The sequence below is a fragment of the Colius striatus genome, chromosome W (genome assembly GCF_028858725.1).
Source record: "Colius striatus isolate bColStr4 chromosome W, bColStr4.1.hap1, whole genome shotgun sequence".
NCBI lineage: Eukaryota > Metazoa > Chordata > Aves > Coliiformes > Coliidae > Colius > Colius striatus.
In genome coordinates, this window is record NC_084789.1 from 35,382,536 (window position 1) to 35,454,624 (window position 72,089).

General features: G+C 46.4%; 1 pseudogene; it reads left to right on the forward strand.

Moving 5' to 3' along the window:
* The first annotated feature begins 27,430 nt into the window (after positions 1 to 27,430).
* On the forward strand, positions 27,431 to 38,965 carry LOC133628553 (tektin-3-like; annotated as a pseudogene).
* Positions 38,966 to 72,089: the final 33,124 nt, after the last annotated feature.

A 72,089-nucleotide genomic window follows, 5' to 3' on the forward strand; every position in this document is an offset into this window, starting at 1 on the left:
TTTCGCCAGTGGATTAATGACTCCATTTGACTGCCGGAAGCTAGCAGAAACTTTCCTGAAGCCCACTCAGGTATTACTATGGGAGTCTGAATGGGAAAAAAGAGTTGATGTGGCAGTAGTAGAAAATATGGACTTACAACAGGGAGATCCACGGCGAGTCGTCACAGCAGATATGATGTTGGGTAAAGGACCGTTTGCTGATCCTCAGGTACAAGCCCGACTGCATGAAGCTATTTTTCAGCAAACACAGACACTGACTCGTCAAGCATTTAAGATTGTTCCTGACATGGGGATGCCAGTTCCCTCATATACAACTATTATACAGAAACGTAATGAGCCTTTCATGACCTTTTTAGACCGTCTAAGAGCAGCTCTGGATCGTATACCAAACCTGTCAACTGAAGTAAAGGCAGAAATAGGGTTACACTTAGCAGTTGCTAACGTTAACCATGACTGCAAAAAGATCCTGCAGGCTCTCCCGCGGACAGCAGCTTTGGTCGACATGATAGAAGCCTGCTCTAGGGTAGGATCGTCAGCACATTTAGCTGAAGCTATGACAACAGCATTGAAACCTTTAGTTCAACCTCACAAAGGAAATCGGAGTCCAAAATGCTTTAACTGTGGAAAAATAGGACACGTGAAAAATCAATGTCGGTCCAGACCATTGGTATGGACAAACAGCTCCACCAGACCAGCTGGGTCCAACGGCAGATTTCATGGCAGTTGTTACAGATGTGGCAAGTTTGGCCATAGAGCCACTGAGTGCCGCTCTCGAGTGGCCAGACATACAATGTGTAAGGGAAATGAATTAACGAGCGCAAAAAAAGCGAGCGCGATGACACAAAAACGCCCTTCAGCACCAACAGCTGCCTAGATGGCCTCAGATCAGCCACTCCAGGAGGCGCAGGAGTGGATGTGGAAACAACAGTAGATGTAACCATCCACAACACGGAGGTAACAGTTATCTCATCTAACGCTAATGGACCCCTTGGCTATGGTTTAAGTGCTTTGCTTTTAGGACGGTCATCAGCCTCTCGACAGGGTATTTTTGTGCTCCCCGGTGTAATTGATGCGAATTATGAGGGAAATATTGGAATAATGGTTAAAGTTTGGCAGCCACCAGTTCATATACCTAAAGGAACTAAAATAGCTCAATTAGTTCCTTTCAGAGCTAAAGTTCCTTTTGCAGGAAGTCGTAAGCATGGAGACGGTGGTTTTGGATCCACTGGAGTACCTGAGGTAAGACTGGCAATGCCACTTTCACAGGGAAAGCCCACTCATATGGTTGTATTCCAACATCCAAATGGTGAACACATGGTTGGGTACAACACATTACTGGATATGGGAGCAGATGTTACTATTGTTCCATTATCCTATTGGCCAAAAAGCTGGCCTTTAGAGAATTTAGACACCCCTGTTGTTGGACTAGGAGGAATACAGATGACAAAAATTAGCACAGACCTGATTTCGGTATGCGTACAGGGTGAAGAGAATAGATGTGTGCAAATTAGACCCTATGTAATGAATACTTCAGTTTGGCTTTTAAGTAGAGATGCCTTGAGCCAAATGGGCTTTCGTTTGTCAAATGAAAATTTTTAATGGCAGCCATTGATGGGCGACCAGTCCTGAAGTTAACCTGGCTTACAGATAAACCAGTTTGGATTGATCAATGGCCGCTAAGCAAAGAAAAGCTCGCCCACATTCGTGAATTAGTAAATGAACAATTAGAGAAAGGTCATATTAAGCCATCCACCAGTCCATGGAATACACCAATTTTTACTATCCCTAAAAAAATCAGGGAAGTGGAGGCTGTTACATGATCTAAGAGCTGTTAATGCAGTGATGCAGGACATGGGTGCTTTACAGCCAGGATTACCCTCTCCTGCAATGCTTCCAAAAGAGTGGCCCCTGTTGGTGATTGACCTAAAGGACTGTTTTTTCACAATTCCCCTACATGAGGATGACAGTGAGAAGTTTGCTTTTATAGTACCATCGATTAACAAACAAGAGCCAGCAAAACGATATCAATAGACTGTTTTACCTCAGGGAATGAAGAACTCGCCAACTATTTGTCAAACTTACGTTGCCTGGGCGCTGGCACCTCTGCGCAAAAAATACCCTCGTGTCTTATTTTACCATTATATGGATGATATCTTGATTGCAGGAAAAGACCTGGACCAGCATCGCATTCTACAAGACGTGTACTGGCAGTTAAGTATCTCCGGGTTGGTAATCGCGCCTGAGAAGGTACAAATGCACGCCTCTTGGAAATATTTAGGTAATATTATCACTGATGCATGCATTTATCCTCAGAAGGTGGCAATTAAAACAGATTTTGCTAACTTAAAAGATGTTCAAAAGCTAATAGGTGATATCCAATGGGTACGAACCATATGTGGTATCACGAATGAGGATCTTGCGCCACTAATGCCTTTGTTTAATGGCTCAGTAGAGGCTGATAGTGCGTGAAAACTGTCTCAGCAGCAAATCCAAGCAATAGAAAAAATAGGAAACAAGATAGTCAATAACTACAGTCACCGATATGATCCTGACTTGTCAATTAACATTGCTGTGATAAGTCAAAACCAGCATGTAATGGCAGTCTTGATGCAATGGGATTCAGTAGCGAAAGACCCATTGAGGATCTTGGAGTGGATATTTTTGTCATATAATTTGCAAAAAACAATTACCACGAGGCTAGGGGCAATTGCGAAAATAATAGTTAAGGCCAGGAAACGTCTGCTGGAAATAGCAGGGATTGAGACAGACGTCATTTTCGTTCCTCTCACAGATGAGTTCTTGAACTGGGCACTGCAACAATCTGATGAATTACAGTGGGCCTTATTGTCATATCCAGGAGCTATAAATAATCATTATCCGGCCCATAAATTGTTTTCTGTTAAATTTCAAATGGAAGACCGGCCGTTGAGATCAGCAGTACCCGTTAAAGGCCTGACTTTTTACCGACGCAAGTAAGATCCAAGCCAAAGCAGGAGTGGTTTGGTGGGAGAATGGAAAATAGCAAAATCTAACTGTTCGCTCCCCAGGCAGTTCAGTTCAACTGCTGGAACTGATGGCTGTAGTTAAAACTTTCGAGAAATGGCCAGACGTCCCATTAAACATCATCTCTGATTCCCTCTATGTGGTCGATGCCGTCACTCAATTAGAGAGAGCGTTGTTGAAAGAAATCTCTAATCAGAATTTGTATAACTTATTCCTGCGGCTCTGGCATCAGATAAATGAACGTCAAACTGCTTATTATATTGGACATATTCGAAGCCATTCGAGTTTAAAAGATGGACTATCAGTTGGCAATGAAATTGTTGACAAGATAGTGGCAGCCCTTTTATTGATACGTACGGGGCCAATAATTGACAAATTTTCTCAAGCCCGAAGATCGCACGATTTTTTTCATCAAAGTGCGAAAATGCTGGCGAAGCAGTTTGACCTGACCATATCAGACGCTCAGGTTATTGTTTCCACGTGCCCTGCATGCCAGAATCAAATCGACCTAGGAGTAGGAGTCAATCCCAGGGATCTGGCACCATTAGGTATATGGCAATCAGATATCACTGTCTATGCTCCTTTTGGGCGATTTAAATGTATACATGTCACTATTGATACTTATTCAGCCATGATTTGGGCCACAGCCTTAATCAGTGACAGTTCTCGAGATGTCATAAGACATCGGAGGAGTTGCTTTGCAGTCCTTGGTTTTCCAAGAGAGATTAAAAACTGATAATGGCTCGGGATACATAGCCAGTAAAACACGTAAGTTTCTAAACTTATGGGGTGTTAAACATACTACTGGAATCCCAGGAAATTCTACCGTTCAAGCCATTATCGAACGTACACATCAAACCTTAAAAGGACTGCTAGAAAAACAACAAATGGGGGAAGAGGGGGTGAGCCCTCAAGATAGACTAATGAAAGCTCTTTATACAATGAATCATCTCAGAATTGTGGCAAACCGAAATGAACCACCGCCATTAACACACTTTGCCCAAATGAGTCGGGATTTGTATTTTACTGACAAACATAAAGTTTGGTATAAGAATCCCACTACTGGAGAGTGGCAAGGACCTGCAGATCTATTAACGTGGGGAAGAGGCTATGCTTGTGTCATTACAGATCAAGGTCCCCGATGGATTCCGGCAAAATGGATCAAGCCACATCAACAGAAAGGACTTAACTTTAAGACCAATGGAAAACACAATCTTGAGGAAAGAACCAAGTGATCCACCCTCAATCCATCACTCTATTAAAATGTAAACCCTCGCAACTGTGGCACCATGTACGCTGCTGTAAATTCCTCCGGCTATCTGTATTGCATTAAAAGAATTGAAGAGATACTTCCATCTTACAGATAATGCTCACAGATCAGCATGCTAAAGGATCTGAAGAAAAGTCCAGAACTACATCAGGAAAAAGAAATATGAGTGGAGCTACCAAGAACTCATCCCTTCCTGCCAGTGTGCGTCCCTACTAGCAACACATATCAGATGATGTTTATTTTGAGTTTATGGATTTCTGTATTGTGTTGTTCAGCGATGTAGCTGTTATTGACCTTTTGTTGTAAACTCATGGCCATGGGTAAAAATATTTGTTTTCTTCATGTACCTTTAATTTTGAAATGTGTTGCTAAAGGCTGGCTGGTTCACAAAAGAAAAAGGGAGGAATTGTAGGCACAGATGTAGCTTGGACCAGCCAGCTTGAATAAAGATGGTAGGGATAAGTTAATGCAGCTGGCAGGCCACGTCAGAAACAGGTGCTGCAAGTTAATCAATTGGGCCCTGTGTGATCTCATGGGCAGAAGCAGCATATAAGGAGGTAGTCAGCAATGGAGGGGTGACTTTGAGTCAACTCTGGTGGTTGTGCTACGTTGCTTATGTACGTCTCTACATGTGCATTACTTAGAATCTCTATGTCTTTGAGTGAATATTGCCTGCACTACTACAAGACTTGGGTAAGTTATACCACTGCATATGGGAGCTACAAGAAAGCAGGAAGGCAGACCGCACCTACAGTAGTAAGTAGGCCCCCATGTAGTCTATCAGCCAGCACTGTGTCACATTTGCAGCTGCTTTCCTGTGGGAGCTATCTTCAATCCCACTCATTTGGACTGCTCAGCTCCCATTGAAAAAATACATGCTGGCGGTATTAGTATGAGAGAAATACAGACTGTTGGTAGAAGTTATACCACTGCGTATGGGAGGTAAAAGAAAGAAGGAAGACAGACCTCACATACAGTAGTAAGTAGGTCGCCATGTAGTCTATCAGGCAGAACTGTGTCACATTTTCAACTGCTTTCCTGTGAGCGTTATCTCCAATCCCACTGACTTGGACTGCTCATCTCCCATTGAAAAAATAAATGCTGGCAGTAGAAGTTATACCACTGGTGATGGGAGCTACAAGAAAGCAGGAAGGGAGACCCCACCTACAGTAGTAAGTAGGACCCCATGTAGTCTATGAGCCAGCACTGTGCCACATTTTCAGCTGCTTTCCTGTGAGAACTATTGCCAATCCCATGCTGTTAGCCTCGTCAGCTTCCTTTAAAAATACATTCTGTCGGAGGAAGTTATACCCATGCGTATTGGATTTACAAGAAAGCAGGAAGGCAGACCCGAACTACACTGTTAAGTAGGTCCCCATGTAGTCTAACAACCAGCACTCTGTCACATTTTCAGCGGCTTTCCTGTGGGAGCTATCTCCAATCCCACTCACTTGGACTGCTCAACTCCCGTTGAAAAAATGCAGACTGTCTGTAGAAGTTATACCACTGTTTATGGGAGCTACAAGACAGAAGGAAGGCAGACCCCACCTAAAGTAGCAAGTACGTCCCCATGTAGTCTATCAGTCAGCACTGTGTCACCTTTGAAGCTGCTTTCCTTTCGGAGCTATCTCCAATCCCACTCACTGGGGCTACTTAACTCCCATTGCAAAAATACAGACTGTAGGTAGAAGTTATACCACTGCGTATGGGAGCTACAAGAAAGCAGGAACGCAGACCCCACCTAAAGTAGTAAGTAGGTGTCCATATAGTCTATCAGCCAGCACTGTATCACGTTTGCACCTGCTTTCCTGTGGGAGCTATCTCCAATCCCACTCACTTGGTCTGCTTTGATCACAGTGAAAAAATATATGCTGGAGGTAGAAGTTATACCACTGCGTATAAGAGCTACAAGAAAGCAGGAAGGCAGACCCGAACTACACTGTTAAGTAGGTCCCCATGTAGTCTATCAGCCAGCACTGTGTCACATTTGCACCTGCTTTCCTGTGGTAGCTATCGCCAATCCCACTCACTTGGACTGCTCTGCTCCCATTGAAAAAATATATGCCGGCGCTAGAATTTATACCACTGCATATGGGAGCGAGAAGAAAGCAGGAAGGGAGACCCCACCTACAGTAGTAAGTAGGTCCCCATGTAGTCTATCAGCCAGCACTGTGTCATACTTACTTTCCTGTTGGCGCTATCTCCAATCCCAGTCACTTGGACTGCTCAACACCCATTGAAAAAATATTTGCTGTCGGTTAAGTTATACCACTGCATATGGCAGCTACAAAAAAGCAGGAAGGTAAACCCCAGCTACAGTAGTAAGTAGGCCCCCATGTAGGCTATCAGCCAGCACTGTGTCACATTTACAGTTTCTTTCCTGTGGGAGCTATCTCCAATCCCACGCTCTTGACCTCGACAACTCTCTTGAAAAATACATTCTGTCGGTAGAAGTTATACCACTGCACATGGAAGCTACAAGAAAACATGAAGTCAGACCCCAACTACAGTGGTACGTAGTTCCCCGTGAAACCTATCAGCCAGCACTGTCCCACCTTTGCAGCTGCTTTCCTGTGGCACCTACCTCCAAACCCCGGGATCCTGGCTTTCTCAGCTCTCATTGAAAATACAGGTTCGTGTTTAAAGTTACACTTCTGCCTCTGGGACCTTTAATAAAAGAGGTACGCAGACCCCATCTACAGGGATACATAGATCCCCGTGTAGTCTATCAGCCAGCACAGTGTCATATTTGCAGCTACTTTTCTGTAGGAGCTATCTCCAATCCCAAGCACTTGGCATGCTCGACTCCCTTTAAAAAAAAGGAATACTTCTGTTAGAACTTACGCTACTGCATCTGGGCAGTACAAGAAAGCAGGTACGCAGACCTTACCTACAGTGGTACATAGGTCACGTTGGAGTCTATCAGCTTGCACTTTGTCACATTTGCAGCTGCTTTTCTGTGAGAGTTATCTCCAATCCCACGCACTTTGCCTGTTCATTTGCCTTTGAAAAAATACAGGCTGTCAGTAGAAGCTATACCACTGAGTATGTGTGGAGAGTTTTGTGGAGACTTGGCTAGAGGAAAGAGGACATGATAGAATACAGCTGGTTAGGCGGTAAGCATTAAGCGATAAGATATTGGACCCTTGCTCAAGGACGTGGTGTCCTTGAGCAAGCGAGTTGTATGATAACAGGATGAGAAAACAGGAACTTAGTTTGGGTTGAGCAGCCACAAGCATCCGAATTATGTTCAAACAGGGGCAGGATTGACATTTTACCGGGAACCAATGACGAACTTAGCTTTTGCAATATGTGTGAGCCTGATTATTGTATCTATAAAAGAGTTTTATCTTTGCAAATAAAGTTGAGACTTACTCAGCACTACAGGGTGTGACTGTCTCCCGTAGTCTTCGGGAAATGGTGACCCCGACGTATTAGCGGCTTGGCGCCACAGCAGAGCGACGAAGGGGTTCGGGTCCTACGCCACAGGGACGGCAATAAGCGTGAAAATTGGGAACATGCCGTGCCCTGGGTGACCGTATAGACGAGCCCGGCCGATATGTGCCGCCAGACCTTGAAGGGCTGCAACAGCGCGCTGACGATAATAGGTAAGGAAAGGCAAGCGGCATATGATTTCTTTACTGCATTCTTGCAGAAGCGGCAGTAAAGGTTGTAGATCTGCAAAAGGAACTACCAGGGTTGTTAGCTTACGGGTATGTGTAGTGGGTCTGGGATGGTAGCGATTTTCCACAGCAGCTCCTGCAGTGCTGTGCTTACTGTTGATATCAATATTATGACTACCGCTTGCACAGCATCAGGGCTGTCCCTCCAGCATTCCTTCCCCCACCTTCACCAATAGCTGTGGGTGAGCATGATCTTGGGAGGGACTATGGCCAGGACAGCTGACCCAGGCTGACCATGGAGATATTCCATACCATATGACGTCAGCTCAGTAATATAAACTGAGGGAGAGGAGCAGGAAGGGGAGGCGAGATTCATTTCTGGCCTTCCCAAAGCAACCGCTACGCGTACTGAAGCCCTGCTTCTCGGGAGGTGGCCGGACATCGCTGCAGATGGGAAGTAGAGAGTAACAGCTTATCTGCTTTTGCTTTGCTTCCCGCGCGCACGGCTTTGCTGGTTATTTATTAAACTGCTTTTATCTCAACCCACGAGACTCCCATCTTATTTTCTCCCCTTCCCTGGCTTGCTGAGGAGGTGGGGGATAAAGCGGTGTGGTGGGCACCTGGCATCCAGCCAGGCTCGAACTACCACAATTACTCTCTCCCGTGTTTTCTTTTTCTTCTCTCTCGTGCCCGATGGTGCCCAGTCTAACATGGGGTCGCGCTCCCCCATTCTCCTCTGATCATCCTGCGCTGCACCCCCGCCCGACTCCGCCCACTTGGCATTCTACTGCAAGTCGTCCCAGGGGTAACTCGGCGGGCTGGGCTCGAATGGGAAGCAGCTCTCCCGTGGGGGCTCTGCTCCGAAGCCCCTTCGCCTCTCTGACTTTGTAAAAACTCTTGTGTAGAGAAGAACTTTTTTCTTCACTCCACGTAACCACACCACCCCCCGTCTCCTCACCAGACTCCGTCTTCTAGCTCTCATTTCTGCCACTCCTCCACATAGATCGCTCATCTTCGGTGGCCAACGAGGCGGCTGACTTTTCCCCTTTGTCCCGCCTCCATTTCCGTCAGGCGCCAACTTTGGCGGAACGTGGGCTGGCTGATTTTTCTCTGTTCTCGGTATCATCCGCCTCAGCGCCGCTCCCGCCATACTCTCGGCGCCTCTCCCGGTGCTGCTCCCGGCACCTCTCCCGACGCCTCTCTCGTCACTACTGTTCGTGCCTCTCCCGACGCTTCTACACGCTGGCGGGGGGAGCATTACTTTTGAGACGGTAGGAGCCAGCGGGGTGGATTGGAACCAGTCACGCTCATCGTTTTTATTGTTATTCTGTGCTGCTGATGTGTGCTCAGCAGCCTTCTTTTCTGCCTAATGTTGCAGCAACTCATTGTGCACTATCCTCCAAAGCTTCCCTAACTTTTTAGCTATCTTATCATCCTCCAGGGTAGCCTCCCACAGCAAATCCACAAATTTACGCCATTCACTCAATTCATGCACTGTATGTGGATTCTGGAACACTCCCTTAGCATACCCATAAGCTAACAACCCTGGTAGGACTTTTTGCAGATCTATACCCTTTATCTGCCACTTCTGCAAGAATGCAGTAAATAAATTATATGCCGCTTGCCTTTCCATACCTATTTCCCAGCGTGCTGTTGCAACCCTTCAAGGTCCGGTGGCATGTATCAGCCGTGCTCGTCTATACGGTCACCCAGGGCACGGCGTGTTCCCAATTTTCACGCTTATTGCCGTCCTTGCTGCATAGGACCCGAACCTCTTCATCGCTCCGACGTGGCGCCCAGTTGGTATATCACATCCTTCGTGTATAGCATCGGGATCACAATTTCCTGAAGACGACAGGAGACAAGCCCACTCTGTAGTGCAAAAAGTCTCAACCTTATTTGCAAAGATACATCTCTTTTATAGATACAATAATCAGGCTCATACATGTTGCAAAAGCTAAGCTCATCATTGGTTCCCAGTTAGGTGCAAACCTCACCCTTGCTTCAAAATACTCCATATACTTGTGCCTGCTTAACCCAAACTAAGCTCCTGCTTTCTCATCCAGTTATCATACAACTCTCTTGCCCTCACGTCCTTGAACAAGAGTCCAATATCTTATCGCTTAATGCTTACTGCCTCTATTCTATCATGTCCTCATTCCTCTAGTCAAGTCTCCACAAAACTCCCCACATCGGTAGAAGTTATACCACTGCGTATGGGAGCTACAAGAAAGCAGGAAGGCAGACCCCACATACAGTAGTAAGTAGGTTCCCATGTAGTCTATCAGCCAGCACTGTGTCACATTTCCAGCTGCTTTCCTGTGAGAGTAATCTCCAATCCTACGCTCTCGGCCTCGTCAGCTCCCTTTAAAAATACATTCTGTCGATATAAGTTCTACCACTGCGTATGGGAGCTACAGGAAAGAAGATAGGCACACTGCACTTACAGTAGTAAGTAGGTCCCCATATAGTCTGTCAGTCAGCAGTGTCACATTTGTAGCTGCTTTCTTGTGGGAGCTATCTCCAATCCTACTCACTTGGACTGTCAACACCCTATTGAAAAAATATTTGCAGTCGGTTAAGTTATACCACTGCATATGGGAGTTACAAGAAAGCAAGAAGGCAGACCGCACCTACAGTGTTAAGTAGGTCCCCATGTAGTCTATCAGCCAGACTATTTCACATTTTCAGCTGCTTTCCTTTGGGAATTATCTCCAATAGCACTCTCTTGACCACATCAGCAGCCTTCAAAAATACAGGCTGGCAGTTATAGCACTGCGTATGGGAGATACAAGAAAGCAGGAAGGCAGACCTATCCTACACTAGTAAGTAGGTCCCACTGTAGTATATCAGACAGTACCGTGTCACATTTTCAGCTGCTTTCCTGTGGGAGCTATCTCTATTTGCACGCTCTTGGCCTCGTCAGCTCCCTTTGAAAATAAAGACTGTCGGTAGAAGTTGTACCACTGCGTATGGGAGCTACAAGAAAGCAGGAAGGCAGACCCCACCTACAGTAGAAAGTAGGTCCTCTGGAGTCTATCAGCCAGCACTGTTTCACATTTGCAGCTGCTTTCCTGTGGGAACTATCTCCAGTCCCATTCATCTGGACTGCTCAGCTCCAATTGAAAAAATACAGACTGTTGGAAGAAGTTAAACCACTGCGCATGAGAGCTACAAGAAAGCAGGAAGAGAGACCCCACCTAAAGTAGTAAGTACATCCCCATGTAGTCTATGAGCCAGCACTGTGTCACATTTGTAGCTGCTTTCCTGTGGGAGTTATCTCCAATCCTACGCTCTTGGCCTTGTCAGCTCCCTTTAAAAATACATTCTGTCGGTATAAGTTATACCACTGCATATGGGAGCTACAAGAAAGCAGGAACGCAGACCCCACCTGCAGTAGTCAGTTGGTCCCAATGTAGTCTATCAGCCAGAACTGTTTCAGATTTGCAGCAGCTTTCCTGTGGGAGCTATCTCCAATCCTACTCACTTGGACTGCTGTGATCACATTGAAAAAATACATGCTGCCGGTTAAGTTATACTACTGCGTATGGGAGGTATAAGAAAACAGGAACGCAGACCCAAACTACAGTGTTAAGTAGGTTTCCATGTAGTCTATTAACCAGCACTGTGTCAAATTTGCAGCTGTTTTCCTGTGGGCGCTATCTCCAATCCCAGTCACTTTGCTCAACGCCCACTGAAAAAATACGGACTGTCGGTAGAAGTTATACCACTGCGTATGGGAGCTACAAGTAAGCAGGAAGGCACACCCCATCTACAGTACTAAGTAGGTCCCCATGTAATCTATCAGCCAGCACTCTGTCACATTTGTAGATGCTTTCCTGGTGGAGCTATCTCCATTTTCACGCTCTTGGCCTCGTCAGCTGCCTTTAAAAATACATTCTGTCATTTATGTTATACCACTGCGTATATGAGCTATAAGAAAGAAGGAAGGAAGACCCCATCTGCAGTACTAAGTAGGTCCCCATGTAATCTGTCAGCCAGCACTGTGTCACATTTGCACCTTCTTTCTTGTGGGATCTGCAATCCCACTCACTTGAACTGCTTTGATCCAATTGGAAAAATACATGCTGGCAGTAGAATTTACACCACTGCTAATGTGAGTAACAAAAAAACTGGAAGGCAGACCCCAACTACAGTGTGCAGTAGGTCCCCATGTAGTTTATCAGCCAGCAGTGTGTCACATTTTCAGCTGCTTTCCTGTGGGAGCTATCTCCATTCCTACTCACTTGGACCGCTCAACTCCTTTTGAAAAAATATAGACTGTTGATAGAAGTTATACCACGGCGTATAGCAGCTACAATAAAGCAGGAAGGCAGACCCCATCTACAGTAGTAAGTAGGTCCCCATGTAGTCTATCAGCCAGCACTGTGTCACGTTTGCAGCTGCTTTCATGTGGGAGCTATCTCCAATGACAGTAAGGTGGAATGCTAAACGTCGTTTGAAAAAATACATATTTCCGTTACATTTTACCACTGGGTATGGGAGCTACAAGAAAGCAGGAAGGAAGACCCCATCTACAGCAGTAAGTAGGTCCCCGTTTAGTCTATCAGCCAGCACCGTGTCACATTTGCAACTGTTTTCCTGTGGGCGCTATCTCCAATAACAGTCACTTGTACTGCTCAACTCCCATTGAAAAAATATTTGCTGTCGGATAAGTTATACCACTGCGCATGGCAGCTACAAGAAAGCAGGAAGGCAGATCCCAAGTACAGTGTAAAATAGTTCGCCATGTAGTCTATCAGCCAGCACTGTGTCACATTTGCAGCTGCTTTACTGAGAGCGCTATCTCAAATCCCAGTCACTTGGAGTGCTCAGCTCCCAATGAAAAAATACATGTTTTCCGTTAAGTTATAGTACTGCGTGTGGGATCTAAAATAAAGTAGGAGGCAGACCCCACCTAAAGTAGTAAAGTAGGTCCCCATGTGGTCTATCAGCCAGCACTGTGTCACATTTGCAGCTGCTTACCTGTGACAACTATATCCAATCCAACTCTCTTGGCCTCGTCAGCTTCCTTTAAAAATAGAAACTGTCGGTAGAAGTTATACCACTGCGTATGGGAGAAACAAGAAAAAAGGATGGCAGACTTCAACTACAGGTTTAAGTGAGTCCCCATGTAGTCTATCAGCCAGCCCTGTGTCACATTTGCAGCTGCTTTCCTGTGATGGCTATCTCCAGTTGCAGTCACTTGGACTACTTTGATCCCATTGAAGAAATATATACTGTCGGTTAAGTTATACCACTGCGTATGGGAGCTAAAAGAAAGCAGGAAGGCAGACCCCAACTACAATGTTAAGGAGATCCCCACATAGTCTATCATGCGGCACTGTGTCACATTTGCACGTGCTTTCCTTTGGGAGTTATCTCCAATCTCACTCACTTGGACTGCACAGTTTCCATTCAAAAAATATATGCTGTAGGTAGAAGTTATACCACTGCATATAGGAGCTACAAGAAAGCAGGAAGGCAGACCCCACATACAGTAGTAAGTAGGTCCCCATGTAGTCTATCAGCCAGCACTGTATCACATTTTAACCTGCTTTCCCATGGGAGCTATGTCCAATCCCACTCACCTGGACTGCTCAACTCCCATTGAAAAAATACAGACTTTTGCAGAAGTTATACCACTGCATATGGGAACTACAAGAAAGCAGGAAGGCAGATCGCTCCTAAAGTAGTAAGTAGAACCCCATGTAATCTATCAGCCAGCACTGTGTGACATGTGCAGCTGCTTTCCTGTGAGAGCTATCTCCAATAACACTCACTTGTACTGCTCAGATCCCATTGAGAAAATATATGCTGTCGCTTAAGTTATACCACTGCGTATGGGAGCTAAAAAAAAGCAGGAAGGCAGACCCCACCGACAGTAGTAAGCAGGTCCCCATGTAGTCTATCAGCCAGCAATGTGTCACATTTGCAGCTCCTTTCCTGTGGGAGTGTGGTAGTTTGAGCCTGGTTTGATGCCAGGTACCCACCACACAGCTTTATCCCCCACCTCCTCAGCAAGCCAGGGAAGGGGAGGAAATAAGATGGGAGTCTCGTGGGTTGAAATAAAAGCAGTTTAATAAAGAAGGAGTAAAGCCGCGCACGCGGGAAGCAAAGCAAAAGCAGATAAAACTGTTACTCTCTACTTCCCATCAGCAGTGATGTCCGGCCACCTCCCGAGAAGCAGGGCTTCAGTACGCCTAGCGGTTGCTTTTGGAAGGCCAGAAATGAATATCGCCTCCCCTTCCTGCTCCTCTCCCCCAGTTTATATTACTGAGCTGACGTCATATGGTATGGAATATCTCCTTGGTCAGCTTGGGTCATCTGTCCTGGCCATAGTCCCTCCCAAGATCATGCCCATCCACAGCTATTGGTGAAGGTGGAGGAAGGAATGCTGGAGGGACAGCCCTGATGCTGTGCAAGCGGTAGTCATAATATTGATATCAACAGTAAGCACAGCACTGCAGGAGCTGCTGTGGAAAATCGTTACCATCGCAGACCTACTACAGTCTCCACCCCTTATTCCATACCATTTATGTCATGCTCAGACAAACCATCTTAACAACCCATATACATTCTTATATACTCTCATTAACCAGTACGCCCACTCTTCAACAGTCAAACATCATTCTTGTATTCCCTCTTGCATCTTGCATCAAACAAACAAACAACATTCTTATATCTTTCATTCTCTGTAGATGTTCACTGGAGCAGGCCATAACTTCTTTCTCATCCACCAAGATGGATATCCAGGCCAGGGGAAACAGTATGTTCAGTGTTGGGCACCAGCACCGGCTTGGTTTGTCAACTTGTCCGGTTTTTCTTGCAAAGTTCATCTACAACAGATAACTCACATAACAGGTTATTTTTCCCCCAAGGTTAAGTCTCCTTGAGGTACACATCGAGTTTCCCCATCCTTTCTCATCACCCACCAAGTACACCCAGGCCCTTGAGCAAAGACAATCCCACGAATGGGTTTGCCTTTTCCCATGGGAGGTGCAACCCATACTGCCTTCCCCAGCCATTTCCCTGGGTGCACTACGGGGACCTTATCTCTTCCCACAGTATGTAGTGGTTTTGTTTGGGCAGGACCAGGACGGTTAGTTGAACCTCTGCTGTTAACCAGCCAAGTGGCTTCTGCTAAATTTTTATCCCACTGCTTCCATGCCCCATTGCCCAGTGCTCTCAACATGGTCTTTAGCAATCCGTTATATCTCTCAATCTTTCCAGAGGCTTGTGGGTGATAGGGGATGTGGTATATCCACTCAATGCCATGTTTCTTTGCCCAGGAGTTTATGAGATTATTTCGAAAATGAGTTCCATTATCTGATTCAATTCTTTCTGGAGTGCCGTGTCGCCACAAAACTTGCCTTTCAAGACCCAAGACAGTATTTCGGGCAGTGGCATGGTTTATAGAGTATGTTTCCAACCAACCGGTAGTTGCTTCCACCATGATGAGTATAGAACGCTTGCCTTGATATGTTTGTGGTAGCGGTCCAACATAGTCAATTTGCCAGGCCTCACCATATTGAAAACCCAATCATCGGCCTCCGTTCCAGGGAGACTTGATTCGTGTGGCTCGCTTGATTGCGGCACACGTTTCACATTCGTGGGTGACCTGTGTAATGGCTTCCATGGTCAAGTCCACCCCTCGATCACGAGCCCATCTATATGTTGCATCTCTTCCCAGATGTCCTGATGTTTCATGGGCCCATCGAGCTATAAATAGCTCACCTTTACGCTCCCAGTCTAGGTCTACCTGAGTTACTTCAATTTTGGCAGCTTTATCTACCTGTTGGTTGTTCCACTGTTCTTCATTGGCACGGCTTTTTGGCACTTGAGCATCTACATGACGTACCTTCAGAGTCATATTTTCCACCCGAGCAGCAATGTCTTGCCATAATGCAGCAGCCCTGATGGGTTTACCCTTGCGCTGCCAGTTGGTCTTCTTCCATTGCTGTAGCCATCCCCATAGAGCATTAGCCACCATCTGGGAGTCAGTATAAAGACAGAGTACTGGCTACTTCTCTCATTCTGCAATCTTCAGAGCTAGTTGGATGGCTTTCACTTCAGCAAACTGACTCGACTCACCTTCTCCTTCAGTGGCCTCAACAACTTGTCGTGTGGGACTCCACAGAGCAGCTTTCCACTTACGATGATTTCCTACCACGTGGCAGGATCCATCAGTAAACAAAGCATAATGCCTCTCATCTTCTGATAGTTCATTATATGGTGGTGCCTCTTGGGCACGAGCTACTTCCTCAGGCAATGCTCCAAAATCTCTGCCTTCTGGCCATTCCATGATTTCTTCCAGGATTCCTGGATGATTAGATTTCCCTAGCCGAGATCGTTGTATAATCAACGCCATCCACTTACTCCATGTAGCGCTGGTTGCATGATGTATAGAAGGGGTTTTCCCTTTGAACATCCAGTGTAACACAGGCAGACGTGGTGCCAAGAGGAGATGAGCTTCTGTGCCAATGACTTCTGAAGCAGCTCGAAGTCCCTCATATGCTGCTAGTATTTCTTTTTCAGTTGGGGTGTAGTGGGCTTCCGATCCTCGATATCCTCGGCTCCAAAACCCTAATGGTCGACCTCGGGTTTCTCCAGATCTTTTCTGCCAGAGGCTCCAGGTGAGACCATGCTCTCCAGCAGCAGTGTAGAGGATATTCTGCACATCTGATCCTGTACGGATGGGCCCAAGAGCGACTGCACGAGCTATTTCCTGTTTAATTTGTTGAAAAGCTTGTTGTTGCTCAAGGCCCCACTCAAAACAGTTCTTCTTTCTGGTTACTCTAAAGAGAGGGCTCACAAGCTGACTATAACCTGGGATATGCATCCTCCAGAATCCCTCAAGGCCCAGGAAAGCTTGTGTTTCTTTCTTATTAGTTGCTTGAGACATAGTCGCTATTTTGTTCACAACATCCACAGGCACATGCCGACGTCCATCTTGCCATTTTATGCCCAAGAACTGTATCTCTTGTGCAGGTCCCTTTACTTTGTTTCTTTTTACAGCCAAACCAGCTTTTAGGAGAATCTGTATTATTCTTTTCCCTTTCTCAAACACTTCTTCTGCCTTGTTGCCCCATACAATTATGTCATCAATGTACTGTAAATGTTCAGGGGCTTCATCCATTTCCAGCACACTTTGGATTAGACCATGACAAATAGTAGGACTACTTTTCCAGCCCTGGGGCAATCGATTCCAGGTATATTGGACACCTCTCCATGCGAAGGCAAATTGTGGCCTGCACTCTGCTGCCAATGGAATTGAGAAGAATGCATTAGCGATGTCAATCGTAGCATACCACTTGGCTGCTTTTGACTCCAATTCATACTGGAGCTCTAACATGTCCGGTGCAGCAGTACTCAGTGGTGGTGTCACTTCGTTCAGGCCACGATAGTCTACTGTTAACCTCCACCCTCCATCAGATTTTTTCACAGGCCATATGGGACTATTAAATGGGGAATGAGTTTTGCTAATTACTCCTTGAGCCTCCAGTTGAGGAATCAACTCACGGATGGGAGTCAGGGAATCTCGGTTTGTGCGATCTTGCCTCCGGTGCACCGTCTTGGTAGCAACTGGTACCTGTTGCTCTTGAACTTGCAGCAATCCCACAACAAAAGGGTCTTCTGAGAGGCCAGGTAAATTAGAGAGTTGTTTGATTTTCTCTATATCTACAGTGGCTATACCAAAGGCCAATTGATACCCCTTGGGGTCTTTGAAGTACCCTCTCCTGAGGTAATCTATGTCAAGAATACAAGGGGCCTCTGGACCAGTTACAATGGGGTGTTTTTCCCATTTTTCCCCTGTTAAGCTCACTTCAGCCTCTAATACAGATAATTCTTCACATCCCCCTGTCACTCCAGAGATCCAGACAGAATATGTGCCTCTATACCTGGATGGCATCAATGTACACTGTGCCCCTGTGTCTACTAAGGCTTTATACCTTTGTGGGTTTGATGTGCCAGGCCATCGAACCCACACAGTCCAGTAGATTTGGTCATCCCTTTCCTCCTCCTGGCTGGAGGCAGGGGCCCTCTGTTTCTGTTCTTCATCAGAATATTCGCTATCTGATCCTTGCAATTTTAGACCTGAAGTCTCCTCATTGGCATCGAAGGAAGTAGTTGCAGTTCTTCTATGTCTTGGAGATTGTTGATTGTCCTCTTTTGTTCTGGCAGCTACTATGCTGACAGCCCTCTTGGGTGGTCCTTTTCTAACAGCTGTCTTCCCCCTTAGTTCACGTACACGCGCTTCCAGCTTAAAAGTGGGTTCACCATCCCACTTCCTCATATCCTCTCCTCGGCCACACAAAAAGAGCCAGAGTTCATTTAGCGGTGTACTCCTGCATCTGGGACTTCCTTTTCCCCTGGTCGGGACAGTGGATGACTGAATTCTTGAGGCAGTTCTGACAGTCAGACCATCATCCCACACTGATGAGGAGGTGCAGAGGCTCTCTTCATAGTTCTGTAACCAAGAAGATACCCTCTCCACTGTTGGTATATCCATGTCTGGATGATACACCATTGCCAGGATATTCGAATATGTAGCTGGGGCACTCTGAATCACTTTTCTCAACATGGCCCGTGTACACTGGACATCGTCTGGATCTGTGGAGGCCTCAGCATTATCTAGATCACCATAGATGACTTCCAACACAGCTAATTCCCTTAGATATTGGATCCCTTCATTAGCTCTAGTCCGCTTTCCTCGGGCATTTACAAGGTCTTCCTTGAATGGGTATCTTGCCCGTACACTTGAGAGGAGCCGTTTCCAGAGACTACAAATTGAGGTCGTCTTTCCAATGCCTCTATCAATTCCCCGGTCCATAGCAAGAGATCCTAGCTGTTGGGCTTCTCTGCCTTCCAATTGCTGACTGTCAGCCCCAGCAACATCGGAGCAGCCAGGCACCAATCCGCTCACCTGGCTGGCGACTGTAATCTTTTCGCATATCTCTAAGTTCTGTTGAGGTGAGGGACCGAGTACTTTCCATTTCCTTTTCGATTCCTTTCACTCCTTCTCCTGATCTCCTTACCGAAGGACCGGTTTCTTCTTCTAGCCTTTCCTCTTCCTCCTCTTCTGCCCTTACTAATCGATGATATGGACTTGACCTCCTTATCCACTGCTTCTTTTTCACTACTGGGGCAACCACTGTGGTTGTTGTTTGATTCCCTTACTCAACCATGGTAGTCTCAGGTATAGTTTGAATTTCCACCTCGGTCATAGTACTCTGAGAGGACTGGACTGCGACTGACTAAACCATGGTGGTCTCAGGTACCGTTTGAGTTTCCACTTCAATCATAGTTCTCTGAGAGGACTGGAATGCAGCTCGGTAGGCAGAGGCTAGGCCCCAGTATAGTGCCTGAACCTGATAGGCCTCATTAGGGTAGGTAAGACACCCTTCTATCAGGTGGCGTGCCAGTAAAGCAGGGTTTTTTATCTGTTCAGGTGTAAAATCCCAGGTTACAGGAGATGATAACCGTCCTAGGAATTTGCCCAAATTCATCCACACACCCTGCCACCCAGGGACTGGCCGCTTCAGGGGACAGTTTAACATGTTTCCATCCCAAATTTGTCCTCTCTGATACCCAGATGAGTCCAGATTCCACAAGATATATAATATACCAACCATGTTAATTAGTAATATTAAAACTCTCGTATAAGGGTGACTAAGGACCTGGGAAGTCTGTATAACAAAATTGTCTAGATCGTCTGAGCTGAGGGAAAGAGGTGCTTTGTCCCGTGGTCTCCACAAGATAGCTCCCACAGCACAGTAAATCCAGCAGTAACAGAATGAGACTTGCTATTATTATTTGGGCCATCATGTTCCAAGGCCCTTTCATCCTTTTCACAAAATCGTATAGCCAGCTTAGCAAAGCTATTAAGGTTAAAGCACAGCACAGAGTCAATGTTAGTAGCATCGTGTTCCCAAACATTAGAAAGTGTAAGATAAGCTGCATAACAGCAAGGCTGTGTGACCAGCACAGGAACTTTGCACTCATTGGCTTACTGTAATTGCAATGTAGTTAATGTAAAACTGCTATTATCTCGCCCCACGTTGGGCGCCAAAAGGACTGTGGTAGTTTGAGCCTGGCTGGATGCCAGGTGTCCACCACACCGCTTTATCCCCCACCTCCTCAGCAAGCCAGGGAAGGGGAGAAAATAAGATGGGAGTCTCGTGGGTTGAGATAAAAGCAGTTTAATAAAGAAGCAGCAAAGCCGCGCGCACGGAAAGCAAAGCAAAAGCAGATAAAACTGTTACTCTCTACTTCCCATCAGCAGCGATGTCCAGCCACCTCCCGAGAAGCAGGGCTTCAGTACGCCTAGCGGTTGCTTTTGGAAGGCCAGAAATGAATCTCGCCTCCCCTTCCTGCTCCTCTCCCCCAGTTTATATTACTGAGCTGACGTCATATGGTATAGAATATCTCCTTGGTCAGCCTGGTTCAGCTGTCCTGGCCATAGTCCCTCCCAAGATCATGCCCACTCACAGCTATTGGTGAAGGTGGGGGAAGGAATGCTGGAGGGACAGCCCTGATGCTGTGCAAGCAGTAGTCATAATACTGATATCAACAGTAAGCACAGCACTGCAGGAGCTGCTGTGGAAAATCACTACCATCCCAGACCCACTACAGGGAGCTCTCTCCAATAACACTCACTTGTACTGCTCAGGTCGCATTGGAAAAATAAAGACTCGGTAGAGGTTATACCACTGCGAATGGGAGCTACAAGAAAGCAGGAAGGGAGACTCCACCTACACTAGTAAGTAGGTCCTCATGCAGTCTATCAGCCAGCACTGTGTCACATTTGCACCTGCTTTCCTGTGGACGCTACCTCTAATCCCACTCACTGTGCCTGCTCAGAACCCATTGAAAAAATACATGCTGGCGGTAGAATTTATACCACTGCCGATGGGAGCTACAAGAAAGAAGGAAGGGAGACCCAACCTAAAGTAGTAAGTAGGTCCCCATGTAGTCTATCAGCCAGCAATGTGTCACATTTGCAACTGCTTTCCTGTGGGAGCTATCCCCAATCCCACTCACTTGGACTGCTCAACTAACATTGAAAAAATATATGCTCTCAGTTAAGTTATATCACAGCTTATGGGAGCTACAAGAAAGAAGGAAGGCAGACCCCACCTACAGTAGTAAGCAATTCCCCATGTAGTCTATCAGCCAGCACTGTATCACTTTTTCAGCTTCTTTCCTGTGGGAGGTATCTCAATCGCACTCACTTGGACTGCTCAGCTCCCATTGAAAAAATATATGCTGTCGGTTAAGTTATATCACTGTGTATGGGAGCTACAGGAAAGCAAGAAGGCAGACCCCAATTACAGTTTTAAATAGTCCCTATGTAGTCTATCAGCCAGCACTGTGTCACATTTGCATCTGCTTTCCTGTGGGAGCTATCTTCAATCTAACTCACTTTGGCTGCTCAACTAACATTGAAAAAATATATGCTGTAGGTTAAGTAATATCGCTGCGTATGGGAGCGAGAAGAAAGCAGGAAGGCAGACCTCACCTACAGTAGTCAGTAGGTCCCCATGTAATCTATCAGCCAGCACTGTTTCACGTTTTCATCTGCTTTGCTGTAGGAGCTATCTCCAATAACACTCACTTGCACTTGTCAGGTCCCATTGAAAAAATATATGCTGTCGGTTAAGTTATACCACTCTGTATGGAAGTGACAAAAATGCTGTAAGGCAGACCCCACGTACAGTAGTAAGTAGACCCCGATATAGTCTATCAGCCAGCACTCTGTGTCATTTGCAGCTGCTTTCCTGTGGGCGGTATCTCCAATAACAGTCACTTGGACTGCTCATAGCCCATTGAAAAAAGATATTGGCTGTCGGTTAAGTTCTACCACTGCATATGGGAGCTACAAGAAAGCAGGAAGGCAGACCCCACATACAGTAGTAAGTAGACCCCCATGTAGTCTATCAGCCAACACTGTGTCACATTTGCAGCTGCTTTCCTGTGAGAGCTATCTCCAATGACACGCTGTTGGTGTCGTCAGCTCTCTTTAAAAATACATTCTGTCTGCAGAAGTTATACTACTACATATGGGAGGTACAAGAAAACAGGAAGGCAGACTCCACCTACAATAGTAAGTAGTTCCCCATGTACTCTATCATTCAGCACTGTGTCACATTTTCAGCTTCTTTCCTGTGGGAGTGTCCTGGTTTGAGTCAGGATAGAGTGAATTCCCGTGAGGAACCAGGAAAGGGCACAGTCTTCACAGCTGACCCAGGCTGGCCAGCAGGTATTCGATACCATCCTAACCGTCATGCCCAGGGTATAGGTGGGGGCTGGCCAGAATAAGCTCTTCCCTGGAATAAGTTCTTCCGGGGGGTGCGGACTCTCGGTCGCCGGTCCGGAGCGGTTGCTCACTTCGGGTCCCGGGTGGTGAGCAACTGTATCACTCACCAGTTTTCTTTGTAATATTCCCTTGTCTTTGTTATAGTTGTTACTCTTCAATTTCCCCAGTAAACTGTTCTTATTTCAACTTACGCGGGCTCTTTTACTTTTTTTTTTCTCCCTCTCCGATCCCCTCCGAATTCCGTCGAGAGGGGGAGGGGGAGGAGTCGGGATTTCCTTACCCTTTGATCTGGCTGGGCAAAACCACGACACGGAGCTCTTTCCACTCACACTCACTTGGACTGCTCAACTCCCATTGAAAAAATACAGACTGTCAGTAAAAGTTATAACAGTGCATATGGGAGCTATAAGAAAGCAGGAAGGCAGATCACAACTAAAGTGTTAAGTAGATCCCGATGTAGTCTATCAGGCAGCAGTGTCACATTTGGAGCTGCTTTCCTGTGGGAGCTATATCCAATCCCACTTACTTGGACTGCTCAACTTCCATTGAAAAAATATAAACTGTCGATAGAAGTTATACCACTGCGCATGCGAGCTGCAAGAAAGCAGGAAGGCAGACCCCATCTACAGTACTAAGTGGGCCCTCATGTAGTCTATCAGCCAGAACTGTGTCACATTTTCAACTACTTTCCTGTGGGAGCTATCTCCAATCCCACAAACTTGGACTGCTCAGTTAACATTGAAAAAAAATATGCTGTCGGTTAAGTTATACCACTGCGTATGGGAGCTACAAGAAAGCAAGAGGGCAGACACCACCTACAGTAGTAAGTAGGTCCTCATGTCGTCTATCAGACAGCACTGTTTCACATTTTCAGCTGCTTTCTTGTGAAAGCTGTCTCCAATCCCACTCACTTGGACTGCTCAACACCCATTGAAAAAATACAAACTCTCGGTAGAAGCTATACCACTGCTTATGGGAGCTACAAGAAAGCAAGAGGGCAGACCCCACCTACAGTAGTAAGTAGGTCCCCATGTAGTGTATCAGCAAGTAAAGTGTAACATTTGCAGTTGCTTTCCTGTGGAAGCTATCTCCAAACCCAGTGACTTGGATTAGTCAACTAACACTGAAAAAATATATGCTGTCGTTTAAGTTATAACACTGCGTATGGGAGCTACAAGAAAGCAGGAAGTCAGATCATACCTACAGTAGTAAGTAGGCCCCCAAATAGTCTCTCATTCAGCACTGTGTAATTTTTAAAGCTGCTTTCCTGTGGGAGCTATCTCTAATTGCACGATCTTTGCCTTTTCACCTCCCTTTAAAAATACATTCTTTCAGTAGAAATTATAGCACTGCGTATGGGAAGTATAAGAAAGCAGGAAGGCAGACCCAACCTTCTGTAGTAAGTAGGTTCCCATGTAGTCTATCAGCCCGCCCTGGTCACATTTGCACCTGCTTTCTTTTGGGAGCTATCTCCAATCCCACTCACTTGGACTGCTCATGTCTCATTGAAAATAAATATGCTGTTGCTTAAGTTATACCACTGTTTAAGGGAGCTACAAGAAAGCAGGAAGGTGGACCCCACCTACAGTAGTAAGTAGGTCCTCATGTAGTCTATCAGCCAGCACTGTGTCACATTTTCAGCTGCTTTCTTGTGAAAGCTGTCTCCAATCCCACTCACTTGGACTGCTCAACTCCCATTGAAAAAATACAAACTGTCGGTAGAAGCTATACCACTGCTTATGGGAGCAACAAGAAAGCAGGAAGGCAGACCCAACCTACAGAAGTAAGTAGGTCCTCATGTAGTCTATTAGCCAGCACTGTGTCACATTTGCAGCTACTTTCCTGTGGGAGCAATCTCCAATCCCAGTCACTTGGACTGCTTAACTCCCATTAAAAAAATATATGCTGTTGATTAAGTTATACCACTGCGTATGGGAGCTACAAGAAAGCAGGAAGGCAGACCCCACATACAGTAGTAAGTAGGTTCTCATTTAGTCTATCAGCCAGCACTGTTTGACATTTTCAGCTTCTTTCCTGTGAGCGCTATCTCCAATCCTACTCACTTGGACTGCTCAGTTCTCATTGAAAAAATACATGTTTTCTGATAAGTAATTGTACTGCGTACAAACTGTCGGTAGAAGCTATACCACTGCTTATGGGAGCAACAAGAAAGCAGGAAGGCAGACCCTATCTACAGTAGAATATAGGTCCCCATTTAGTCTATCAGCCAGCACTGTGTCACATTTGCACTTGCTTTCTTTTGGGAGCCTGCAGAGGCTGGTTCATGTCAAGGCCACGCTGGAGCACGACCTCTTTGTCAAGGCCAATTCGCTCTTCCTGGACCAGGAGAAGTGCCTGGGGCTGCGCAAGGCCTTCTCCAGCACCGTGCGGCTGCTCGGCTACGTGTAGGCTGGGCCCCGCGGCCCTCACCGCATCTCCTGTTGGAGCTGTTCCCAGTTTGGCCCGAGCGCACTCCCACTTTTGCTTTGATCCTTTTTGTGGCGTAGTTAGATTCTGCTTCCTTCTGAAAGGCCTGAGTGGGAATTAAATGATCCTTTGGTGTGTTACATGGTCTGCCCGCGTTTTCTTTTGCCTTTGGTTTTTCTCTTTCTGCCGCTGCTCTTTCACAGTGTGACAGAGAGCAGACGAAAGGAGGTTGTAGCCAGGTGGGGGTCGATCTCTTCTCTCCAGTAAGGAATGACAGGGCAAGTTGCATCAAGTTGCACCAGGGGAGGTTTAGATCGGAGATGAGGAAGAATTGTCAGGGACACGGGGACACAGTAAGAGTTCACTGGGGTGGGTTTCACCCAGTATCTATTAGGAAGAAGCCCAGTGGTTTTGGGAGAGCCACTCTGGACACTTTGCATCACAACGGGCTTGCAGGAGGGTCTGTACGCTCATAGAATCGTAGAACTGTAGGGGTTGGAAGGGACCTCTCGAGACCATCTAGTCCAACCCCCCTGCCAAAACGCGTCCACCTAGATCAGGTCACAGGAACGCGTCCAGGAGGGTTTGGAAGTCCTCCCAGGGAAGGAGCCTCCACACCCTCCCTGGGCAGCCTGTGCCAGTGCTCCCTCACTTCAACTGTAACACAAGGTTTTTCTTGTGTTTAAATGGGATCTTTTGTGTTCCAGCTTCATCCCATTGCCCCTTGACCTGTCACCAGGTACAACAGAAAAAAACTATGGACTATAGCACTTGGTTTTATTCCACCACTGCCCATAGAATTTGTCACCCTGGAGTCATAATTTTTGAAAGGTTCCTGTCTTGATGTCTGAGCTGGGCTGTCTCCCAGAACACATAAGTTAATTTGGAAATGGCCACCGCTGTTGGTACTTTGCAGAATTAATTGTTCCTTAGACTTTCAGGGAAATCGGAAACAGCGTTGTTGGGAGCCTATGGGCAGAAGTCCCACCTGGCCGTGAATTCAGCTTCTCACCTGCTGTTTCAGTGCATCCTGAATTCTGCAGAGGCTGTTCACGCTGTCTGCGGACACCCAGGTACTGATCACCTGGGCAGCCAGAGTTAAACTAGCAGTTCTAAGAAAGATCTTGAGATTTTGAAAGAAAGATGTTCAAAAAAAAGCCAAGTTGGCATGGAATTACCCGATTCCAGCAATTATTTACTGAAGCACAACTTCTCTGCGAGATCTAGGTACAGGGCATGTAACTCCCATTCTAGGACCAGCAACTTTCATAAATCGCCAACTCACAAAAATTTCTCTGCCCCTGATGCGCTTGCGGACTTTGATTTGTGAGATTTTTGAGATATCCTGAATTAGTTGCTGGGACTTATCTTTATTCATTATACAAAACCACTGGACTGGAACCTACTCAGAATTCTCCACCTGTCTGTAGGCAGTGTAAAAATCTATTTTGATGGCCTTGTTCATCGTGGTGAGAAATTCCAGTGCCCAATGCAGTCTAATTGCTCCCTCACAGAGAGAGCAACTCCATCTCCTTGAGAAGTGGAGGGTGAGGAGAGGCCGGGAGCAGGTTGCCCATTCCTGCATCCAGCCGCCCTCTCAGCTGCCGGGACTGACCCACGCAGAATGAGGTCACAGAGCCCCCTGCGCCCCTGGCAACGCTCCCTGGGCCTGTGTCCCTGTGTCCCTGACAGGGCCACATTGGCCGTGGGGCCACTGAGCCGACAGCACACGGTGAGCAGCAGCTCCCGGGCACCGCCAGCCCCCCGGGCTGAGCCAGGCTGGGAGCAGCAGGGACGGGACGGGTTCGGGGAAGGACACGTCCCTGCAACACGGCAGCTGCCTGCAACTGCCGCAGGGACTTTCTGTGCCAGGGGCTGACACCTGTACCCACACAAGAGCTTCATGCCCAGCTCAGCAGACCCTCCTGGCCATTTGCCCTCAGCTGGGGTGTGTTGGGTACATTTGGTGGCCCTCTGCTCAGAAGGGGCTGAGAACCTCCACCTGGAAAGAGAAAGAGCCCCCAGAGTGCCATAGGCAGCTCTCAGGAGCTCAATCTTCCTGTGTGGTCTTTCCTCCCAGGGTTACTGCAAGGCTGCTGTTTACAAGACGCTCTGACAAGGCTGTGGGATCTCTCCCTTCCAAGCATGTTCCCTTGGCGTCAGGTGAGCCACAGACCGGTTTTCTTCCTTTGAGATCAAGAGATGGCTGTTCTGGGGGAGGAGGGGATGGGTTGGTCACCTGTGGGCCCCGTCCTGCAAAGCTCAGCTCCCCTGCAGAGTCCTCAGCCCAGCATTTCATGCTGTGAAGACAGAGAGGATGAGGATGGAGTCCCTGGCCCACAGCTGGTGCTGAGCTGGGAGCGGCTGTGTCTTCACAGCCCTCGGGGCTGGCAATGGAGCTTTTCAAGTGAAAATGATCCCTGGAGGCCTCTGAGGTCAGCAGATACGCCAGCCAAAAGAAAGAGATGGGCAGTGGAGGAAGGGCAAGTGCACTTGCCCTGGACTGACAGATTGAAGGAAGATGAAGGCCCGGTGTCAGCCTTTCTCCTCAGCAGCCGTGGTTTGCTCCTCTGACCTGGTGCTGGATCCCAGCCCCACAGTCCAACCCTGACTTAGGCAAACGCTTGGGGAGGGATTTGTTTTCAAGGGCTTTAGCACAGGCCACGTGTGGGTGCCGTGTGCGTCGCCGTTTGTGCTCTCAGCTGTTGCTGTCAGGCAAGTGCAGGAGCTGACTGAGGGAAGTTGTCTTCTCCCGTCTCCTCTGTGCAGGACACGTCCCAGAAGAGAATGGACCTGCTTGGCTCTCCCTTAACCGTCACATCTGCTCACCCCAAGTCAACTCCTGCCCGCTTTCTGCCTGCCATCAGCCCCATGGCTTCGAGCTACAAGAACCGTGCTCCTCGCTACGCCGTGCTGCAGAGCTACGGCCTCCCCTGGATGCCCAGAGCCTACTATAAGGCCGTTGCCACCCACCCCACTCTGGCTCCCTTGTCTGGCACCTGCCAGGGCTTGAGCCCCAGCGAGATGCTGCCTTCTGTGTCAAACAGAACGGCGCTTTTCACCCGCTACAGCCCCGGCGACTGGTACCGCTCCAACCAGAGCAACTACCACGAGGCGGAGACGTCCCGGCGCAAGGCGGAGCTGCTGACGGCTGATACCTCCCGCCTGGTGCAGGACAAATACCAACAGACCAGAAAGAGCCAGGCAGACAACACAAAGAAGCTGGGGCAGCGAGTCAGCGACATTGAGTTTTGGAAGGCGGAGCTCTGCCATGAGCTGGCAGAGATCATCAAGGAGAGCGATTCCCTGAGAGAGATGAAGGCACGGCTGGAGAGAGCTCTGGCCGAGACAGAGGCCCCTCTCCAGGTGAGCACCCTGTGCGTGGGCCGCAAGCTGTAGCCCACTGCTGCCGCTGCACCAGGGACACGTGTGCTCTCTCCTGGGGCTTTCATGCTGCCGCTGCATGAAACGAGTTCTGCCGCCCATTAGTCGTGGCCTAAACCGGCTGCCCAGGGCGCTGATTGCCATTGTCCTCGTCTCTGTGTCCACCTCCCCTTTCTTCTCTGCCCTGTCCTGAGCCGGGCAGCATCCCTGCGGGAAGCCCTGCAGCCGGCACCAACGGCCTCTCCCCAACAGGTTGCTCGGGAGTGCCTCCTGCAGCGGGAGAAGAGGATGGGCATCGACCTTGTCCATGACGAGGTGGAGAAAGAGCTTTTAACAGTAAGTCTGGACGCAGATCCCACCTTCCAGTTTAGATCAGCAGAGCTGTCAGCTGTGACGCTGGAGCGTGGCCTCTGATGGCTTGTGCTTTGCCTCTCTCTGCCCAGGAAGTGGATGGCATCAGGGCCTGCCAGGAGAGGATTCGGCTATTCCTGGAGAAGGCAAAAGCCCAGCTCATGTAAGGAGGAGCCCCGTATCTCCCTGGGGAGCGGGCAGTGATGTTGGTGGGAGCACAGAGCTGCCCGGGAGGGATGGAGGGGGGGGGTGGGAGGAAGGGAGAAAGGGAGCTGCACGGCCATGGGAAGGGGAGGAGACCGTTCCACCCACATGTGGCCACCACGACTGTCCCTGTGCGTTTAAGGACCAACTGGGCGGCCCAGCACGAGCTGGAGAAGGACCTGGCCAACAAGCAGGCAGCCCACCGCATCAACGGCAAGTGCCACCAGCTGAGGAACTGCTCCGACGGCATCAGCTACTACCACGGGGTGCAGCGGGTGGATGCCACGTGAGTGCGCACCTGACAGCGCTGGCACCCGGCCGTCCCGGGATGCTCGGTGCCGCTCCCTTTCCCCGACAGGAAAGGCCACCAGGGAAGGCTGTGTCTGTGCAGGGCCTGGCCCTCCCAGCACGGGCTGACCGTGGGCCTCTCCTTTCCCCCCACCAGCATCTCCGTGCCCGATTCGTGGGCCAAGTTCAGCGACAACAACATCCTCCAGTCGCAGAGAGAGCGGGTGGCCTCCGCCCAGCTGCGGGACTCCATTGAGAACCTGATGGAGGTGACAGCCACCGAGATGCGGTGCCAGTTCAACAGGGTGAACGTGGCCCTCACCAACCGCATCGCCGAGATGCCAAGAACAAGCTTCGGGCCCACCTGACCAAGGTAGCCCAACCCCTCCCTGTGTGTGTGACGCCCTCACCTCCCTGGGACACCGACCACCTTCCACGCAGACCTGGCCCGGGAAGAGGCCAATCCCACTCACTTGGACTGCTCATGTCCCATTGAAAATATATATGCTGTCGCGTAAGTTAAACCACTGCGTATGGGAGCAACAAAAAACCAGGAAGGCAGACCCCGTCCAAAAGTAGTAAGTAGGTCCAGTGTAGTCTATCAGCTAGAACTGTGTTATATTTGCAGCTGCTTTCATGTGGGACCTATCTGCAATTCCAGTCACTTGAACTTCTCAACGACCATTGAAAAAATACAGACTGTCAGTAGAAGTTATAACAGTGCGTATGGGAGCTCCAAGAAAGCAGGAAGGCAGACCCCACCTACAGTAGTAAGTAGGTCCCCATGTAGTCTATCAGTATGCGCTGTTTCACATTTGCAGCTTCTTTCCTGTGGGAGCTATCTCCAATCCCACTCACCTGTACTGCTCAAATCCCATTGAAGAAATACATGCTTTCCGTTAAGATATAGCACTCCGTATGGGAGCTACAAGAAAGCAGGAAGGCAGACCCCAACTACATTGTTAAGTAGGTCCTCATGTAGTCTATCAGCCAGCACTGTGTCACATTTGTACCTGCCTTCTTTTGGGAGCTGTCTCCAATCCCACTCACTTGGACTGCTCAGCTCCAATTGAAAAAATACATGCTTTCTGTTAAGTTATACCATTGCGTATAGCAGCTACTAGAAAGCAGGAACGCAGAGCACACCTACAGCAGTAAGTAGGTCCCCATGTAGTCTATTAGCCAGCACTGTGTCATATTTGCAGCTACTTTTCTGTGGGAGTTATCTCTAATAACACTCACTTGGCGTGCTCAGCTCCCTTTGAAAAAATGAATACTGCCGTTAGAACTTACGCCACTGCATCTGGGCAGTACAAGAAAGCAGGTATGCAGACCCCACCTACAGTGGTACGTTGGTCACGTTGGAGTCTATCAACTTGCACTGTGTCACATTAGCAGCTGCTTTCCGGTGGGAGATGTCTCCAATCCCACTGATTTGGACTGCTCAGGTCCCATTGAAAAAATACAGGCTGTCAGTAGAAGTTATACCACTGAGTATGTGTGGAGAGTTTTGTGGAGACTTGGCTAGAGGAAAGAGGACATGATAGAATACAGCTGGTTAGGCAGTGAGCATTAAGCGATAAGATATTGGACTCCTGCTCAAGGACATGGTGTCCTTGAGCAAGAGAGTTGTAGGATATCAGGATGAGAAAACAGGAGCTTATTTTAGGTTAAGCAGCCACAAGTATCTGGAGTATCTTGAAACAAGGTCGAGGTTTGCATCTAACTGGGAACCATTGATGAGCTTAGCTTTTGCAATATGTATGAGCCTGATTATTGTATCTATAAAACAGTTGTATCTTTGCAAATAAAGTTGAGACTTGTTGCACTACAGGGTGGGCTTGTCTCCCATCGTCTTCAGCAAATGGTGACCCCGACGTGATAGTGGCTTGGCGCCACGGTAGAGCGACGAAGGGGTTCGAGTCCTATGCAACAAGGATGGCAATAAGCGTGAAAATTGGGAACATGCCATGCCCTGGGTGACCATATAGACGAGCCCGGCCGATATGTGCCGCCAGACCTCGAAGGGCTGCAACAGCGCGCTGATGATAATAGGTATGGAAAGGCAAGCAGTATATGATTTATTTACTGCATTCCTGCAGAAGCGGCAGATAAAGGGTATAGATCTGCAAAAGGACCTACCAGGGTTGTTAGCTTATGGGTATGCTAAGGGAGTGTTTCAGAATCCACATACAGTGCATGAATTGAGTGAATGGCGTAAATTTGGGGATTTTCTGTGGGAAGATACCCTGGAGGACGATAAGACAGCTAAAAAGTTAGGGAAGCTTTGGAGGATAGTGCACAATGTGTTGCTGCAACATCAGGCAGAAAAGAAGGCTGCTGAGCACGCATCGGCAGCATAGAGTAAGAATAAAAACTATGAGCGTGACTGGTTCCAATCCATCCCGCTGGCTCCTACCGTCTCAAAAGTAAAGCTCCCCCCCCGCGTGTAGAAAATGGCCCTGGAGGCACGGACAGGATACGAGAACCATGTGAGCCATCAGTCCCTCCTGAGGAACAGGAGTGCCGGCCTAAAGAGTCCCCGCCTCCTCCCCCCACTTGGAGAGCCTGTCCCTGGGGCAGAGAGTCAACTTGCAGAGGCCATCGCAAGGGAGCGGAGGGAGACTTGGGCTGCACTCACAAAAGATTGTCTGGGAAAAGGGGATGGCGATGCACTGGAAGCAGCCAGAACTTTGACGTTGCCACTGGAGTCCAACCCATTGTGGGGGGAGGTATGCAAGCAACAATTTCTGCTCTGGACTTGAAGTTGTTATCCCAGTTGCGGTCCACGGTCAGCCAGTTCGGAGTAAATAGTGAACTAGTGAAACAAATGATTGACAAATGTATGGGGAACCCAGTTGCTACTGCCCGCTGACTGTCGAAGCATAGTAAAACTTATTTATACACAACATCAGTTTTGCCCCAAGGCATGCGTAACAGTCCAACTATCTGTCCGCTGTATGTTGACGCAGCTTGACAACCCCTTCGATGACGATGGCCTAACGTTATCATCTACCATTACATGGATGATATCCTCTTTTCTCAGCCTGCACCATTTACGGAACAACAGGTGGAGGAGATTCGACAGGCACTGGCTCAATGCCACCTTGTGATAGCTCCAGAAAAGACTCAGCATACAGCTCCATGGAAATATCTTGGATGGTCTTTATCAGAACAGCTCGTAGTACCACAGAAGCTACAGCTCCAACTACAAATAAAGACCCTGAATGATGCTCAGAAGCTGTTAGGAGATCTGCAATGGTTAAAACTAATAGTGGGAATACCAAACGAGTTGTTAGAAAAACTACGACCACTTTTGAAAGGAACCAACCCCACGCGTCAAATACAGGTGTCCTGGTTTGGGCTAGGATAGAGTTAACTTTGATGAGGAAGTAGGAAGGGGCACAGCATGGGCAGCTGACCTGGGCTGGCCAACAGGTATTCGATACCATACTGACATCATGCCCAGTACCTAGAGGCAGGGAGCTAGTCGGGGGCGGGGTTTCGGGAGCACAGGCGGGGCTGCCGGTCGGAGGGGGGGGGGGGTCGCGCCGGGTCCCGAGTGGTGAGCAGCCGCGGCACGCGCCATTCCTTTTGTATATTCCCCTCGTTTACTGTTAAAACGGTTCCTTTTTCCCCCTGAACCTGTTTCTTCTTATTGTTGTTCTATTAAACCGCTCTTATTTCAACCTACGCAGGTTTTCCCCTTTTTCTCTGGTTCCCCTTCCCACTCCACCGGGAGGGGAGGAGTGAGCGAGCACCCTCGTGGCTCTTTGTCCCCGGCTGGGCAAAACCACGACATTATTTGGCGCTCAACGTGGGGCACGCAGGGTTGAAATAAGACACAGTAGGCTGAAACAATTGTCACAATGTTGATGTATTTGCTTAACTGCTGTTGGCCCATAATTTGTCATATGCACTATATATTCTCTCTGATAGTGTTTATGTCCTTTGGAAAAGGGACGAAAGCACTCGTTCTGATATACTGGTTGTTACTGGCTTATGGTATGGTTGTATCACTGGGTATGGAGCTAGGCCAATACTTGTACATGACTTGGTTGGCATTTCTGCAACTTGGACATTTATTTTCAGAATGTAGTGACAGTAATGACACTCAGTTCATGGGAAAAATGGAGGGACGTAATTTTTCCATTTTTTCCATCCTCCCTTACTCATTCAAGTTAACTGCAATAGCTTTTGACAATTCAGAATGCACTTGGGATGTCCCAGCCATTGTGGTTTTATTGCTCTGTCCTCTAGGTAGGGTGTTTTTCTTGGACAGAGTTGTGAAACGTGTTTTCCAGACTGTTATGAGGTTAGGCAGCTATGGAGGGATTGATATACAGAAGAATATGAACAGGTATTGGAAGAGTTTTTTACTTGTACAGATTAGGCATGCCACCCTAGCAACCACTGTGGCTATTCAAACTGAGGCAACTGATGCTGTTGCTGCCCTAACTCCAACAGCAGACACTGATCCTGAATCAGAGGATCAACCTGTGGCAGTGTCAGTTGCTCCTGTACAGAAAAAGAAACACATAAAAAAATCAGTTCGCCTTGTGAGGGATGAAGATGAACCAGTGTCATCACGGGAACGGGAGGAAGAGTCAGAGCCAGAGCCAGAGATAATCACCCGATCCTTGTCCCTGAGCGAACTGCGAGAAGTGCGAAAAGATTACAGTCGCCACCCAAGCGAGCACCTTGTTGTCTGGCTTCTCCGATGCTGGGAGAATGGGGCCCACAGCTTGGACTTGGAGGGCAGGGAAGCCAGGCAGCTGGGCTCTCTGTCCCGGGATGGCGGCATTGACAAGGCGATTGGAAGGAAGACAGAAGTCCTCAGCCTCTGGAGAAGACTTCTGTCTGGTTTGAGGGAAAGATACCCCTTCAAAGAAGATATCATATGCCACCCAGGCAAGTGGACCACAATGGACAAAGGTATCCACTACCTGAGGGAGTTAGCTGTGCGGGAAATGATTTATAATGAGCAGTTACCAACAGACCCAGATGAGGTCCAGTGCACACAGTCTATGTGGCGAAGATTTCTGCAAAGTGCACCATCATCTTATGCTAATTCATTGGCAGTCATCTCCTGGAAAGAAGCTGAGGGGAAAACAGTGGGGGAAATGGGTGTTCAACTTCGGCAATATGAAGAAAGTCTGTCTTCCTCCCTACAGGCTGTTGTCTCGGCTGTAGATAAAATGTCAAAAGAGTTCCACCAATTCAAAGAAGATATGTCCCGCACTCCACCTGCCCGAGTCCATACTTCAGCTATTAGTAGATGTCCCTCTGTTCAAGAGAGGGAATATAGAGGGCAGACACCACGAGGTGCTTTGTGGTCTTACCTGCGGGACCAGGGAGAGAACATGAACAAGTGGCATGGGCAACCTACTTCGGCCTTAAGGGCACGGGCACGGCAGCTACGGGGAAAAAACGCTACAAGGAGCAATATCTCTTGGAAAGATGCTGCTCCAGTTTCCAGTGAGCAACTCCCTAGACAGAATAGAAGGGTTGAGCTCTATTCTAGTCCCCTCGAGGGGACTTCTAGCTCTTTTCTACAAAAGGTATCCAATGACTGCCATGGCCAGTACTAGGGAGGCCCTGCCTCCAGCCAGGTGGAGGAGAGGGACAACCGAGTTTATTGGACAGTGTGGATCCGATGGCCTGGCACATCAAACCCACAAGAGTACAAGGCTTTAGTGGATACTGGAGCACAATGCACTCTGATGCCATCAAGTTGTAAAGGGACAGAATCTGTTTGCATTTCTGGAGTGACAGGGGGATCTCAACAGCTAACCTTGTTAGAAGCTGAAGTGAGTTTAACTGGAGATGAGTGGCACAAACACCCCATTGTAACAGGCCCAGAAGCCCCGTGTATCCTGGGCATAGACTACCTTAAGAGAGGGTATTTTAAGGACCCAAAAGGGTACCGGTGGGCCTTTGGTGTGGCTGCAGTGGAGACAGAGGAAATTGAACAACTATCCAGCATGCCCGGCCTCTCAGAGGACCCTTCTGTTGTGGGGTTGCTGATGGTTAAAGAACAACAGGTGCCAATTGCAACCACAACAGTGCACCGGCGGCAATATCGCACCAGCAGAGATTCAGTGATTCCCATTCATAAGTTGATTCGCCAACTGGAGAGCCAAGGGGTGATCAGCAAAACTCACTCACCCTTTAACAGTCCCATATGGCCCGTGCGAAAGTCTAGTGGAGAGTGGAGACTGACAGTGGACTATCGTGGCCTGAATGAAGTCACGCCACTGCTGAGCGCAGCTGTGCCGGACATGCTGGAACTCCAATATGAACTGGAGTCCAAGGCAGCCAAATGGTATGCCACCATTGATATTGTCAATGCATTCTTCTCAATTCCTTTGGCAGTAGAGTGCAGGTCCCAGTTCGCTTTCACTTGGAGGGGGGTTCAGTATACCTGGAATCGACTGCCCCAGGGGTGGAAACACAGCCCCACCATCTGCCTTGGACTGATCCAGGCCACGCTGGAGAACGGTGAGGCCCCAGAACACCTGCAATACATTGATGACATTGTTGTGTGGGGTGACTCAGCAGAGGAAGTTCTTGAGAAGGGAAAGAAGATAATTCAAATTCTTCTGAAGGCTGGTTTTGCCATTAAATAAAGTAAGGTCAGAGGGCCTGCACAGGAGATCCAGTTTTTAGGAGTAAAATGGCAGGATGGACGTCGCCATATCCCAATAGATGTGATCAACAAAATTGCAGCCATGTCTCCCCCAACTAGCAAAAAGGAAACACAAGCTTTCCTAGGTGTTGTGGGTTTTTGGAGGATGCATATTCCAAATTACAGTATGATTGTGCGCCCTCTCTACCACGTAACACGGAAGAAGAATGATTTTGAATGGGGTCCTGAGCAGCAACAAAGTTTTGAACAAATTAAACAGGAGATAGTTCATGCAATGGCACTTGGGCCAGTCCGGACAGGACCAGATGTTAAAAATGTGCTCTACACCGCAGCTGGGGAGAATGGCCCTACTTGGAGTCTTTGGCAGAGAGCACCTGGGGAGGGTCGAGGCCGACCCCTTGGATTCTGGAGTCGGGGATACAGAGGATCCGAGGCCCGATACACTCCAACTGAGAAGGAGATACTGACAGCATATGAAGGGGTTCAAGTTGCATCAGAAGTGATCGGCAGAGAAACACAACTTCTCCTAGCACCTCGACTGCCAGTGCTGGGCTGGATGTTCAAAGGGAGGGCCTCCTCCACACATCATGCAACTGATGCTACATGGAGTAAGTGGATCGCATTGATCACACAACGAGCTCGTGTAGGAAGTTCTAGCCGCCCTGGAATTCTGGAACTGATCACGAACTGGCCAGAGTGTGAAGACAGTGAAATATCACCAGAAAAGGAGGCAACCCGTGCTGAAGAGGCCCCATCATATGAGGAACTTCCAGAAAATGAGAAGCGGTATGCCCTGTTCACCGATGGGTCCTGTCGTCTTGTGGGGAAGCATCGGAGGTGGAAGGCAGCTGTGTGGAGCCCCCTACGCAAAGTTTCAGAAGCTGCAGAAGGAGAGGGTGAATCGAGCCAGTTTGCAGAGGTAAAAGCCATCCAGTTAGCTTTAGACATTGCTGAACAAGAAAACTGGCCAAGGCTTTATCTCTACACTGACTCGTGGATGGCAGCAAATGCTGTGTGGGGGTGGTTACAGCAATGGAAGCAGAACAACTGGCAACGACGGGGCAAACCCATCTGGGCTGCCTCAATATGGCAAGACATTGCTGCTCGGCTGGAGAAGCTAGTTGTGAAAGTGCGCCATGTAGATGCCCATATACCTAAGAACAGGGCCACTGAAGAACATCTGCATAACCAGCAAGTGGACAAGGCTGCAAAGATTGGAGCAGCTCAGATAGATTTAGACTGGCAAGACAAGGGGGAGTTATTTTTAGCTCGGTGGGCTCATGACACCTCAGGTCATCAAGGCAGAGATGCCACCTATAAATGGGCTCGTGATCGAGGGGTGGATTTAACCTTGGATGCCATTGCACAGGTTGTCCATGAGTGTGAGACGTGTGCTACAATCAGACAAGCCAAACGGTGGAAGCCCATATGGTATGGAGGACGATGGCAGAAATATAAATACGGAGAGGCCTGGCAGATTGATTGCATCACACTGCCACAGACTCGCCAAGGCAAACGCCATGTGCTCACAATGGTGGAGTTGACCACCGGCTGGTTGGAAACGTATCCTGTGTCTCATGCCACCGCCCGGAGCACCATCCAAGGCCTTGAAAGGAAAGTCCTCTGGCGACATGGCACCCCAGAAAGAATTGAGTCAGACAATGGGACGCACTTCAGGAACAACCTCATAGATGCCTGGGCCAAAGAGCATGGCATTGAATGGGTTTATCACATCCCCTATCATGCACCAGCCTCAGGAAAAGTGGAACGACACAATGGACTATTGAAGACCACACTGAGAGCAATGGGGGGTGGGACATTCAAACATTGGGACACAAATTTAGAAAAGGCCACCTGGCTAGTCAACTCCAGAGGATCTGTGAACAGAGCTGGCCCTGCCCAATCGGAACTTTTACATACTGTAGAAGGGGATAAAGTCCCTGTAGTGCACGTAAAAGATCTGTTAGGGAAAGCAGTATGGGTGAGTCCTACCTTGGGTAAAGGTAAACCTATTCGTGGGATTGTTTTTGCTCAGGGACCTGGGTAAACTTGGTGGGTGATGTGTAAGGAAGGGACAACCCAGTGTGTAACTCAAGGAAAATTGATTTTGGGTGAGAATAGTCTGTGAATTCCATGAATCAAATTGTATTATGTTAGTTGTTAAATAACATTGTTGTTGTATGTCGTCATTACCATAGTTGCTCTATGCCATATTACTGACACTACAGTAAGGACCACTCAGATCACTGAAAGATGGACATGGACAAGCAAGATACAGAATAGCAGAATGTGAATTGGTGCCCAGTGAAATCCTCAAGATCAGCGCTTTCAACTTACAGATAAGACACACCTAAAAGACCAACTGCAAAATCCTGATACTGCATGCAGTGAACTATCCCCCACACACACACCCCATCTACCCTGCTGTGAAAGATTTATGATGAATAAGATCTGACGTTATGGACTAAACGGCTAAATGGACTTAACGGGAATATTAGGGGGGTGGCCTATAAACTGAGGGAATTATATACTTCTCTGTGTGTGCCCATATTTTTTCAGGGAGAGGAAATGTGGTGCTCAGATGTTGTATATTGTGAAACTAGGCATGATGTAGATGGTATAGAATAAGGGATGGAATGTTCTGGTTTGGGCTAGGATAGAGTTAACGTTGATGAGGAAGTAGGAAGGGGCACAGCATGGGCAGCTGACCTGGGCTGGCCAACAGGTATTCGATACCATACTGACATCATGACCAGTACCTAGAGGCAGGGAGCTAGTCAGGAGCGGGGCTTCGGGAGCAAAGGCGGGGCTGCCGGTCGGAGGGGGGGGGTCGCTCCGGGTCCCGAGTGGTGAGAAGCTGCGGCACGCGCCATTCCTTTTGTATATTTAACAGTAATTTACTGTTAAAACTGTTCCTTTTTCCCCCTGAACCTGTTTCTTCTTATTGTTGTTCTATTAAACCGCTCTTATTTCAACCTACGCAGGTTTTCCCCTTTTTCTCTGGTTCCCCTTCCCACTCCACCGGGAGGAGAGGAGTGAGCGAGCACCCTCATGGCTCTTTGTCCCCGGCTGGGCAAAACCAAGAAAACAGGTAACACCAGAGCTTCAGGATGCGCTTCAACAAATTATGGACTGTGTCAAACAAGGGCAGGTCCAACGTCACGATGTTGATTTACCTATTGACTTAACCATCTGGTATAGCACAAAGTATTTGCTTGGGGCCTTGACACAATCTCAAAAGAAAATGGGGGACGTATGGGTTCTAGAATGGATTTCCTCAGCCTTACAACAAACAAAAACCCTTTTTCAAAAAATTGAGATGTTGGCGGGACTAATAAAAAAGGGTCGTGAAAGAGCATTAAAAGTAACTGGTGCTGAGCCACATACCATAAGGATACCAATGAAAAAGGACTCTTTACAATGGTATTTAGACAATACAGAAGATCTTCAGGAGATGCTCTTAGGTGGCGGCAGTATAGTAGCAACAGACAAAATAAAAAAAGCACCATTACAATGGCTAGGAAAATGGAATTGGCTAGTACGACCCAAATGGGAGCCGGCCCCCATAGCGGATGCGTTGACAGCATACACGGATGCTGGAAGAAAGTCTAGAACGGCGGCAATAACCTCGCAAAAGGAAGGGGAGTGGAAGCACCAACTAATAAAAGCAGAAGAGAAAGACACATTACAAACCTTGGAACTGTTGGCAGTAGTATGGGCCATGATGAACCTGAAAGGGCCCCTGAATGTGGTTACAGACTCGTTATATGCCGCGGGTATCGTAGAGAGAATCGAGGACGCCTCCATTAAGGAAGTGTAGAATCCCAGACTATTTGAATTATTAATACAGCTGGAGAAGGCAATAAAGCTTAGGGAGCATGTTTATGCCATTATACATATCAGGAGCCATAAATGGGACATTGGGCTGAAAGAAGGTAATGCTAGGGCAGGTAAGATGGTCACAGTGACGCATAATACGCCTCTGTCCAAACAGATACTAGCCAGAGAAGCGCACTCCCTGTTTCATCAGAATGCACGGGGTTTACACCGAGAGTTTCAGTTATCGCTAAAGGATGCAAAGGCTATTGTTAGAGCTTGTCCCATTTGTAGCCATCAAAATGGAGGTGTTGGCTTAGGCTTGGGGGTGAACCCTAGAGGATTATCTGCAAATGAAATTTGCAGATGGATGTCACTCATGTGGCAGAGTTTGGAAGACTAAAATATGTGCATGTAACCATAGACACATGGAGCAAATTCGTTTGGGCAACAGCACAGACAGGGGAGAGGGCCATACATGTGGAGCGTCATTTATAGAGTAGTTTTGCGGTAATGGGAATTCCTCAGAAAATAAAGACAGAGAATGGGCCGGCCTATATAAGTAGAAGCATAGAACAGTTCACGAGTCAATGGGAAGTTGAATATGTAGCAGGGATTCCCCATTCCCACACAGGACAGGCCATAATAGAAAGAGCTAATGGGACTCTAAAAAGATATCTTGGTAAATATGGGGATGTTAAAGACCCACATATGAAATTGTTAAAGGATTTATTTATTATGAACCACCTGTGTGTATTTGGGGAAAAGGAGCTACCACCTGTAATAATGCATCATAATCCAAAGGCACAAAAGGAGGGGAAGAAAGAAATATGGGTTAAATATCGTGAGCCTGAAACAGGGATATGGCAGCCTCCGGCCAAAGTATTATACTGGGGACATGGGTATTTGTGTGTTGATTCTCCCACAGGATCCATTTGGGTGCCAGCCAGGTGGACAAGAGCTGTCCTTGAAGCTGCGGAGATCAAATCATCTGATGAAAAAGGACAGGAAGAGATTGGAGAATAAATACACCCTCGTCTTGCGGTCATTGGAGGACTGGCTAACAATCAAAAGACTGAAGGTTATATAACAAAAAGACAGTGAATTTAATGAATAATAATGAGGTGTTTTGTTATAACCATAGCTTTTAATGTAACTATAATTACTAAAAGCTTGACGCATTTTAATCAGCCTGGAGATAATATTTGGATAACCTTTGCTAATCAAACTGGTCAATCATCTCTTTGTCTTAGTTTGGGAGGGGTTACTAATCCTTTTAAAACGTGTTTGATAGGATTGCCCGTATGGAATCCGGAGGAATTTTGTGGACTAGTACACAATAACACCTCGTGTAACAGGACGGCGCTGAACACAATTAGCAGTGATCACCATCATTCAAATGGGTAACGTCAATGTGAGATAATCAAGTCTATTAGCCAGCACTGTGTCACATTTGTACCTGCTTTCCTGTGGCAGCTATCTCCAATCCCACTCACTGGCACTGCTCAACTCCCATTGAAAAAATACAGGCTGACGGTAGAAGTTATATCACTGCGTATGGGAGATACAAGAAAGCAGGAACGCAGACTCACCGTACAGTAGTAAGTAGGTCCCCATGTAGTCTATCAGCCAGCACTGTGTCACATTTGCACCTGCTTTCTTGTGGGAGCTATCTCCAATCCCAGTCACTTGGACTGCTCAGGTCCCATTCAATAAAATACATGCTTTCCGTTTAATTATAGTACTGCGCATGGGATCTACAAGAAAGCTGGAAGGCAGACCCCACCTACAGTAGTAAGTAGGCCCCCATTTAGTCTATCAGCCAACACTGTGTCAAGATTACAGCTTCTTTCCTGTGGGAGCTATCTCCAATCCTACTCACTTGGACTGCTCATCTCACAATGAAAATATATAGACTGCAGGTAGAAGTAATACCACTTTGTATGGGATGTACAAGAAAACAGAAAGGCAGACCCAACCTACAGTAGTAAGTAGGCTTCCATGTAGTCTATCAGCCAGCACTGTTTCACCTTTGCAGCTGCTTTCCTGTGGGCACTATCTGCAATCCCACTCACTTGGATTGCTCAAATCCCATTAAAAAAAAACAGACTGTCGGTTAATTACCACTTCGTATGGGAGATACAATAAAACATGAAGACAGACCCCACCTACAGTAGTAAGTAGGTGCCCATGTAATCTGACAGCCAGCACTGTGTCACGTTTTCAGCTGCTTTCCTGTGGGAACTATCTCCAATAACACTCACGTGTACTACTCAAGTGCCATTGAAAAAATATATGCTGTCTGTTCAGTTATAACACTGAGTATGGGAGCTACAAGAAAGCAGGAAGGCAGACTCCATCTACAGAACTAAGTAGGTCCCCATGTAGTCAATGAGCCAGCACTGTGTGACATTTGCAGCTGCTTTACTGTGACCGCTACCTCCAATTCTATTCACTTGGACTGCTCAACTCCAATTGAAAAAATATATGCTGTCAGTTACGTTATACCACTGCGTATGGGAGCTACATGAAACCAGGATGGAAGACTCGACCTACAGTAATAAGGAGGACTCCGTGTAGTCTCTCTCCCCCAGCTGTTTCACATTTGCAGCTGGTTTCCTGTGGGACCTGTGTGCAATCCCACTCACCTGGACTGCTCAGCTCCCATTGAAAAAATAAATGCTGTCAGTAGAAGTTACTCTGCCACGAAGTTTTCGGCTCTTGGCCTGAAAAACCCAGACTTGAAGTCTGAAAACCAGGCTCAAAGCCTGAAACCAGGTTCGAAGCTTGAAAAATGAACCAGACTCTAAGTCTGAAAAACCCAGGCTAAAAGCCTGAAACCAGGCTCAAAGCCTGAAAAACCCAGGCTCGAAGCCTGAAAAACTAGCTCCAACCCTACTTCATGCGGCGATCAACCCAGGGTCCGATTCTCAGCTGGGTGGGAAGAAATCAGTCCTACTCAATGTGAGTGATAGCAGAAATCTTCTCCTTTATTGAGAGCAGGCTCTAACTTATATACACAGCAGCTTCAAAGCTAGCTCAGCAACAGCAGCTAATAGATTACATTCTTTTGTAAATCCTATTTGCGGTTTGTTCGATAAGCAAGCTCCCTCACATTTTCCCATCTTGTTTTTCTCCAAAGTTGTTTTCCACCTTGAACTGTTAGCTCGTTAGCTGAAAACAGCCCGACCTTGATTGAACAAAAAGCGGCCTGCTGTCTACATGACTACGTGACAGCAACTACTTTAACCATGGCTCTGACTCTGAAGGGAAAGCAGCTGCAAATGTGACACAGTGCTGGCTGACAGACTACATGGGGACCTACTTACTACTGTAGGTGGGGTCTGCCTTCCAGCTTTTTTGTAGCTCCCATAGGTAGTGGTATAACTTAATCGACAGCATATCTTTTTTCAATGGGAGCTCAGCAGTCCTAGTGAGAGGGATTGGAGACAATGTTCACAAGAAAGCAGCTGCAAATGTGACACAGTGCTGGCTGATAGACTACATGGGGACCTACATACTACTGTAGGAGGGGTCTGCCTTCCTGCTTTCTGTAGCTCCTATAAGCAGTGGTAAAACGTAACGGAAAACATGCAGTTTTTCATGGGAGCTGAGCAGGCCATGTGAGTGGGATTGGAGAAGGCTCCGAAAGGAAAGCAGTTGCAAACGTGACACAATGCTGGCCGGTAGAGTTCATGGGGACCTGCTTACTACTGCAGGTGGGTCTTCCTTCCTGCTTTCTTGTTACTCCCATATGCAGTGGTATAACTTCTACCGACAGTGTGTATTTTTTCAATGGGTGTTGAGCAGTCCAGGGGACTGGGATTGGAGATAGTGCCCACAGGAAAGCAGCTGAACTGTGACACAGTGCTGGCTGATAGACTACATGGAGACCTACTTACTAATGTAGGTGGGGTCTGCCTTCCTGCTTTATTGTAGCACCCATATGCAGTGGTATAACTTCTAATGACAGTCTGTATTTTTTCGATGGGCGTTGAGCAGTCCAAGGGACTGGGATTGGAGATAACTTTCACAGGAAAGCAGCTGCAAATGTGAAACACTTATGGTTGATAGACTACATGGGGATCTACTTAAAACTGTAGGTTGGGTCTGCCTTCCTGCTTTCTTGTAGCTCCCATACGCAGTATTATTATTTCTAACGATAGTCTGTGGTTTTTTTCAATGGGAGATGAGCAGTTCAAGTGACAGGGACTGGATATAGCTTTCACAGGAAAGGAGCTGCATATGTGACACAGTGCTGGCTGATAGACTACATGGGGACCTACTTACTACTGTAGGTGGGGTCTGCCTTCCTGCTTTCTTGTAGCTCCAATACACAGTGGTATAACTTCTACCAACAGTGTGTATTTTTTCAATGGGATTTGAGCAGTCCAAATGATTGGGATTGGAGACAGAGCGCACAGGCAAGCAGCTGTAAATGTGACACAGTGCTGGCTGATAGACTACATGGGGACCAACTTAGTACTGTAGATGGGGTCTGCATTCCTGCTTTCTCATAGCTCCCATACACAGTGGTATCACTTCTACGGACAGTCTGTATTTTTTCAATGGGATTTGAGCAGTCTAAGTGAGTGGGAATGGATATAGCTCCCAGAAGAAAGAAGCTACAGATGTGACACAGTGCTGGCTGATAGCCTACATGGGGACCTACTTAACACTGTAGGTGGGGTCTGCCTTCCTGCTTTCTTGTAGCTCCCATACGCAGTGGTATAATTTCTAACGACAGTCTGTGTTTTTTCAATGGGAGTTTAGCAGTTCAAGTGACTGGGACTAGATATAGCTCTCACAGGAAAGCAGCTGCAAATGTGACACAGTGCTGGCTGATAGACTACATGGGGATCAACTTAGGAGTGTAGATGAGGTCTGCCTTCCTTTTTTCTTATAGCTCCCATACGCAGTAGTATAACTTCTACCGACAGAATGTATTTTTAAAGGGAGCTGACGAGGCCAAGATAATGGGATTGGAGGTAGCTCCCACAGGAAAGCAGCTGCAAATGTGACACAGTGCTGACTGATAGATTACATGACAATCTGCAGGAAGGCAGATCCCACCTACAGTAGTAAGTAGGTCCCCGTGTAGTCTATCAGTCACCACTGTGTCATATTTTCAGCTGCTTTCCTGTGGACACTCTCTCCAATCCCACTCACCTGAACTGCTCAGCTCCCATTGAAAAAATACATGCTGGTGGTAGAAGTTATATCACTGCTTATGGGAGCTACAAGAAAGCAGGAAGGCAGATCCCACCTACACTAGTACGTTGGTCCCCGTGTAATCTATCAGCCAGCACTCTGTCACATTTGCATCTGCTTTAATGTGGGAGCTATCTCCAATAACACTCATTTGTACTGATCAGGTCCCATTGAAAAAATATATGCTGTGGCGTAAGTTATAGCACTGCGTATGGGAGCAACAAAAAAGCTGGAAGGCAGACCCCAACTACAGTAGTAAGTAGGTCCTGATGTAGTCTATCAGCCAGCACTGTACAGCCTTTGCAGCTGCTTTCCTGTGGCACCTACATCCAATCCCAGGAATTTGACTTGCTAAATTCCCATTGAAAATACAGATTGGTGTTTAAAGTTACACCACTGCCTGTGGGACCTTTAATAAAACAGGTACGCAGACCCCATCTACAGGCATACGTAGTTCCCCTTGTAGTCTATCAGCCAGCACTTTGACACATTTTCACCTGCTTTCCTGTTGGCACTATATCCAATCCCTGTCACTTGGACTGTTCAGCACCCATTGGAATAATATTTGCTGTCAGTTAAGTTATACCACTGTGTATGAGAGCTACAAAAAACAGGTACGCAGACCCCAGCTACAGTAGTAAGTAGACCCCCTTGTAGTCTATCAGCCAGCACTGTGTCACTTTTGAAGCTGCTTTCCTGTGGGAGCTATATCTAATAACACTCACTTGGACTTCTCAGGTCCCATTGAAAAAATATATGCTTTCGCTTAAGTTATACCACTGCGTATGGGAGCTAAAAAAACGTGGAGGATAGACCCCACCTACAGTGTAAAGTAGGCCCCAATGTAGTCTTTCAGCAAGAACTGTGTCACATTTGCAGCTGCTTTCCTGTATGAGCTATCCCCAGTCCCACTCACTTGGACTGCTTAGTTCCGTTGAAAAAACACATGCTTTCCGTTCAGTTATAGTACTGCGCATGGAATCTACAAGAAAGCAGGAAGGCAGACCCCACCTATAGTAGTAAGTAGGCCCTCATGTAGTCTATCAGCAAGCACTGTGTCGTATTTTCAGCTGTTTTCCTGTTGGAGCTATCTCCAATTACACACACTTGTATTTCAAAGGTCCCATTGAAGAAATATATGCTGTCGGTAAAGTTACACCACTACGTATGAGAGCTACAAGAAAAGCAGGTACGCAGACCCAACCTACAGTAGTAACTATGCCCCCATGTAGTCTAAAACCCAGCACTGTGTCATATTTGCACCTGCTTTCCTATGGATGTGGAGAAAAAATGAAGGCGCATGGACATGGATCCCGGGGTATAATGTTAGGCCTGTTGGGCAGCAGGCCGCTTTCTGTTCCCTCAAGGTCGGACTGTTTTCGGCTAAAAGTGGTAAACAACTTTGTGGAAAAACAAGATGGGAAACTGTGAGGGAGCTTGCTTATCGCAGAAACGGCAAGTAGGATGAACAAGAAAGTGAAATTTATTAGCTGCTGTTGCTGAGCTAGCTTTGAAGCTGCTGTGTATCTAAGAGCCTGCTCTCAATAAAGAAGAAGATTTCTGCTATCACTCACATTGAGTAGGACGAATTTCTTCCCACCCAGCTGAGAATCGGACCCTTGGTTGATCGCCGCATGAAGTCAACTTACAGCTGGATTTTCAGGCTTCGAGTCTGGATTTTTAAGACTTCGAGTCTGGTTCATTTTTAAGGCTCAGTTACCATTGAAAAAATACAGACTGTCGGTTAAGTTATACGGGAGGTACAAAAAAGCTGGAAGGCAGACCCCACCTACAATAGCAAGTAGGTCGCCAAGTAGTCTATCAGCCAGCCCTGTGTCACATTTGCAGCTGCTTTCCTGTGAAAGCTATCTCCAATCCCAATCCCTTGCACTGCTCAATGCCCATCGAAAAAATACAGATTGTCAGTAGAAGTTATACCACTGCATATGGGAGCTATAATAAAGCAGGAAGGCAAACCCCACGTACAGTAGTATGTAGGTCGCCATGTAGTCTATCAGCCAGCACTGTGAAACATTTGCAGCTGCTTTCTTGTGAACATTGTCTCCAATCCCTCTCACATGGACTGCTCAGCTCCCATTGAAAAAAGATATGCTGTCGGTTAAGTTATACCACTACCTATGGGAGCTACAAAAAAGATGGAAGGCAGACCCCACCTACAGTAGTAAGTAGGCCCCCATGTAGTCTATCAGTCAGAACAGTGTCTCCTTTGCAGCTGCTTTCCTGTCAGAATCAGAGCCATGGTTAAAGTAGTTGCTGTCACGTAGTCATGTAGATAGCAGGCCGCTTTCTGTTCCCTCAAGGTCGGGCTGTTTTCAGCTAATGAGCTAACAGCTCAAGGTGGAAAACAACTTCTGAGAAAAATAAGATGGGAAAATGTGAGGGAGTTTGCTTATCGCACAAACCGCAAGTAGGATGAACAAAAGAATGTAATCTATTAGCTGCTGTTGCTGAGCTAGCTTTGAAGCTGCTGTGTATATAAGTTAGAGCCTGCTCTCAATAAAGGAGAAGATTTCCGCTATCACTCACATTGAGTAGGACTGATTTCTTCCCACCCAGCTGAGAATCGGACCCTGGGTTGATCGCCGCATGAAGTAGGCTTGGAGCTGGTTTTTCAGGCTTCGAGCCTGGTTTCAGACTTCGAGTCTGGGTTTTTCAAGCCAAGAGCAGAAAACTATGTGGCAGAGTAACTTCTACCGACACCATTTATTTTTTCAATGTGAGCTGAGCAGTCCAGGTGAGTGGGATTGGAGATAGCTCCCACAAGAAAGCAGGTGCAAATGTGACACAGTGCTGGCTGATAGACTACATGGGGACCTACTACAGCTCCCACAGGAAAGCAGCTGCAAATGTGAAACAACTCGGGGTGAGAGACTACACGGAGACCTCCTTACTACTGTAGGTCGGGTCTTCCTTCCTGGTTTCATGTAGCTCCCATACGCAGTGGTATAACTTAACAGAAAGCATGTATTTTTTCAATGGGAGGTGAGTAGTCAAAGTTATTGGGATTGGAAATACCTCCCACAGGAAAGCGGCTGCAAATGTGAAACACTTATGGCTGATAGACTACGTGGGGACCTACTTAGTTCTGTAGATGGAGTCTGCCTTCCTGCTTTCTTGTAGCTCCCATACTCAGTGTTATAACTGAACAGACAGCATATATTTTTTCAATGGCACTTGAGTAGTACACGTGAGTGTTATTGGAGATAGTTCCCACAGGAAAGCAGCTGAAAACGTGACACAGTGCTGGCTGTCAGATTACATGGGCACCTACTTACTACTGTAGGTGGGGTCTGTCTTCATGTTTTATTGTATCTCCCATACGAAGTGGTAATTAACCGACAGTCTGGTTTTTTTTAATGGGATTTGAGCAATCCAAGTGAGTGGGATTGCAGATAGTGCCCACAGGAAAGCAGCTGCAAAGGTGAAACAGTGCTGGCTGATAGACTACATGGAAGCCTACTTACTACTGTAGGTTGGGTCTGCCTTTCTGTTTTCTTGTACATCCCATACAAAGTGGTATTACTTCTACCTGCAGTCTATATATTTTCATTGTGAGATGAGCAGTCCAAGTGAGTAGGATTGGAGATAGCTCCCACAGGAAAGAAGCTGTAATCTTGACACAGTGTTGGCTGATAGACTAAATGGGGGCCTACTTACTACTGTAGGTGGGGTCTGCCTTCCAGCTTTCTTGTAGATCCCATGCGCAGTACTATAATTAAACGGAAAGCATGTATTTTATTGAATGGGACCTGAGCAGTCCAAGTGACTGGGATTGGAGATAGCTCCCACAAGAAAGCAGGTGCAAATGTGACACAGTGCTGGCTGATAGACTACATGGGGACCTACTTACTACTGTACGGTGAGTCTGCGTTCCTGCTTTCTTGTATCTCCCATACGCAGTGATATAACTTCTACCGTCAGCCTGTATTTTTTCAATGGGAGTTGAGCAGTGCCAGTGAGTGGGATTGGAGATAGCTGCCACAGGAAAGCAGGTACAAATGTGACACAGTGCTGGCTAATAGACTTGATTATCTCACATTGACGTTACCCATTTGAATGATGGTGATCACTGCTAATTGTGTTCAGCGCCGTCCTGTTACACGAGGTGTTATTGTGTACTAGTCCACAAAATTCCTCCGGATTCCATACGGGCAATCCTATCAAACACGTTTTAAAAGGATTAGTAACCCCTCCCAAACTAAGACAAAGAGATGATTGACCAGTTTGATTAGCAAAGGTTATCCAAATATTATCTCCAGGCTGATTAAAATGCGTCAAGCTTTTAGTAATTATAGTTACATTAAAAGCTATGGTTATAACAAAACACCTCATTATTATTCATTAAATTCACTGTCTTTTTGTTATATAACCTTCAGTCTTTTGATTGTTAGCCAGTCCTCCAATGACCGCAAGACGAGGGTGTATTTATTCTCCAATCTCTTCCTGTCCTTTTTCATCAGATGATTTGATCTCCGCAGCTTCAAGGACAGCTCTTGTCCACCTGGCTGGCACCCAAATGGATCCTGTGGGAGAATCAACACACAAATACCCATGTCCCCAGTATAATACTTTGGCCGGAGGCTGCCATATCCCTGTTTCAGGCTCACGATATTTAACCCATATTTCTTTCTTCCCCTCCTTTTGTGCCTTTGGATTATGATGCATTATTACAGGTGGTAGCTCCTTTTCCCCAAATACACACAGGTGGTTCATAATAAATAAATCCTTTAACAATTTCATATGTGGGTCTTTAACATCCCCATATTTACCAAGATATCTTTTTAGAGTCCCATTAGCTCTTTCTATTATGGCCTGTCCTGTGTGGGAATGGGGAATCCCTGCTACATATTCAACTTCCCATTGACTCGTGAACTGTTCTATGCTTCTACTTATATAGGCCGGCCCATTCTCTGTCTTTATTTTCTGAGGAATTCCCATTACCGCAAAACTACTCTATAAATGACGCTCCACATGTATGGCCCTCTCCCCTGTCTGTGCTGTTGCCCAAACGAATTTGCTCCATGTGTCTATGGTTACATGCACATATTTTAGTCTTCCAAACTCTGCCACATGAGTGACATCCATCTGCAAATTTCATTTGCAGATAATCCTCTAGGGTTCACCCCCAAGCCTAAGCCAACACCTCCATTTTGATGGCTACAAATGGGACAAGCTCTAACAATAGCCTTTGCATCCTTTAGCGATAACTGAAACTCTCGGTGTAAACCCCGTGCATTCTGATGAAACAGGGAGTGCGCTTCTCTGGCTAGTATCTGTTTGGACAGAGGCGTATTATGCGTCACTGTGACCATCTTACCTGCCCTAGCATTACCTTCTTTCAGCCCAATGTCCCATTTATGGCTCCTGATATGTATAATGGCATAAACATGCTCCCTAAGCTTTATTGCCTTCTCCAGCTGTATTAATAATTCAAATAGTCTGGGATTCTACACTTCCTTAATGGAGGCGTCCTCGATTCTCTCTACGATACCCGCGGCATATAACGAGTCTGTAACCACATTCAGGGGCCCTTTCAGGTTCATCATGGCCCATACTACTGCCAACAGTTCCAAGGTTTGTAATGTGTCTTTCTCTTCTGCTTTTATTAGTTGGTGCTTCCACTCCCCTTCCTTTTGCGAGGTTATTGCCGCCGTTCTAGACTTTCTTCCAGCATCCGTGTATGCTGTCAACGCATCCGCTATGGGGGCCGGCTCCCATTTGGGTCGTACTAGCCAATTCCATTTTCCTAGCCATTGTAATGGTGCTTTTTTTATTTTGTCTGTTGCTACTATACTGCCGCCACCTAAGAGCATCTCCTGAAGATCTTCTGTATTGTCTAAATACCATTGTAAAGAGTCCTTTTTCATTGGTATCCTTATCGTATGTGGCTCAGCACCAGTTACTTGTAATGCTCTTTCACGACTCTTTTTTATTAGTCCCGCCAACATCTCAATTTTTTGAATTAATTTCATTTATTCATATCATTGATGTAGCTGATAGACTACATGTGGACCTTCTTACTTCTGTAGTTAGGGTCTACGTTCCTGCTTTCTTGTAGCTCCCATAAGCAGTGGTATAACTTCTACCGACAGTCTGGATTTTTCCAATGGGAGTTAAGCAGTCCAAGTGAGTGGGATTGGAGATAGCGCCCACAGGAAAGAAGCTTCAAAGGTGACACAGTGCTGGCTGATAGACTGCACGGGGGACCTGAGACTACATGGGGATCTACTTAGTACTGTAGATGGGGTCTGCCTTCCTGCTTTCTTGTAGCTCCCATACTCAGTGGTATAACTTAACAGACACATGTATTTTTTCAAAGGGAGTTGAGGAGAAAAAGTGTGGTATTGAAGATAGCTCCCACACGAAAGCAGCTGGAAACGTGACACCGTGGTGGCTGATAGACTGCATGGGGACCTACTTACTACTATAGCTGGGATCTATCTTCCTGCTTTTTTGTAGCTCCCATACTCAGTGGTATAACTTAACAGACAAAATGTATTTTTTTCAATGGGAGCTGAGGAGAAAAATTGTGGTATTGAAGACAGCTCCCACAGGAAAGGAGCTGTAAATGTGACACCGTGCTGGCTGATAGACTGCATGGGGACCTACTTACTACTGTAACTGGGGCCTATCATTCTGCTCTCTTGTAGCTCCCATACTCAGTGGTATACCTTAAGTGAAAAATGTATTCTTTCAATGGGAGCTGAGGAGAAAAAGGGTGGTATTGAAGATAGCTCCCACAGGAAAGCAGCTGCAAATATGACACAATGCTGGCTGATAGACTGCATGGGGACCTACTTACTACTGTATCTGGGGTCTGCCTTCCTGCTTTCTTGTAGCTCCCATACTCAGCAGTATAACTTAACAGACAAATGTATTTTTTCAATGGGAGCTGAACAGAAAAAGTGTGGTATTGAAGATAGCTCCCACAGGAAAGCAGCTGCAAATATGACACAATGCTGGCTGATAGACTGCATGGGGACCTACTTACTACAGTAGCTGATATCTATCTTCCTGCTTTCTTGTAGCTCCCATACTCAGTGGTATACCTTAAGAGACAAATGTATTTTTTCAATGGGAGCTGAACAGAAAAAGTGTGGTATTGAAGATAGCTCCCACAGGAAAGCAGCTGCAAATGTGACACCGTGCTGGCTGCTAGACTGCATGGGGACCTATTTAATACTATAGCTGGGATCTATCTTCCTGCTTTCTTGTAGCTCCCATACTCAGTTGTATACCTTAAGAGAAAAATGTATTTTTTCAATGGGAGCTGAACAGAAAAAGTGTGGTATTGAAGATAGCTCCCACAGGAAAGGATCTGCAAATGTTACACCGTTCTGGCTGATAGACTGCATGGGGACCTACTTATTACTGTAGCTGGGATCTACCTTCCTGCTTTCTTGTAGCTCCCATACTCAGTGGTATAACTTAAGAGACAAAATGTATTATTTTCAAAGGGAGCTGAGGAGAAAAAGTGTGGTATTGAAGATATCTCCCACAGGAAAGCAGCTGCAAATGTGACACCGTGCTGGCTGATAGACTGCATGGGGACCTACTTTCTACTGTAGCTGGGGTCTGCCTTCCTGCTTTCTTGTAGCTCCCATACTTAGTGGTATAACTTAACAGACACATGTATTTTTTAAATCGGAGCTGAGGAGAAAAAGCGTGGTATTGAAGATAGCTCCCACAGGAAAGGAGCTGCAAATGTGACACCGTGCTGGCTGATAGACTGCATGGGGACCTACTTATTACTGTAGCTGGGATCTATATTCCTGCTTTCTTGTAGCTCCCATACTCAGTGGTATACCTTAACTGACAAATGTATTCTTTCAATGGGAGCTGAACAGAAAAAGTGTGTTATTGAAGATATCTCTTACAGGAAAGCAGCTGGAAATGTGACACCGTGGTGGCTGATAGACTGCATGGGGACCTACTTACTACTGTAGCTGGGGTCTGCCTTCCTGCTTTTTTTACCTCCCATACTCAGCAGTATAACTTAACAGACAAATGTATTTTTTGAATGGGAGCTGAACAGAAAAAGTGTGGTATTGAAGATAGCTCCCACAGGAAAGCAGCTGCAAATGTGACACCGTGCTGACTGATAGACTGCATGGGGACCTACTTACTACTGTAGCTGGGGTCTGCCTTCCTGCTTTCTTGTAGCTCCCATACTCAGTTGTATACCTTAAGAGACAAATGTATTTTTTCAATGGGAGCTGAACAGAAAAAGTGTGGTATTGAAGATAGCTCCCACAGGAAAGGAGCTGCAAATGTGACACCGTACTGCCTGCTAAACTGCATGGGGACCTACTTAGTACTGTAGCTGGGGTCTGCCTTCCTGCTTTCTTGCAGCTCCCATATTCAGTGGTATACCTTAACAGACAAATGTATTTTTTCAATGGGAGCTGAAGAGAAAAAGTGTGGTATTGAAGATAGGTCCCACAGGAAAGCAGCTGCAAATGTGACACCGTGGTTGCTGATAGAGTGCATGGGGACCTACTTACTACTGTAGCTGGGGTCTGCCTTCCTGCTTTCTTTTACCTCCCATACTCAGCACTATAACTTAACAGACAAATGTATTTTTTCAATGGGAATTGAAGAGAAAAAGTGTGGTATTAAAGATAGCTCCCACAGGAAAGCAGCTGCAAATGTGACACCGTGCTGGCTGCTAGGCTACATGGGGACCTACTTACTACAGTAGCTGGTATCTATCTCCTGCTTTCTTGTAGCTCCCATACTCAGTGGTATACCTTAAGAGACAAATGTATTATTTCAATGGGAGCTGAACAGAAAAAGTGTGGTATTGAAGATAGCTCCCACAGGAAAGCAGCTGCAAATGTGACACCGTGCTGGCTACTAGACTGCATGGGGATCTACTTACTACTGTAGCTGGGGTCTGCCTTCCTGCTTTCTTGTAGCTCCCATACTCAGTGGTATAACTAAACAGACAAATGTATTTTTTGAATGGGAATTGAAGAGAAAAAGTGTGGTATTGAAGATAGCTCCCACAGGAAAGCAGCTGCAAATGTGACACCGTGCTGGCTGCTAGGCTACATGGGGACCTACTTACTACAGTAGCTGGGATCTATCTTCCTGCTTTCTTGTAGCTCCCATACTCAGTGGTATACCTTAAGAGACAAATGTATTTTTTCAATGGGAGCTTAACAGAAAAAGTGTGGTATTGAAGATAGCTCCCACAGGAAAGGAGCTGCAAATGTGACGCCGTGCTGGCTGATAGACTGCATGGGGACCTACTTACTACTGTAGCTGGGGTCTGCCTTCCTGCTTTCTTGTAGCTCCCATACTCAGTGGTATAACTTAACAGACAAAATGTATTTTTTTCAATGGGAGCTGAGGAGAAAAAGTATGGTATTGAAGATAGCTCCCACACGAAAGCAGCTGCAAATGTGACACCGTTGTGGCTGCTAGACTGCATGGTAACCTATTTAATACTATAGCTGGGATCTATCTTCCTGCTTTCTTGTAGCTCCCATACTCAGTGGTATACCTTAACTTACAAATGTATTCTTTCAATCGGAAGTGAGGAGAAAAAGTGTGGTATTGAAGATAGCTCCCACAGGAAATGAGCTGCAAATGTGACACAGTGCTGGCTGATAGACTGCATGGGGACCTACTTACTACTGTAGCTGGGGTCTGCCTTCCTGCTTTCTTGTAGCTCCCATACTCAGTGATATAACTTAACAGAAAAAATTTATTTTTTTATATGGGAGCTGAGGAGAAAAAGTGTGGTATTGAAGATAGCTCCCACAGGAAAGGAGCTGCAAATGTGACACCGTGCTGGCTGCTAGACTACATGGGGACCTACTTACTACTGTAGCTGGGGTCTGCCTTCCTGCTTTCTTGTAGCTCCCATACTCAGCAGTATAACTTAACAGACAAATGTATTTTTTCAATGGGAGCTGAACAGAAAAAGTGTGGTATTGAAGATAGCTCCCACAGGAAAGCAGCTGAAAATGTGACACCGTGCTGGCTGATAGACTGCATGGGGACCTACTTACTACTGTAGCTGGTATCTATCTTCCTGCTTTCTTGTAGCTCCCATACTCAGTGGTATACCTTAACAGACAAATGTATTTTTTCAATGGGAACTGAAGAGAAAAATGTGGTATTGAAGATAGGTCCCACAGGAAAGCAGCTGCAAATGTGACACCGTGGTGGCTGATAGACTGCATGGGGACCTACTTACTACTGTAGCTGGGGTCTGCCTTCCTGCTTTCTTGTAGCTCCCATACTCAGCAGTATAACTTAACAGACAAATGTATTTTTTCAATGGGAATTGAAGAGAAAAAGTGTGGTATTGAAGATAGCTCCCACAGGAAAGCAGTTGCAAATGTGACACCGTGCTGGCTGCTAGGCTACATGGGGACCTACTTACTACAGTAGCTGGTATCGATCTTCCTGCTTTCTTGTAGCTCCCATACTCAGTGGTATACCTTAACAGACAAATGTATTTTTTCAATGGGAGCTGAACAGAAAAAGTGTGGTATTGAAGATAGCTCCCACAGGAAAGCAGCTGCAAATGTGACACCGTGCTGACTGATAGACTGCATGGGGACCTACTTACTACTGTAGCTGGGGTCTGCCTTCCTGCTTTCTTGTAGCTCCCATACTCAGTTGTATACCTTAAGAGACAAATGTATTTTTTCAATGGGAGCTGAACAGAAAAAGTGTGGTATTGAAGATAGCTCCCACAGGAAAGGAGCTGCAAATGTGACACCGTACTGCCTGCTAAACTGCATGGGGACCTACTTAGTACTGTAGCTGGGGTCTGCCTTCCTGCTTTCTTGTAGCTCCCATATTCAGTGGTATACCTTAACAGACAAATGTATTTTTTCAATGGGAGCTGAAGAGAAAAAGTGTGGTATTGAAGATAGGTCCCACAGGAAAGCAGCTGCAAATGTGACACCGTGGTGGCTGATAGACTGCATGGGGACCTACTTACTACTGTAGCTGGGGTCTGCCTTCCTGCTTTTTTTACCTCCCATACTCAGCAGTATAACTTAACAGACAAATGTATTTTTTCAATGGGAACTGAAGAGAAAAAGTATGGTATTGAAGATAGGTCCCACAGGAAAGCAGCTGCAAATGTGACACCGTGGTGGCTGATAGACTGCATGGGGACCTACTTACTACTGTAGCTGGGGTCTGCCTTCCTGCTTTCTTTTACCTCCCATACTCAGCACTATAACTTAACAGACAAATGTATTTTTTCAATGGGAATTGAAGAGAAAAAGTGTGGTATTAAAGATAGCTCCCACAGGAAAGCAGCTGCAAATGTGACACCGTGCTGGCTGCTAGGCTACATGGGGACCTACTTACTACAGTAGCTGGTATCTATCTTCCTGCTTTCTTGTAGCTCCCATACTCAGTGGTATACCTTAAGAGACAAATGTATTATTTCAATGGGAGCTGAGGAGAAAAAGTGTGGTATTGAAGATAGCTCCCACAGGAAAGGAGCTGCAAATGTGACACCGTGCTGACTGATAGACTGCATGGGGACCTACTTACTACTGTAGCTGGGGTCTGCCTTCCTGCTTTCTTGTAGCTCCCATACTCAGTTGTATACCTTAAGAGAGAAATGTATTTTTTCAATGGGAGCTGAACAGAAAAAGTGTGGTATTGAAGATAGCTCCCACAGGAAAGGAGCTGCAAATGTGACACCGTACTGCCTGCTAAACTGCATGGGGACCTACTTAGTACTGTAGCTGGGGTCTGCCTTCCTGCTTTCTTGTAGCTCCCATATTCAGTGGTATACCTTAACAGACAAATGTATTTTTTCAATGGGAGCTGAAGAGAAAAAGTGTGGTATTGAAGATAGGTCCCACAGGAAAGCAGCTGCAAATGTGACACCGTGGTGGCTGATAGACTGCATGGGGACCTACTTACTACTGTAGCTGGGGTCTGCCTTCCTGCTTTTTTTACCTCCCATACTCAGCAGTATAACTTAACAGACAAATGTATTTTTTCAATGGGAACTGAAGAGAAAAAGTATGGTATTGAAGATAGGTCCCACAGGAAAGCAGCTGCAAATGTGACACCGTGGTGGCTGATAGACTGCATGGGGACCTACTTACTACTGTAGCTGGGGTCTGCCTTCCTGCTTTCTTTTACCTCCCATACTCAGCACTATAACTTAACAGACAAATGTATTTTTTCAATGGGAATTGAAGAGAAAAAGTGTGGTATTAAAGATAGCTCCCACAGGAAAGCAGCTGCAAATGTGACACCGTGCTGGCTGCTAGGCTACATGGGGACCTACTTACTACAGTAGCTGGTATCTATCTTCCTGCTTTCTTGTAGCTCCCATACTCAGTGGTATACCTTAAGAGACAAATGTATTATTTCAATGGGAGCTGAGGAGAAAAAGTGTGGTATTGAAGATAGCTCCCACAGGAAAGGAGCTGCAAATGTGACACCGTGCTGACTGATAGACTGCATGGGGACCTACTTACTACTGTAGCTGGGGTCTGCCTTCCTGCTTTCTTGTAGCTCCCATACTCAGTTGTATACCTTAAGAGAGAAATGTATTTTTTCAATGGGAGCTGAACAGAAAAAGTGTGGTATTGAAGATAGCTCCCACAGGAAAGGAGCTGCAAATGTGACACAGTGATGGCTGATAGACTGCATGGGGACCGACTTACTACTGTAGCTGGGGTCTGCCTTCCTGCTTTCTTGTAGCTCCCATACTCAGTGGTATAACTTAACAGACAAAATGTATTTTTTTCAATGGGAGCTGAACAGAAAAAGTGTGGTATTGAAGATAGCTCCCACAGGAAAGCAGCTGCAAATGTGACACCGTGCTGGCTGATAGACTGCATGGGGACCTACTTACTACTGTAGCTGGGGTCTGCCTTCCTGCTTTCTTTTACCTCCCATACTCAGCAGTATAACTTAACAGACAAATGTATTTTTTCAATGGGAATTGAAGAGAAAAAGTGTGGTATTGAAGATAGCTCCCACAGGAAAGCAGCTGCAAATGTGACACCGTGCTGGCTGCTAGGTTACATGGGGACCTACTTACTACAGTAGCTGGGATCTATCTTCCTGCTTTCTTGTAGCTCCCATACTCAGTGGTATACCTTAAGAGACAAATGTATTTTTTCAATGGGAGCTGAACAGAAAAAGTGTGGTATTGAAGATAGCTCCCACAGGAAAGCAGCTGCAAATGTGACACCGTGCTGGCTGCTAGACTGCATGGGGACCTATTTAATACTATAGCTGGGATCTATCTTCCTGCTTTCTTGTAGCTCCCATACTCAGTTGTATACCTTAAGAGAAAAATGTATTTTTTCAATGGGAGCTGAACAGAAAAAGTGTGGTATTGAAGATAGCTCCCACAGGAAAGGATCTGCAAATGTTACACCGTTCTGGCTGATAGACTGCATGGGGACCTACTTATTACTGTAGCTGGGATCTACCTTCCTGCTTTCTTGTAGCTCCCATACTCAGTGGTATAACTTAAGAGACAAAATGTATTATTTTCAAAGGGAGCTGAGGAGAAAAAGTGTGGTATTGAAGATATCTCCCACAGGAAAGCAGCTGCAAATGTGACACCGTGCTGGCTGATAGACTGCATGGGGACCTACTTTCTACTGTAGATGGGGTCTGCCTTCCTGCTTTCTTGTAGCTCCCATACTTAGCGGTATAACTTAACAGACAAAATGGATTTTTTTCAATGGGAGCTGAGGAGAAAAAGTGTGGTATTGAAGAGAGCTCCCACAGGAAATGAGCTGCAAATGTGACACAGTGCTGTTCAGCTCCCATTTGTAAGTTAAGGTATACCACTGAGTATGGGAGCTACAAGAAAGCAGGAAGATAGATCCCAGCTACTGTAGTAAGTAGGTCCCCATGTAGTCTAGCAGCCAGCACGGTGTCACATTTCCAGCTGCTTTCCTGTGGGAGCTATCTTCAATACCACACTTTTTCTCTTCAGTTCCCATTGAAAAAATACATTTGTCTGTTAAGTTATACTGCTGAGTATGGGAGCTACAGGAAAGCAGGAAGGCAGACCCCAGCTACAGTAGTAAGTAGGTCCCCATGCAGTCTATCAGTCAGCACGGTGTCACATTTGCAGCTGCTTTCCTGTGGGAGCTATCTTCAATACCACGCTTTTTCTCCTCAGCTCCGATTGAAAAAATACATGTGTCTGTTAAGTTATACCACTGAGTATTGGAGCTACAAGAAAGCAGGAAGGCAGACCCCAGCTACAGTAGTAAGTAGGTCCCCATGCAGTCTATCAGCCAGCACGGTGTCACATTTGCAGCTCATTTCCTGTGGGAGCTATCTTCAATACCACACTTTTTCTCCTCAGCTCCGATTGACAAAATATATGTGTCTGTTAAGTTATACCACTGAGTATGGGAGCTACAAAAAAGCAGAAAGATAGATCTCAGCTACAGTAGTAAGTACGTCCCCATGCAGTCTATCAGCCACCACGGTGTCACATTTGCAGCTGCTTTCCTGTGGGAGCTATCTTCAATACCACACTTTTTCTCCTCAGCTCCCATTGAAAAAATACATGTGTTTATTAAGGTATACCACTGAGTATGGGAGCTACAAGAAAGCAGGAAGGCAGACCACAGCTACAATAGTAAGTAGGTCCCCATGCAGTCTATCAGCCAGCACGGTGTCACATATGCAGCTGATTTCCTGTGGGAGCTATCTTCAATACCACACTTTTTCTGTTCAGCTCCCATTGAAAAAATACATTTGTCTCTTAAGGTATACAACTGAGTATGGGAGGTAAAAGAAAGCAGGAAGGCAGACCCCAGCTACAGTAGTAAGTAGGTCCCCATGCAGTCTATCAACCAACACGGTGTCACATTTGCAGCTGCTTTCCTGTGGGAGCTATCTTCAATACCACACTTTTTCTGTTCAGCTCCCATTGAAAAAATACTTTTGTCTCTTAAGGTATACGACTGAGTATGGGAGCTACAAGAAATCAGGAAGATAGATCTCAGCTACTGTAGTAAGTAGGTCCCCATGCAGTCTATCAGCCAGCACGGTGTCACATTTGCAGCTGCTTTCCTGTGGGAGCTATCTTCAATACCACACTTTTTCTGTTCAGCTCCCATTGAAAAAATACTTTTGTCTCTTAAGGTATACGACTGAGTATGGGAGCTACAAGAAAGCAGGAAGATAGATCTCAGCTACTGTAGTAAGTAGGTCCCCATGCAGTCTATCAGCCAGCACGGTGTCACATTTGCAGCTGCTTTCCTGTGGGAGCTGTCTTCAATACCACAATTTTTCTCCTCAGCTCCCATTGAAAAAATACATTTGTCTCTTAAGGTATACCACTGAGTATGAGAGCTACAAGAAAGCTCGAAGGCAGACCCCAGCTACAGTAGTACGTCGGTCCCCATGCAGTCTATCAGCCAGCACGGTGTCACATTTGCAGCTGCTTTCCTGTGGGACCTATCTTCAATACCACACTTTTTCTCTTCATTTTCCATTGAAAAAATACATTTGTCAGTTAAGGTATACCACTGAGTATGGGAGCTACAAGAAAGCAGGAAGATAGATCCCAGCTACAGTAGTAAGTAGGTCCCCATGCAGTCTATCAGCCAGCACGGTGTCACATTTGCAGCTGCTTTCCTGTGAGAGCTATCTTGAATACCACACTTTTTCTCCTCAGCTCCCATTGAAAAAAAAAATATTGTCTGTTAAGTTATACAACTGAGTATGGGAGCTACAAGAAAGCAGGAAGGCAGACCCTAGCTACAGTAGTAAGTAGGTCCCCATGCTGTCTATCAGTCAGCACGGTGTCACATTTGCAGCTCCTTTCCTGTGGGAGCTATCTTCAATACCACACTTTTTCTGTTCAGCTCCCATTGAAAAAATACATTTGTCTGTTAAGTTATACCACTGAGTATGGGAGCTACAAGAAAGCAGGAAGATAGATCCCAGCTACAGTAGTAAGTAGGTCCCTATGCAGTCCATCAGCCAGCACGGTGTCACATTTGCAGCAGCTTTCCTGTGGGAGCTATCTTCAATACCACACTTTTTCTCCTCAGCTCCCATTGAAAAAAATAAATTTTGTCTGTTAAGTTATATCACTGAGTATGGGAGCTAGAAGAAAGCAGGAAGGCAGACCCCAGCTACAGTAGTAAGTAGGTCCCCATGCAGTCCATCAGCCAGCACGGTGTCACATTTGCAGCAGCTTTCTAGTGGGAGCTATCTTCAATACCACACTTTTTCTCCTCAGCTCCCATTGAAAGAATACATTTGTCAGTTAAGGTATACCACTGAGTATGAGAGCTACAAGAAAGCTCGAAGGCAGACCCCAGCTACAGTAGTAAGTAGGTCCCCATGCATTCTATCAGCAAGCACGGTGTCACATATGCAGCTGATTTCCTGTGGGAGCTATCTTCAATACCGCACTTTTTCTGTTCAGCTCCCATTGAAAAAATACATTTCTCTCTAAAGGTATACAACTGAGTATGGGAGCTACAAGAAAGCAGGAAGGCAGACCCCAGCTACTGTAGTAAGTAGGTCCCCATGCAGTCTATCATTCAGCACGGTGTCACATTTGCAGCTCCTTTCCTGTGGGAGCTATCTTCAATACCACACTTTTTCTGTTCAGCTCCCATTGAAAAAATACATTTGTCTCTTAAGGTATACGACTGAGTATGGGAGCTACAAGAAAGCAGGAAGATAGATCCCAGCTACTGTAGTAAGTAGGTCCCCATGCAGTCTATCAGCCAGCACGGTGTCACATTTGCAGCTGCTTTCCTGTGGGAGCTGTCTTCAATAGCACAATTTTTCTCTTCATTTCCCATTGAAAAAATACATTTGTCTGTTAAGGTATACCACTGAGTATGGGAGCTACAAGAAAGCAGGAAGTTAGACCCCAGCTACAGTACTGAGTAGGTCCCCATGCAGTCCATCAGCCAGCACGGTGTCACATTTGCAGCTGCTTTCCTGTGGGAGCTATCTTCAATACCACACTTTTTCTCCTCAGCTCCCATTGAAAAAAATAAATTTTGTCTGTTAAGTTATATCACTGAGTATGGGAGCTAGAAGAAAGCAGGAAGGCAGACCCCAGCTACAGTAGTAAGTAGGTCCCCATGTAGTCTATCAGCCAGCACGGTGTCACATTTGCAGCTGATTTCCTGTGGGAGCTATCTTCAATACCACACTTTTTCTGTTCAGCTCCCATTGAAAAAATACATTTGTCTCTTAAGGTATACAACTGAGTATGGGAGGTAAAAGAAAGCAGGAAGGCAGACCCCAGCTACAGTAGTAAGTAGGTCCCCATGCAGTCTATCAACCAACACGGTGTCACATTTGCAGCTGCTTTCCTGTGGGAGCTATCTTCAATACCACACTTTTTCTGTTCAGCTCCCATTGAAAAAATACTTTTGTCTCTTAAGGTATATGACTGAGTATGGGAGCTACAAGAAATCAGGAAGATAGATCTCAGCTACTGTAGTAAGTAGGTCCCCATGCAGTCTATCAGCCAGCACGGTGTCACATTTGCAGCTGCTTTCCTGTGGGAGCTATCTTCAATACCACACTTTTTCTCCTCAGCTCCCATTGAAAAAAATAAATTTTGTCTGTTAAGTTATATCACTGAGTATGGGAGCTAGAAGAAAGCAGGAAGGCAGACCCCAGCTACAGTAGTAAGTAGGTCCCCATGCAGTCTATCAGCCAGCACGGTGTCACATTTGCAGCTGCTTTCTAGTGGGACCTATCTTCAATACCACACTTTTTCTCTTCATTTCCCATTGAAAAAATACATTTGTCAGTTAAGGTATACCACTGAGTATGGGAGCTACAAGAAAGCAGGAAGATAGATCCCAGCTACAGTAGTAAGTAGGTCCCCATGCAGTCTATCAGCCAGCACGGTGTCACATTTGCAGCTGCTTTCCTGTGAGAGCTATCTTGAATACCGCACTTTTTCTGTTCAGCTCCCATTGAAAAAATACATTTCTCTCTTAAGGTATACAACTGAGTATGGGAGCTACAAGAAAGCAGGAAGGCAGACCCCAGCTACTGTAGTAAGTAGGTCCCCATGCAGTCTATCATTCAGCACGGTGTCACATTTGCAGCTACTTTCCTGTGGGAGCTATCTTCAATACCACAATTTTTCTGTTCAGCTCCCATTGAAAAAATACATTTGTCTCTTAAGGTATACCACTGAGTATGGGAGCTACAAGAAAGCAGGAAGATAGATCCCAGCTACAGTAGTAAGTAGGTCCCTATGCAGTCCATCAGCCAGCACGGTGTCACATTTGCAGCAGCTTTCCTGTGGGAGCTATCTTCAATACCACACTTTTTCTCCTCAGCTCCCATTGAAAAAAATAAATTTTGTCTGTTAAGTTATATCACTGAGTATGGGAGCTAGAAGAAAGCAGGAAGGCAGACCCCAGCTACAGTAGTAAGTAGGTCCCCATGTAGCCTAGCAGCCAGCACGGTGTCACATTTGCAGCTGCTTTCTAGTGGGAGCTATCTTCAATACCACACTTTTTCTCCTCAGCTCCCATTGAAAGAATACATTTGTCAGTTAAGGTATACCACTGAGTATGAGAGCTACAAGAAAGCTCGAAGGCAGACCCCAGCTACAGTAGTAAGTAGGTCCCCATGCAGTCTATCAGCCAGCACGGTGTCACATATGCAGCTGATTTCCTGTGGGAGCTATCTTCAATACCACACTTTTTCTGTTCAGCTCCCATTGAAAAAATACATTTGTCTCTTAAGGTATACAACTGACTATGGGAGCTAAAAGAAAGCAGGAAGGCAGACCCCAGCTACAGTAGTAAGTAGGTCCCCATGCAGTCTATCAGCCAGCACGGTGTCACATTTGCAGCTGATTTCCTGTGGGAGCTATCTTCAATACCGCACTTTTTCTGTTCAGCTCCCATTGAAAAAATACATTTCTCTCTTAAGGTATACAACTGAGTATGGGAGCTACAAGAAAGCAGGAAGGCAGACCCCAGCTACTGTAGTAAGTAGGTCCCCATGCAGTCTATCATTCAGCACGGTGTCACATTTGCAGCTCCTTTCCTGTGGGAGCTATCTTCAATACCACAATTTTTCTGTTCAGTTCCCATTGAAAAAATACATTTGTCTCTTAAGGTATACGACTGAGTATGGGAGCTACAAGAAAGCAGGAAGATATATCCCAGCTACTGTAGTAAGTAGGTCCCCATGCAGTCTATCAGCCAGCACGGTGTCACATTTGCAGCTGCTTTCCTGTGGGAGCTGTCTTCAATAGCACAATTTTTCTCCTCAGCTCCCATTGAAAAAATACATTTGTCTCTTAAGGTATACCACTGAGTATGAGAACTACAAGAAAGCTCGAAGGCAGACCCCAGCTACAGTAGTAAGTCGGTCCCCATGCAGTCTATCAGCCAGCACGGTGTCACATTTGCAGCTGCTTTCCTGTGGGACCTATCTTCAATACCACACTTTTTCTCTTCATTTCCCATTGAAAAAATACATTTGTCAGTTAAGGTATACCACTGAGTATGGGAGCTTCAAGAAGGCAGGAAGGCAGACCCCAGCTACAGTAGTAAGTAGGTCCCCATGCAGTCTAGCAGCCAGCACGGTGTCACATTTGCAGCTGCTTTCCTGTGGGAGCTATCTTCAATACCACACTTTTTCTCCTCATCTCCCATTGAAAAAATACATTTTGTCTGTTAAGTTATACCACTGAGTATGGGAGGTACAAGAAAGCAGGAAGGTAGATCCCAGCTACAGTAGTAAGTAGGTCCCCATGCAGTCTAGCAGCCAGCACTGTGTCACATTTCCAGCTGCTTTCCTGTGGGAACTATCTTCAATACCACACTTTTTCTCTTCAGCTCCGACTGAAAGAATACATTTGTAAGTTAAGGTATACCACTGAGTATGGGAGCTACAAGAAAGCAGGAAGATAGATCCTAGCTATAGTATTAAATAGGTCCCCATGCAGTCTAGCAGTCAGCACGGTGTCACATTTGCAGCTGCTTTCGTGTGGGAACTATCTTCAATACCACACTTTTTCTGTTCAGCTCCCATTGAAAAAAATACATTTTGTCTGTTAAGTTATACCACTGTGTATGGGAGCTACAAGGAAGCAGGAAGGCAGACCCCAGCTACAGTAGTAAGTAGGTCCTCATGCAGTCTAGCAAGCAGTACGGCGTCAAATTTGCAGCTCCTTTCCTGTGGGAGCTATCTTCAATACCACACTTTTTCTGTTCAGCTCCCATTGAAAAAAATACATTTTGTCTGTTAAGTTATACCACTGAATATGGGAGCTACAAGAAAGCAGGGAGGCAGACCCCAGCTACAGTAGTAAGTAGGTCCCCATGCAGTCTAGCAGCCAGCACGGTGTCACATTTGCAGCTGCTTTCCTGTGGGAGCTATCTTCAATACCACACTTTTTCTCCTCAGCTCCCTTTGAAATAAATACATTTTGTCGGTTAGGTTATACCACTGCGTATAGGAGCTACAAGAAAGCAGGAAGGCAGACCCCAGCTACAGTAGTAAGTAGGTCCCCATGCAGTCTATCAGCCAGCACGGTGTCACATTTGCAGCTGCTTTCCTGTGGGAGCTATCTTCAATACCACACTTTTTCTCGTCAGCCCCTTTGAAAAATACATTTGTCTGTTAAGGTATACCACTGAGTATGGGAGCTACAAGAAAGCAGGAATGCAGACCCCAGCTACAGTAGTAAGTAGGCTCCTATGTAGTCTATCAGCCAGCACTCTTGTGTGGAGGAATGGTTAAGGGAGCCCAGGCCTTACAGCAGTTAGAAAAATTAGTGTATTGGTCGGAGCAGTAAGCTAATGTTACTACTGATGTTATTGAAAAAATTGTTGGCAGACCAGAAAAGCCTTAGACATGCCTTTTTGCAAGATCGTGCAGCTATTGATTTTTTGCTATTGGCGGAAGGGCACGGATGCCAAGACTTTGAAGGCATGTGTTGTTTTAATCTTTCTGATCATAGTGAATCTATTCACTAAGATTTGGCATATTTAATGGCTCACCCTAAGAATATTACAGTCGGTTATAACCCTTTTGATAATTGGCTTCAATCAGCTTTTAGGGGGTTGTCACCTTGGTTGACTATGTTAATCAAAGAAGGGTTAAAATTGATTTTTGTTATTTTGCTTTTGCTTGTAATATTTAGAATAATATATAGTTGTATTATGAAAGCAATGCAACGACTGACTCACTCAGTCTTGATTGTGCACAAACAAAACGGGGGAATTGTGGAGGAATGGTTAAGGGAGAATGGGCATGGATCCCAGGGTATAATGTTAGGCCTAATGGGACAAGGCAATCTGAGCTCTAGTTGTATGAATTTAATGCACAATCAAGACCAGAGTCAGAGCCACGGTTAAAGTAGTTGCTGTCACGTAGTCAGCGCAGACAGCAGGCCGCTTTCTGCTCCTTCAAGGTCGGGCTGTTTTCAGCTAACGAACTAACAGCTCAAGGTGGAAAACAACTTCGGAGAAAAACAAGATGGGGAAATGTGAGGGAGCTTGCTTATCGCAGAAACCGCAAGTAGGATGAACATAAGAATTTAATCTATTAGCTGCTGTTGCTGAGCTAGCTTTGAAGCTGTTGGATATATAAGTTAGAGCCTGCTTTTAATAAAATGAAGATTTCTGCTGTCACTCACATTGAGTAGGACTGATTTCTTCCCACCCAGCTGAGAATCGGACCCTGGGTTGATCGCCGCATGAAGTAGGCTTGGAGCTGGTTTTTCAGGCTTCGAGCCTGGTTTCAGACTTCGAGACTGGTTTTCAGACTTCGAGTCTGGTTCATTTTTCAGGCCAAGAGCCGAAAACTTCGAGTCATATGGCGCCCGAACAGGGACCATCACTGGGTGTTACCGGGTAGAGCCTGCCTGCGGGGAGCTGAGACTTGAAAATCCGGAGGCAGAGGCAGTCGTCGTCGGAGGAAGTCTGCCGGATCCCATGCGGAGGTTGCTGTACCCGGGGCAGTGACTACAGGTTGCAGTGAGACGAGGATCCGACAACATGGAAAAGGACTCTCACTTTTACATCGCTTTTTAGAAAAGTGGGGAGTGGACTTAAAACTGACCGATTTATCTGGTCTACTTGTATATGGTAATTGTAAAGGCTTTTTTAAGGACTCTGAGAAATATTTTGATGAGGAGGAGTGGAGAGCATATGGGACTTGTCTTTGGGACTTGGTTATAGACGAAGATAAGACTGCTCGGAAACTGATGAAACAGTGGAGAGAAGTAATTAACTGTTTGAAAAATTATAAGTTGGAAAAGGATTTGGCTGCTGCTGTGACTCAGAGGCTTGATATGCCTGAGACTGCAGTCGAGCCGACAGCTGGACTGCTCGGTATCGGTATGTCTCTCCTCCCTTTTCTGGTGAACCTGTTGCAGTTCGTGGGACAGCAACTGCGGCTGCGGTTTCGGCAACCTCGACTTTTGAGTCAGTCCCTGATTCATGTTGTACTCCAAGCACCCCCCCCAGATCTGCCGTCTAGTTCGGCCGCTCCCTTAACAGCTGTGGGAAACGGTGCAAGGGAAAAGACAGAATCTGCTGAGAAAAAGGAATTGCCTGAATCTTCAGCTCCATGTGTTCCTTCAAAGGAGCAGAGTGGGGTCAAAAAGATTATTCAAGTGCGTTATTGTGGTGTTGACTGGCGACGTGTGGCTGAGCAGGCTAGTGGAGAGGGGGATTATGAACCGCCGTCACTTTGACTTGTCCAGCATTGTATGTGAGAGATGCAGTGGGGAATGTGAATGGTGATTATCACCCCTTAAATTGGAAATTGCTCACCCAATTGCGAGCTACAGTTAACGAAGGAGGTATTCATAGTGAACCTGCCAAACAAATGCTAAACTATATTTGGAGCACCGGGATATTACTCCCGGAGGATATAAAAACTATCATGAGATTAATACTTACTCAGTCTCAACAATTATTATGGCAGGCTTATTGGCAACAGCAATGTGATGCCAGCCAGGCTATTCCCAGACAACAAAATGATCCTCTTTTTGGGGTCATCTCAGCACAATTAATGGGAACAGGACCTTTTGCCACTGTAGAAATGCAACTATATATGGGACCCGAGGTCAATCGAGAAAGTATGCGAACTGCCCGTCTTGCTTTAGATCATGTACGTGAATCCGCTCCTGTACCTTCTTATATGAGTATACGACAAGGGAGGAGCGAGGCTTTTGGGCCATTTGTAGACAGAGTGGCTGAGGCTCTAAACAAAGCTGGGGTCCCCGATTACCTTAAAGGACCGCTGTTAAAACAATGCCTCCTTGAAAATAGCAATATACAAACTAAAGGGATGCTGGTTACCTTGCCAATCGGGGCTTCGATAGAGGATATGCTGGAGCGAATGTCACGAGTTCCTGCTGGGGATCAAGCTATGTTGGTAGAGGTGTTGTCTCGCATGGGGGAAAAAACTGAGAATATGGGAAAAGATTTAGCCGCAGCTCAGGAAAGTGCATTTCCAGCAGCATTAGCCCCCTTAAGATCCAATAGTGGGGCAAGTAAAGGGGAGGAAAAACGGGTTAAGTGTTTTTGTTCTGGTAAAGAGGGTCACTACAAAAGGAATTGTAAAGCTAAAATACGGTGTGAGACCTGTCAAAATAATTCTCATATAACTGGTGGGTGTCGGTCGGGAAACGGACGAGTGAGCGCGACAGGCAGCCGTGCAACGACAACAATAGCGGCTCTGGCACAATATGTTCACCAAACGTTCCAGCCTGCAGTCCAGCAACCAAGGGGAGCCTGGTATTCGACCTGATTACAGCAGTAGATACCACTCTTATTACACGAGAACCTGTCAAGATACCATCTACTCTGACAGGACCATTACAATGTAACGGGAGCTCTTGTGGTGCTTTGCTTTTAGGACGATCATCATCAGCTATTAACGGTCTCTTGATAGTCCCCGGAGTGATAGATGCAGAATATACTGGGGCAATACAGATTGTGGCTTATACATTGTTTCCTCCTGTACACATTCCAAAAGGCAGCCGTATTGCCCAGCTTGTGCCTGTGCCTCACCTTTTAGCAGATGCTGCAGCAGAGGCACCATGGAGAGGAAATCAAGGATTTGGGTCCTCTGGTGGGATTGCACTGTTAGCATTGCCAATGAATCGACGCCCGATGACTATGGTAACTTTTAGCTATCAGACTGATTCAATTGTCTTGTGAGCTTTGTTGGACACTGGCGCAGACATTACTATTGTGTCACGAGACAGATGGCCTCGATCCTGGCCGTTACAGCCATCTGTTAGGGGGGTAGAGGGTGTCGGCGGCCCCTCTCCGATTATGCGTAGTATTGACAGAATTTTGATTACCCTCGACCACCAAACAGCAGGACTATTTGTCACAGTAATGCCATTACCACAAGGAGTGGATGCTCTGATCGGTCGAGATTTTCTCACCCAAATTCGAGCAGTCCTAACAACAGAACATACACCTTTTTAGCCCTGGGCACTGCTGGACTGTGGTCTTTCCCAATCCGGCTGACGTGGCATTCTAACACACCCGTCTGGATTGAGCAGTGGCCCTTGAAAGGAGAAAGACTACACCAGGCCAATCTCCCGGTACAGGAACAACTTCAACTGGGTCATATTAAGCCATCTACGAGCCCTTGGAATACTTCTAATTTTGTTATACCTAAGAAATCAGGGAAATTTCGCTTGTTGCATGATTTGCGAGCCATCAATGATCAGATGCAGGACATGGGGGCCCTACAACCTGGCATGCTGAATCCGGCAATGTTGCCGGAAAATTGGGCTATCTTAATAATAGATTTGAAGGACTGTTTTTTCTCGATTGCATTACATTCAGATGATCATCAGCGGTTTGCATTTACGATACCAGCAGTGAATAGAGAGAGTCCAGCACAGACATATAAGTGCACTGTGCTGCCACAAGGGATGAAAAATAGTCCGACAATTTGTCAGCTGTATGTAGATAATGCCCTGCGACCCATTCGGCATAAGTGGCCCCATGCACTTGTGTATCATTATGTGGATGATATCCTCATTGCTCAGGAGGAGGCATTTACTGCAGATCAAGAGAGAGATCTAGAAAACATATTACAAGCACAGGGACTGACTCTTGCTCCTGAAAAGGTACAAAGACGTCCAGCATGGCAGTATTTGGGCTGGAGTATTACAGAGGTTCAGTGGTATACCTTAACAGACAAATGTATTTTTTCAATGGGAACTGAAGAGAAAAAGTGTGGTATTGAAGATAAGTCCCACAGGAAAGCAGCTGCAAATGTGACACCGTGCTGGCTGATAGGCTGCATGGAGACCTACTTACTACTGTAGCTGGGAACTATCTTCCTGCTTTATTGTAGCTCCCATACTCAGTGGTATACCTTAACTTACAAATGTATTCTTTCACTGGGAGATGAGGAGAAAAAGTGTGGTATTGAAGACAGTTACCACACGAAAGCAGCTGCAAATGTGACACCGTGCTGGCTGCTAGACTGCATGGGGACCTACTTACTACTGTAGCTGGGATCTATCTTCCTGCTTTCTTGAAGCTCCCATACTCATTTGTATACCTTAAGAGACAAATGTATTCTTTCAATGGGAGCTGAGGACAAAAAGTGTGGTATTGAAGATAGCTCCCACAGGAAAGCAGCTGCAAATGTGACACCGTGCTGGCTGCTAGACAGCATGGGGACCTACTTACTACTGTTGCTGGGGACTGCCTTCCTGCTTTCTTGTAGCTCCCTCACTCAGTGGTATACGTTAACTTACAAATGTATTCTTTCAGTCGGAGCTGTGGAGAAAAAGTGTGGTATTGAAGACAGCTCCCACACGAAAGCAGCTGCAAATGTGACACTGTGCTTGCTGCTAGACTGCATGAGGACCTACTTACTACTGTAGCTGGGATCTGCCTTCCTGCTTTCTTGTAGCTCCCATACTCAGTTGTATACCTTAAGAGACAAATGTATTTTTTCTATGGGAGCTGAACAGAAAAAGTGTGGTATTGAAGATAGCTCCCACAGGAAAGCAGCTGCAAATGTGACACCGTGCTGGCTGATAGACTGCATGGGGACCTACTTACTACAGTAGGTGGGATCTATCTTCCTGCTTTCTTGTAGCTCCCATACTCAGTGGTATACCTTAACTTCCAAAAGTATTCTTTCAATGGGAGCTGAGGAGAAAAAGTGTGGTATTGAAGATAGCTCCCACACGAAAGGAGCTGCAAATGTGACACCGTGCTGACTGATAGACTGCATGGGGACCTACTTACTACTGTAGCTGAGGTCAGCCTTCCTCCTTTCTTGTAGCTCCCATACTCAGTGGTATACCTTAACTGACAAATGTATTCTTTCACTGGGAACTGAACAGAAAAAGTGTGGTATTGAAGATAGCTCCCACAGGAAAGGATCTGCACATGTTACAACGTTCTGGCTGATAGACTGCAAGGGGACCTACTTACTACTGTAGCTGGGGTCTGCCTTCCTGCTTTCTTGTAGCTCCCATACTCAGTGGTATAACTTAACAGACAAAATATATTTTTTTCAATGGGAGCTGAGGAGAAAAAGTGTGGTATTGAAGATAGCTCCCACAGGAAAGCAGCTGCAAATGTGACACTGTGCTGGCTGCTAGACTGCATGGGGACCTACTTACTACTGTAGCTGGGATCTACCTTCCTGCTTTCTTGTAGCTCCCATGCTCATTGGTATGACTTAACAGACACATGTATTTTTTCAATGGGAGCTCAGGAGAAAAAGTGTCTTATTGAAGATAGCTCCCACAGGAAAGCAGCTGCAAATGTTGACACCGTGCTTACTGATATACTGCATGGGGACTTCCTTACTACTGTAGCTGGGATCTATCTTCTTGCTTTCTTGTAGCTCCCATACTCAGTGGTATACCTTAAGTTACAAATGTATTCTTTCAATGGGAGCTGAGGAGAAAAATTGTTGTATTAAAGATAGGTACCACACGAAAGCAGCTGCAAATGTGACAACGTGCTGGCTGCTAGACTGCATGGAGACCTACTTACTACTGTAGCTGGGGTCTGCCTTCCTGCTTTCTTGTAGCTCCCATACTCAGTTGTATACCTTAAGAGACAAATGTATTTTTTCAATGGGCGCTGAACAGAAAAAGTGTGGTATTGAAGATAGCTCCCACAGGAAACGAGTTGCAAATGTGACACCGTGCTGACAGATAGACTGCATGGGGACCTACTTACTACTGTAGCTGAGGTCTGCCTTCCTGCTTTCTTGTAGCTCCCATACTCAGTGGTATACCTTAAGAGACAAATGTATTCTTTCAATGAGAGCTGAGGAGAAAAACTGTGGTATTGAAGATAGCTCCCACAGGAAAGCAGCTGCAAATGTGACACCGTGCTGGCTGCTAGACTGCATAGGGACCTACTTACTACTGTAGCTGGGAACTATCTTCCTGCTTTATTGTAGCTACCATACTCAGTTGTATACCTTAAGAGACAAATGTATTCTTTCAATGGGAGCTGAGGACAAAAAGTGTGGTATTGAAGATAGGTCCCACAGGAAAGGAGCTGCAAATGTGACACC